Here is a 62,459-nt window from a genome sequence, read left to right on the forward strand (position 1 = left end):
AAGACGGACGATTCCAACAGAGATCATGATGACACACTGAGCGTAAATATATATATTGATTGCAATATTTCCCGAATGAGTGAGAGTTCATGTGCAAAGGATTAGCATTTCAATTAATATAATTATCAACTGTGTAGTGACTTCTGTCTTTCACGCCCTTCTCACTTCCTTTAGTCCACCAAGCCGTCATATCGGTTTAGCCCACTGGGGCACATCCCCTATAATTTCCTTGGAACCGTTTCTACTGTTTCTTTGTTATGCATTTATGTGATTATTTATTTATTTAGTAAATAAATGATTAAGACAATTGATGTATGGATGATTCATAGTGAAGGCTGGGTTCGTGCAGATAACCAACAACTTACGACGTTTGGAATGAGACTAACGTGAGGTAAAGAATGATTTATTAATTAGAAGACTAATTGGTCAGATATTAAAATATCTGAAAAGTTATATTAGGAAAATTATAATTTTGTAATCTGAAGATTTTTCTTGGTGCCCCGACTTCCTGGTCACTTGCATTTACATGATTAGTTTAATCACGTAATAATAATTACAGAGAATTGATTTGAAAAAATAAGTCTTCACTTTAATGATGCCAAAGACACGACACTAGGAAGATATGTAGGAAAGGAAACAAAACATGAAGCAGACTGAAGGAAAACAGTCTTAATGATGGGAAAAACAGGGATGAAGTCCGTGAGGCCTGTCGTGGAAATTCAGTACTGAGAGAGATTTAGTCTTCAAGCAATCATCTTTATTTAATATCGATTAATTATTGTAATAATGAGACTGGTCGACCCGCCCACCCTTGAGTGTTGGACCAAGTAACGTAACCTTTACACAAATGCAGAGTACTAAACTCAGCAAAAAAAGAAACGTCCTCTCACTGTCAACTGCGTTTATTTTAAACTTAACATGTGTAAATATTTGTATGAACATGACAAGATTCAACAACTGAGACATAAACTGAACTGGACCCTCCACCTCCAAATCGATCCCTCTCCAGAGTACAGGCCTCGGTGTAACGCTCATTCCTTCGACGATGAACGTGATTCTGACCATCACCATCAGTCTTTAACCCATTTGTCAGCTCAAACCATCTTCAGTGACCATACGCCCAGATCAGCTGCAGGGAACTAGAGTGGAGAAAACACAGACGCAGGACAGAAATGTCTTACTATTAGTTAAATATTCATTAGTTAACCATTAATATCAAATAAACCAGGTAAATATGTAATTGTTCTATCACAGGCCCCGGTTCGTAAGAGTAGCAGACCCGCAGGTGCCAGGAGTGAGGGGGAAGGTTTGGCCACAGGTGTCCAGGGTTCATCCACATCTGCGTCCACATCTACAGTTTGCGTGTTGACCGCCTCAGTCCTGAAAACCCAGAACGTGTTGAACACATTGGTTGGGCAGTTTGTGACTGAACTCGGAATAATACGCAAGGTTTTGGTTAATTTACATAATGCAATTGTTGAAAGTTTTCCACAACATGAATAAAAAATCTATGCTTTGTATATTGTCTGACATTCTGTTTCTTACCACCAATCTCTGTATGAGCTGCTGCCTCCTTCTCACTGCATCAGCCGGGGCAGGTGCTCCATTGGATGGTGGGTTAGGAGGCTCTTGGGGGTCCATTCTAATCTCCGCATCCATTTCAATACCAGGCCTCAGGGCTACGTTGTGGAGCACACCGCACGCCAGTATTATGCCTGTCAACTTTGATTGGTTGGAGGGAAACCATTCATTCTTAAAACAGGCCAACATTTTATATTTAGGTTTGAAATTGCACAACCCAATGTTCTTGTCAAACAAACTTGGGCTACTACTAATGGGCACTATAGTTACTGAGATGTCCCCTTGAAATCTGTTCGCATTTTGTTGCAATGCTAGTGGAAAAGATAGGTTTCAGCTGATTCCATTAATTTACACTAGCATCGCTACAAAATGAACAAGCTTGTTCATCTCTGTGGACATCTCAGTAACTCTAGGTCCAAGTTAAAAACTGTTTTCAGCTATTTGGTCAGATCCTTTGGGTGGGCAATTTCAATAAAATGCTGAATATAAAATGTTGGTATATGTTGCTTTAAGTTGATTCATTTTAAAATAAAATTCAAGTTTTGTATTTTTATTAAATGAAGTTACTCTGCAGAGGAGTTTTCCACCTGATGCATCAAGGCCCTTCAGCAGTCCGATGGTACGCTCTACAAACTTGCGCCAAATTGTAGCGGGGATCGGCAAAGGGAGTGAGAAGCCACGTAATAGGGTAAAACCGTTGTGTTACATTATTTTTGCACCGGTAATAGGCTATTATGCACTGAAGAAAAGAAAAACTCACAGAGAAGCCACCCGCCTCCACTTTCACCAGCTTCTAGACGCCTATCTAGACGCCTACTCTGCTGTGGCGCAGAATGAATGAGTCGTGCGTAGGCCCTGGCTACGTGGAGCATACATTGAGCAGTTGCATACGAGCATTGCAGATGATCTGAACATTCAATGAATGGAAATTATTCCTGTTAACATATACATGTTCATCTACAGACGATGCGCGCAAGGCAACTGCACCTATGACCCCTGTGAAATTAAATACTGCACCTATGACCCCTGTGAAATTAAATACTGCACCTATGACCCCTGTGAAATTAAATGAGTGGACAAACTCGACATTGACGTGTGCCTGTTCATCGGCTGTAAATGGGAAACTAATGTATCTCGTGGACAATAAGTGTAGAATCGCCTCGATCACTTGTAGCAGGATGCGGCTGAATGATGGCTGTGATATACCTGACCTGTCACTCATTACCCGACCTGTCACTCATTTCCCTGTGGAATGTCCCAGTAGCGAGGAATCCCAGAGTGGACAGTACTTGGACAGATACGGGTATGGCATGATAACAGCGTGTCTTCCTTTACAGATTAAGGGCTAAATCCGAGCACAAATCTAACTGAACATTTCTTTGGAGACGATAGCGATTTATAAGCCATGGATCATCATGAGCAAAAAAGTCATTCCAGTCCCCGAAAACTCTCTATTTTATAAAAACACTGTTTTCAGTGTCTTCCAATAACACAAGACCAGCCATTTTACTAATTTGACACTATTTATAGAACATCGCATCCTGATTTTAATTCAAAACACCTTGCGTCTGCCAATTAATTCCTCACACCTGTATTTGATAACATATTGTTCATAAAGCTAATGTAACGTTCGCCAGCCTTGGATGCAAATGCGTCCCAAACCGCAATACCCTTACTTAACCAGCAGGAAGTCATAGTTAAGATCAAAATTGACCATAAGTCCGTTTTTATAAATGAGGCCCCTAGATTCTAACCAGAATCTCTAGTGGCAAAAAAAATGGTATGGTTGAGAGGGATGAGGCAAAAGGTATGGAAAATAAGTCTGGCAGCCCAACTGATTGGCAAATGTACTGTACTAAATACAAATAAACTATACTATGAAACAAAGATAAATGATATAAAGAATGATAGTATAAGGCTTTGGAGCTCCTTAAGTGAAATTTTGGGGAAGAAAGCGAACTCTGCTCTATCATTCATTGAATCAGATGGCTCATTCATCACAAAGCCAACTGATATTGCCAACTACTGTAATTACTTTTTCATTGGCAAAATAAGCAAACTTAGGGATGACATGCCAGCAACAAATGCTGACACTACTAGAGGTCGACCGACTATGATTTTTTCAACGCCGATACCGATTATTGGAGGACCAAAAAAAGCCGATGCCGATTAATCAGCCGATTTTTAAAATGTATTTGTAATAATGACAATTACAACAATACTGAATGAACACTTATTTTAACTTAATATAATACATCAATAAAATCAATTTAGCCTCAAATAAATAATGAAACATGTTGAATTTGGTTTAAATAATGCAAAAACAAAGTGTTGGAGAAGAAAGTAAAAGTGCAATATGTGCCATGTAAGAACGCTAACGTTTCAGTTCCTTGCTCAGAACATGAGAACATATGAAAGCTGGTGGTTCCTTTTAGGTTGTAGTTATTATGGGAATTGTAGGACTATTTCTCTCTATACCATTTGTATTTCATTAACCTTTGACTATTGGATGTTCTTATAGGCACTTTAGTATTGCCAGTGTAACAGTATAGCTTCTGTCGACAACAGCCACACATCGACAACAGCCACCCTCGAAGCAGCGTTACCCATGCAGAGCAAGGGGAACAACCACTCCAAGTCTCAGAGCGAGTGACGTTTGAAACGCTATTAGCACGCACCCCGCTAACTAGCTAGCCATTTCACATCGGTTACACCAGCCTAATCTTGGGAGTTGATAGGCTTGAAGTCATAAACAGCACAATGCTTGACGCACAACGAAGAGCTGATGGCAAAACTCACACAAGTGCTGTTTGAATGAATGTATACAAGCCTGCTGCTGCCTACCACCGCTCACTCAGAATGCTCTATTAAATAATAGACTTAGTTATAACATAATAACACACAGAAATATGAGCCTTAGGTCATTAATATGTTCGAATCCGGAAACTATCATCTCGAAAACGACAATTATTCTTTCAGTGAAATACGGAAACATTCCGTATTTTATCTAAGGGGTGGCATCCATTAGTCTAAATATTCCTGTTACATTGTACAACCTTCAATGTTATGTCATAATTACGTAAAATTCTGGCAAATTAGGCGGCCCAAACTGTTGCATATACACTGACTCTGCGTGCAATGAACGCAATGTGACACAATTTCTCCTGGTTAATATTGCCTGCTAACCTGGATTTCTTTTAGCTAAATATGCAGGTTTAAAAATATATAGTTCTGTGTATGGATTTTAAGAAAAGCATTGATGTTCATGGTTAGGTACACATTGGAGCAACGATACGCACCGCATCAATTATATGCAACGCAGGACACGCTAAATAAATTTGTAATATCATCAACCATGTGTAGTTAACTAGTGATTATGATTGATTGATTGATTGTTTTTTATAAGATAAGTTTAATGATAGCTAGCAACTTACCTTGGCTTACTGCATTCGCGTAACAGGCAGTCTCCTCGTGGAATGCAATGAGAGGCAGGTGGTTAGAGCGTTGGATTAGTTAACTGTGAGGTTGCAAGATTGAATCCCCCGAGCTGACAAGGTGAAAATCTGTCATTCTGCCCCTGAACGAGGCAGTTAACCCACCGTTCCTAGGCCGTCATTGAAAATAAGAATATGTTAATCGGCCATTCCGATTAATCGGTCGACCTCTAGACACTACACATCCAAGTATGTCGGACCAAAGAATTGTACTTTTGAATTCCATAAAGTCATTGTGTAAGATGTGAAACAATTATTGTTGTCTATCAACAATGACAAGCCACCGGGGTCTGACAATCTGGATGGAAAATTACTGAGGATAATAGCAGATGATATTGCCACTCCTATTTGCCACATCTTCAATTTAAGCCCACTAGAAAGTGTGTGCCCCCAGGCCTGGAGGGAAGCTAATGTCATTCCGCTACCCAAGAATAGTAAAGCCCCCTTTACTGGCTCAAATAGCCGATCAATCAGCCTGCTACCAACACTTAGTGAACTTCTGGATTTTTTTTGTTGACCAGATACAATGCTATTTCACAGTAAACAAATTGACTACAGACTTTCAGCAGGCTTACAGGGAAGGACACTCAACAAGCACAGCACTTACACAAATGACTGATGATTGGCTGAGACAAATTGATGATAAAATGATTTGGGGGCTGTCTTGATAGACCTCAGTGTGGCTTTTGACATTATCGATCATAGACTGCTGCTGGAAAAACTTTTGTGTTATGGCTTTACACCGCCTGCTATAATGTGGATAAAGAGTTACTTGTCTAACAGAACACAGAGGAAGCCTCTCAAACATAATCCAGGTAGAATCAGGAATTCCCCAGGGTAGCTGTTTAGGCCCCTTGCTTTTTCAATCTTTACTAGCGACATGCCATTGACTTTGAGTTAAGCCAGAGTGCCTATGTGTGTGAATGACTCAACAGTATACACGTCAGCTATCACAGCGACTGAAGTGACTGTAACACTTAACAAAGAGTTGCAGTTAGTTTCAGAGTGGGTGGCAAGGAATAAATTATCCCTAAACATTTCTAAAACTAAAAGCATTGTATTTGTGGCAAATCATTTACTAAACCCCTAAACCTCAACTAAATCTTGTAATAAATAATGGGGAAATTGAGCAAGTTGATATGACGAAACTGCTTGGAGTAACCCTGGATTGTAAACTGTCATGGTCAAAACATACTGATACAACTGTAGCTAAGATGGGGAAAAATCTGTCCATAATAAAGCACTGCTCTGCCTTCTTAACAACACTATCAACAAAGGCAGGTCCTACAGGCCCTAGTTTTGTAGCACCTTGACTGCTGTTCAGTCGTGTGGTCAGGTGCCAATAAAAGGATGTAGGAAAATTGCAATTGGCTCAGAACAGGGCAGCACGGCTGGACCTTGGATGTACACAGAGGGCTAATATTAATAATATGCATGTCAATCTCTCCTGGCTCAAAGTGGAGGAGAGATTGAATTCATCACTACTTGTATTTATGAGAGGTATTGACATATTGAATGCACAGAGCTGTCTGTTTGAACTACTGGCACACAGCTCAGACACCCATGCATACCCCACAATACATGCCACAAGAGGTCTCTTCACAGTCCCCAAGTCCTATAACAGACTATGGGAAGTGCACAGTACTACATAGAGCCATGACTACATGGAACTCTATTCCACTTCAAGTAACTGATGAAAGCAGTAAAATTTGATTTAAAAAACAGATTAAAAAAACACCTTATGGAACAGTGGTGACTGTGAAGCAACACAAACATAGTTGCACACACACACACACACACACACACACACACACACACACACACACACACACACACACACACACACACACACACACACACACACACACACACACACACACACACACACACACAATAACATGTGCACTATACACACACATACACATGGATTTAGAACTGTACATATGTGGTGGAGTAGGGGCCTAAGGGCACATAGTGTGTTGTAACATCTGTGAATGTGGTGTAATGTTTTAAAAAAATGGTACAAACTGCCTTAATTTTGCTGCTGATTTTTGTAACTGCTGATTTTGCTGGACTCCAGGAAGAGTAGCTGCTACCTGGGTTGCCTTGGTGTGTTTGACCAAATACAATGCTATTTCTCTGTAAACAAATGAACAACAGAATTCCAGCATGCTTATAGAGAAGGGCACTCAACATGTACTGCACTGACACAAATGACTGATGATTGGTTAAAATAAATTGATAATAAGAAGATTTTGGGAGCTGTACTGTTAGATGTGCAGCCTTGGATATTATTGACCATAACCTGTTGTTTAAAACACATATATGTTATGGCTTTTCAACCTTTGCCATGTCGTAGATTCAGAGCCATATCTTATCTAATAGAACTTAAAGGATTTTCTTAAATGGAAGCGTCTCGAATGTCAAACATGTAAAGTGTGGTGTACTGCAGGGCAGCTCTAGAGGCTCTCTACTCTTTTCTATTTTTACCATTGACCTGCCACTGGCATTAAACAAAGCATGCACGTCCATGTATGCTGATGATTCAACCATATACACATCAGCAACCACAGCTAATGAAGTCACTGAAACCCTTAACAAAGAGTTGCAGTCTGTTTTGGAATGGGTGGGCAGTAATAAACTGGTCCTGAACATCTCTAAAACTAAGAGCATTGTATTTTGCACAAATCATTCCCTCAGTTCTAGACCTCAGCTGAATCTGGTAATGAATGGTGTGGTTGTTGAACAAGTTGAGGAGATTGTAAACTGTCATGGTCAAAACATATAGATTCAATGGTTGTAAAGAAGGGGAGAGGTCTGTCAGGAAGAAAGAGATGCTCTGCCTTTTTGACACCACACTCATAAAAAGCAAGTTCTGCAGGCTCTAGTTTTGTTTAATCTTGATTATTGTCCAGTCGTGTGGTCCAGTGCTGCAAGGAAAGACCTAGTTAAGCTGCAGCTGGCCCAGAACAGAGCGGCACATTTTGCTCTTAATTGTAATCCGGGGGCTGATATATGCATGCCAGTTTCTCTTGGCTAAGAGGAGAGACTGAGTGCATCACTTCTTCTTTTTATAAGAAACATTAATGTGTTGAAAATCCCAAATTGTTTGCATAGTCAACTTACACACAGCTCTGACACACTTATCCCACCAGACATGCCATCAGGGGTCTTTTCACAGTCTCCAAATCCAGAACAAATTCAAGAAAGCGTACAGTATTATTTAGAGCCCTAATTGCATGAAACTTCCTTCCATCTCATATTGCTAAAATGAACAGAAAATCTGGTTTAAAAAAACAGATAAAGCAACACCACGCGGCACAACGCCTCTCCCCCATTTGACCTAGATAGTTTGTGTGTATGCCAATGATATGTAGGCATTGATATGTAGGCTGCGTGTGCCAATAAAAAATTGTATGTAGTTCTGTCTTTGAGCTGTTCTTGTCTATTGATGTTCTTTATTATGTTTCATGTTTTGTGTTGAACCCCAAGAAGAGTATCTGCTGCTTTTGCAACAGCTAATGGGGATCCTAATAAAATTCCTAATGTATTGTGGATGTACCAATACTGTATAGATTATGTATTGTTCCTATAATATATAGATGCTGTAATGTACTAAATCAAATCAATTTTTATTTGTCACATGCGCCGAATACAAGTATAGTAGACCTCACAGTGAAATGCTTACTTACAAGCCCTTAACCAACAACGCAGTTTGAAGAAAATAACAACAACAAAAGTAAGAGATAAGAATAACAAATTATTAGAAAAAGACAGTAAATAACAAACAATAGCAGAGCTATATACAGGGGGTACCGGCAAATAGTCTGGGTTGTTATTTGCAAATAGTCTGGGTTGTTATTTGCAAATAGTCTGGGTTGTTATTTGCAAATAGTCTGGGTTGTTATTTGCAAATAGTCTGGGTTGTTATTTGCAAATAGTCTGGGTTGTTATTTGCAAATAGTCTGGGTTGTTATTTGCAAATAGTCTGGGTTGTTATTTGCAAATAGTCTGGGTTGTTATTTGCAAATAGTCTGGGTAGTTATTTGCAAATAGTCTGGGTAGTTATTTGCAAATAGTCTGGGTAGTTATTTGATTAGCAGTTCAGGAGTATTATGGCTTGGTGGTAGAAGCTGGTTAGAAGCCTCTTGGACCGAGACTTGGCGCTCCGGTACCGCTTGACGGGCGGTTGCAGAGAGAACAGTCTATGACTAGGGTGGCTGGAGTCTTTGGCAATTTTCAGGGCCTTCCTCTGACACCACCTGGTATAGAGGTCCTGGATGGCAGGAAGCTTGGCCCCGGTGATGTACTGGGCCGTATGCACTACCCTCTGTAGTGCCTTGCGGTCTAAGGCCGAGCAGTTGCCATACCAGGCAGTAATGCAACCCGTCAGGATGCTCTCGATGGTGCAGCTGTAAAACCTTTTGAGGATCTGAGGACCTCTGCCAAATCTTTTCAGTCTCCTGAGGGGGAATAGGTTTTGTCGTGCCCTCTTCACAACTGGCTTGGTGTGCATGGACCATGTTAGTGTGTTGGTGATGTGGACGCCAAGGAACGTGAAGCTCTCAACCTGCTGCACTGCAGCCCCGTCGATAAGAACAGTGTGCGATTTAGGTGCTATTTATAATTTTTTAAATACAAATTACACATTAAATAGTCTAACAATGAGGAAAAAAGTTGTATGCTAGAGGATAAATTCAGCCACTATTTATTGTTGAACTCAGGTTTTGTCTGGCTAATAGCTTACACAAATGGGCTGATCTATTAAGGGTACATTAAATTAGGTCTAAATCAAATTAAATCAAACTTGAGACTCTGGTCTCCTGAAGTCCTCCTTTTTTGCGTCCAAATGTTTTTACCACGGCTTGTAGGTCCAGGTTGCGGGCCAAACTGTTTTCTATACTGAGTATTGCAAACACATACAGTCTTACCTGAAACATTGTGCATTATACTGTATGCCCATTGCACTGCAGACAATTTAAACTTAGTATTGAATGATGCATGCCAAGATATACCAGAGATAAAGGACTGTTGATATTGCAACTACACAACTCAAACGCTTGTTCACCAGTTTGAACGAAAATCACAAACCGCTTTTTTTGTTCAAGCCCACAAGAACTGTTGTTCGCTAAAAATATGATAATCTGTTTGCATCTGCAAATGTTTGGCCTGTCCAGTATCCAGACGACCTGTCCTAGAGCTTCCTATACAGTTAATTTCTTTCCGTAACGTGTTGAAGCCGGACAATTAAGGAGAATGAGAGGCTCAATTCGTTTTTGAAGCACTCCGGCTGTCCAGTTTCCCTGACGTCGGTAATCAAGCTGTTTCTACCATCCCTGTAACTGTTGTTTCTGCGGATATCGTTTTCTAAACTAAAACTCATAAAGAACAACATTAGTCTCTCGGTCTGATATGAGCTTTTAGACACCGGAGTAAGCTCCACTCATTGCACTGGCATGGTTGTGGCCTTGACCACAGCATTTGCTCGCTGATATCCCCCTTATACTTTCATTACTCCTTTTCAAGGCCTGAGGCACTTTTTCGGTCACATTCTTGAAGCCCACGAAAGAAACACGTAGCTTCCTAGTACATATGGAAATTGAAAAGGTGAATGAATTAATAACTTTTTGGAAGGTTACTGTCAAAATGATTTATGACATTTAAAAAGAAATAGACATCAATGACAGGTGCTTGGGCCCGCAGAGCTATTGGGCCTGCAAGGGTGTCTGGTATGCCAGTTATGATCTCATACACAATTTTAGGCCCAGCCTTTGGGAACTTTGGGAACTTTGGGAACTTTTAGGCCCAGCCTTTGCAAAAAGAATAGACTTTGGACGAGGCAGGTGTACCTGCAACCACAACACTTCAACAGCATTAAATCCTCTCTAAGCATTACAGGGATATGGCTCTGAACATATACGGCAACACCTCCCCCATAGGCAATCCGTCTCTTCCCCAGATGTTATATCCTTGTATTGCTACTGCTGTATCATCAAAGGAATGCTCTAAGTGAGTCTCAGAGATGGCCAATATACTGTATGAACGTTATGTGATTTTAGCAAGTTATTGATTTCATTAACCTTATTTACATATATTAATATGAGCATTTTATTTTTATTTCGCTTTTTTCATACCTCACAGCGACAGTTTAGTGCACCCGGTACGATAGTCTAAAGTTGAATAGTCGCTCTCGTTTCCTTCTTCTGCAGTGATCTGTAAGTACTGGCAAGGTGATAGCAAAGTTCTACTCTAGTGGATGACGTCCTGTCCCTGTATCAGCCTGAACTAAGATGATGGTGCCCCCTTCATGTAACAACGGGTGTAGTGGCAAAGCTGGCATTGCTCGAAACAGTACCAATGGTGATGCTGATCATAGCGTTAATAATAGTTTGTCCTAGTCCTAGGCTACTATAAAAATACCTATTACTAATTTTGAGATATAGCCCATCACTTTCCACGACTTGAATCCCTGTCATGCCATAGCCCTCACAGTCCCTCCCAATACCTTCAACAGTCAACCAATAAATTCCCTTCTCATTCCTCCCTTTCCCTTTCCCGGTTGTCTCTAATCTGTACGGAGACAGCGAGGACGGTCGCTCCGGTCCTGGCGTGAAGGCAGGGTGCGCTTCTAGGCTTCTACCGATTCTCCACTGCTATTGGTTGAGGCGGAAAAGGGGCTGGAGCTTTGATTCCCCGTCTCTCCTCTCAGATCCTCTCATCCAGGAGCGATGCGGAGACAATAGGACTGGAACTAAAGAAGCCTGCGAAAGGGCTAGCGGTCGGCCGAACAAGGAGCATTTACCGCTAGACCAGGTGTCAATAGCACAATAAGGAGAATTTGAATGCCGACGGCAAAGATATATTTTTACATCAAACCGTAAAGCTATGCGCCACTGTCATCCTCACGATTTGTTATTTTTTTTTATCTGTCTTGACTTGGCTGACTTCAGAGCCCTTGCATGTTGGACGGATTGAATGGTGAGTAGCCGATTGCAGAATGAGCAGTGACTGATATTGAATGGTCTAAGTCTAAACAATGAAGAATTATCCGCTGCTGCTGCCGACTGGGTTATGCGCATTTGCCTGGCAGGAGATGCGACTGCTGCTTTCAAGGCTACCGCTGCTAGGCTACTGCTGCAAGGTGTCTGTCATTTGAATCAATCCAGTAGCATTTGCATTTATGTTCAGATTATTGTGTGCATTGACGCCCTGTGACCCGGATGCAATGTCTACTGATTTATATTATGGGCCTGGGTAAATGTGTTCCGGGATCATGCCAGGGCTGTGTAGTGAATAGCTTAATTCAGTATAGCCGATTATTTCTATATATTTTGCCAATATTCACAATGGTTATCTTGATCTGTTGTAGGTTATAGACCAACACTAATGTATGGAAATTAATTCCTTCTCCCAAGTGTTTTCTCTCTCTCCTCGTTCTCTCGCTCTCTCTTTCTCTCTCTCTCACACACACACGCAAGCACGCACACACGCGCACTGAAAGCAATGATGTGATGCTATGTATTGGCCATTGAGGGGATTTGAAGCCACCGGACGTCCGTATTGGCACTGCCCAGTAGGAGAAATCCTCCATAGGAATTAATGGAATTCTCTAGTATTTCAATTAAATGTTTCAAGGACAAAATTACATGTATTTAAATATGTTTTCGTTGTGGTGGGGACAGTAACATTAGTAAAATTATACTTTAAGGAAAATGTTTTTATATGTGTTCATTTTCAATGTTTATTCAAATTTTATTGGTCACATACACATGGTTAGCAGATGTTAATGTGAGTGTAGCGAAATGCTTGTGCTTCTAGTTCTGACAGTGCAGTAATATCTAAAAAGTAATCTAACAAATTCACAACAACTACCTAATAAACACAAATCTAAAAGGGATGGAATAAGAACATGTACATATAAATATATGGATGAGCGATGGTACAGAACGGCATTGGCAAGATGCAGTAGATGGTATAGAGTACAGTATATACATATGAGATGAGTAATGTAGGGTATGTAGACATTATAAAAGTAGCGTTATTTAAAGCGACTAGTGATACATGTATTATGTAAAGATGCAGTAGATGGTATAGAGTACAGTATATACATATGAGATGAGTAATGTAGGATATGTAAACATTATATAAAGTAGCGTTTTTTAAAGCGACTAGTGATACCTTTATTAAATCCATCTATTAAATGTATTAAAGTGGCCAGAGATTTGAGTCTGCATGTTGGCAGCAGCCACTCTATGTTAGTGGTGGCTGTTTAACAGTGTGATGGCCTTGAGATAGAAGCTGTTTTTCAGTCTCTCGGTCCCAGCTTTGATGCACCTGCACTGACCTCGCCTTCTGGATGACAGCGGGGTGAACAGGCAGTGGCTCAGGTGGTTGTTGTCCTTGATGATCTTTTTGACCTTCCTGTGACATCGGGTGGTGTAGGTGTCCTGGAGGGCAGGTAGTTTGTCCCCGGTGATGCGTTGTGCAGACCTCACTACCCTCTGGAGAGCCTTACGGTTGTGGGCGGAGCAGTTGCCGTACCAGGCGGTGATACAGCCCAACAGGGCTCTCGATTGTGCATCTGTAGAAGTTTACGAGTGTTTTAGGTGACAAGCCAAATTTCTTCAGCCTCCTGAGGTTGAAGAGGCCTCATATGGACTGTTTTCCAGTCTCTATTTCCCCCTCTGACTCATAAGCTCTCTCTCACTCTTTCTCTGCCTCATCAGCTCTCTCTCTATTTCCCCCTCTGCCTTGTCAGCTCTCCCTATTTCCCCCTCTGACACATCAGCTCTCTCCCTCTCTATTTTCCCTTCTGGCTCATCATCTCTCTCTCTCTCTCTCTCTCTCTCTCTCTCTCTCTCTCTCTCTCTCTCTATTTCCCCTCTGCCTCATCAGCTCTCTCTCTCTCTATTTGCCCCTCTTCCTCATCTCTCTCTCTCTCTATATATATATTTTCCCCTCTGACTCATCAGCTCTCTCTCTATTTCCCCCTCTGCCTCATCAGCTCTCTCTCTATTTTCCCCTCTGCCTCATCAGCTCTCTCTCTCTATTTCCACCTCTGACTCGTAAGCTCTCTCTCTCGCTCTCTTTCTATTTACCCCTCTGTCTCATCATCTCTCTCTCTGTTGGTCACTTGCAGGTGTCGAGGACAGAGCATTCAGAACCATACAGTAGATATAGGCTCTATAACTAATAGGGACACCAGCATTGCCGCGTCTGGCCAGGTTGAGGCAGTTGCCGCGGGCTGCCAAGGCGCTCAGGGTCGGTCCGTCAAGCTGTCATAAACAAACCAATCAGATCCAACCTCCGTGTCAGGGCCAGAGGGTAAGGGCAGCGTGAGGACCGAGTCGTAGGCCTGGGCTACAGCTGCACTGTGCAGAGCTCAATGTGATGCAAATGCTGCATCCATAGAAATGATAATGCCTGATATAATATGGGTGTCCTTTACACGGACCAATATGTTCTGTAGCTGGCCTCTAGCGGACACAGAGCTACACTGATTGATCCAACCGCCGGGGTGAATGGGATAGGCTGCAGCTGTACTGTGTCAGGAGAAAGTGAAACAGTGGAAATTGAACATGTCACTCACCCACTGACTGGCTGACCGCTGGGAGGGAGTTGATTGAAGTCATCATGACATTGAAATTGAACTGTCTCTCTTGATATTTGAAGGACATAGCTCCAGAGACAGTCCAATGAATATGATATCCTCCAGAGATGGTGGACAGAAAATTATCCAATGTTCAATTTAACACCGAGTGCTACAACTGCACTATGTAACTTTTTTGTTCAACCCAACCAAATTCACATAGAAAATATGTGTTTTAGATCTGTCATTCTCAATGAAAGCAAGTCTAAGAAGCGGTAGATCTGTTCTATGTGCTCTATTTCTATGCTTCCCGTTTTACTTTTACTTTTCGTACACCAGCTTCAAACAGCTGAAAACATAATATGTTTGTTTATGGAACAGATATTTCACAGCGGTTTAGATAGGTACAATGACTCTGTACACTATACTTGCTTGTTTTGTGTCATTCGCATATTTCCCAGCATGCTCTATTACAGATACAGTTTAAGAATTGTTTGTTTCATTATCTATGTTTTTGCATGTACATTGATGAATTGATCTTATGCTTCTCCAATATAAATGACATACATTTTCTAAACGAACCATTGCTGAAATGGTTGTTCCAGTTTAGATGGTCTAGAGAGTCTCCTTTTTCAGTCTTTTTAACTCTGGCAGTCATTCTGATTGCAGGTTGCAGTCCTGAAGTTGGGTTTCCCCAGTTTGGCTGGATTTCAATCGAAATTATACATCACTTTGTAAATCAGCATAATGTGATAGGTTGCATAAATTACCCAATATGTTGGATTGTTTGGATTACCCTGACATGGGTTAATTTGAAAATCAATTGGGATTGTATTCACTTTCATGCTAGGTTGACCAAGCAGCTGGTTGTTTTTTAACGCTATCCATAGATTATTTTCAGGAGGTGTGGTTTGTTAGTGGCTTGGTTTTTATATTGTTATTTTTGGCCACCCGTGAGAATGTTAATCCTGTTGATCATGTTAAGTTTGTACACTGCAATGTTATATTGTCCTTGAATATTAATGCAAATTACATATTTTAATATGATAATTTTAACATATTGCAACAAAGTGGTTACTATCCCATTTGTGGTATCACATTGGAATCTTCACACATTTTTATGGAACTAAAACATTTCTATAAGCTTAATTAAAGCTATAAAAGTGTTAGTGTTTGACCATAATATGCGACAATAATTCAAAAGAACAGATTAACCGTAATGACATTTACTCTCACGGGTTGCCATAAAGGACTGAAAGCCACACTCCTACTAAGCCAAGCCTCTACTGGTTCATATCTCAATAACCCAGCATCAACAAACCAACCTTGCTCTTTTTAAAAAACAACCCAACTAAGTGACCCAATGCCTGCAACCCAGCAGTTGGGTCAGCTAAGCAACCCAGTATATTTTAGTGTAAGCCCTCAAAATAAGGACTATGAAATACATATTGTATTGTACTAAAGGTCCTAAACAATCATTCTGAAAAGTACTTTTTCTCTCATGGCTAACTACCAGGAAGTTTGAAAAGACAGGCTGAGTGGGCGGGGAGCTAATATTCATGAGCTCACCTTGACTGACAGCTCTTTGAAACGCCTATGTTAAGCAACTCGGATGCAGTGAGCAGTGTTGTTGTAAAATCATCTCAAGCACATTTGGTGATAAACAAAGCAACTCAAACAACATTGAAATTGCATCAATGATATAACGTGTTCTTCTACCGTATATATTTCCTTTGGCATGTCTCTTGTGATGCAGTTCACAGCAGCACTGATGGATGTAATGATTTGACAACTGCGTCAGAGTTTTGAACGGCCCTTTCCACCCTTTTGCTCCATGCTGGCTGAAGACCTAGTTAACCAGGAACTAGCTAACACCAGACACAGATGAAGACCTAGCTAGCCAGTAACTATCCTACACCAGACACAGCGGAAGACCTAGCTGGAGAGTAACTAGCTAACACCAGACACAGATGAAGACCTAGCTAGCCAGGAACTAGCTAACACCAGACACATGAAGACCTAGCTAGCCAGGAACTAGCTAACACCAGACACATGAAGACCTAGCTAGCCAGTAACTAGCTAACACCAGACACAGATGAAGACCTAGCTAGCCAGTAACTAGCTAACACCAGACACAGATGAAGACCTAGCTAGACAGTAACTAGCTAACACCAGACACAGATGCAGACCTAGCTAGACAGTAACTAGCTAACACCAGACACAGATGAAGACCTAGCTAGCCAGTAACTAGCTAACACCAGACACAGATGAAGACCTAGCTAGACAGTAACTAGCTAACACCAGACACAGATGCAGACCTAGCTAGACAGTAACTAGCTAACACCAGACACAGATGAAGACCTAGCTAGCCAGTAACTAGCTAACACTAGACACAGATGAAGACCTAGCTAGCCAGAAACTAGCTAACAGCAGACAGAGATGAAGACCTAGCTAGCCAGACTCTATATGTTTTGACAATAATAGTTTACTATCTAAGGTAACACCAAGTAATTTAGTCTCCTCAACTTGTTCAACAGACACACCATTCATCACCAGATTCAGCTGAGGTCTAGAACTTAGGGAATGATTTGGACCAAATACAATGCTCTTAGTTTTAGAGATGTTCAGGACCAGTTTATTACTGGCCACTGGCCACCCTGATGTGTGTATGGTTGAATCATCAGCATACATGGACAGACATGCTTTGTTTAATGCCAGTGGCAGGTCATTGGTATGAGTTGAAAAGAGTAGAGGGCCTAGGGAGCTGCCCTGTGGTACACCACACTTTACATGTTTGATATTAGAGAAGCTTCCATTAAAAAAAAACTTTGGGGGGACAAAATGGCACCGTAGAGAGGACACTGTGTTTCAGCGAGCTCCCGTGGCATTCGTAAATGTATATTTTTACATTAATCTCCAAGCTTAAAAAAGTGGCAGAATTGGCTAAATAAGTTATCCTACAATGAGTCTTGACGGCTATTTCTCAAAAATCTCAGACAACATGCCCAACAGAACTACTAAGAACTCGACCAAAACCACCATCCCTGTAGATGTGCAGGAGGAGCTAGCTAATGTTAGCGAAGCTAAAACCATTGTGGATCCAGGCACAATGGACCTGGTGATTCACAAGATGACTGATAACATTACTAAAGTGATCAATGTTAAGATAAGAACGGTCTTGGAAGCAATAGCAGGCCATTCAGCTGAACTACAGAGGGTTGTGAAATGTGTTGAGGAGGCAGAAGGAAGAATTGCTACAGTGGAAACTTCAATTACATCTATGGACACTAAGATAAAATCACTTGAGAAACAGGTGTGCGAAATGGCGGAGCACATTGACGACTTGGATAATCGAGGACGCCGATGCAATATTCGTGTTGTGGGACACCCGGAAAATTCTGAAGGGACACGTTCAGTACATTTTTTTGAGGAATGGATCCCTGGCTACCTACAAATGGACACTAAGGCTGGTCGTGTGAAGCTGGACAGAGCCCATCGCTCTCAAGCACCGGTACCCGGTCCCAATCAGCGCCCACGGCCAGTGGCTATAAAGTCCCACAACTTCACGGACAAGCAGCCCGTCATGGATGCGGCTAGAAACATCGGCTCTGAAGGTAGTCAACGTAAAAGTCCTAAGGTCTCATTCTTCAATGATTATTCCACGGCGGTTGTACGAAGACGCAAAGCGTTTGATGAGGCTCGACTCAGGAGAATGAAGATGGGCTACGCACTGCTGTACCCGGCCACATTGAAGATTTATGGTCAACGGATCGCCTAAAAAACTCTACACACCCGAAGAGGCTGCTGCGTTTATTGACTCTCTCGGGTAAATAACTTTAAGCTGCACCTCCGCAGCATTGGATAACTTTTTAATTTTAATTGTAATCTGATCATGAAACAGTGGTGTGAGTCCTCACGTGCTCCGGTTATGTAATATTTGTATCTTTATTATTTTTCTTGCTAAAGTAACTGCCTCTATAACTCAGGCTGAGATATGTGTGAATCCATGTTGGTGCCCAGGCTTGGTTTTAGGTGGAAGAGCCTCAATCTTCTTCTATTGATTTTCATTTCCATATATATATAAAGGATGAGGCTATGGAGCGGCGATGCAGACTTAAGAGTCTACATTGGAGAGTTGAAATCCCCTGCATGTTAGCTAGTGGGAAAACCCCCTTTTGGATGTTTACATGTTTCATTTTCGGGTTTAGTATAGTTCGAGTTCAGGGTTCATATCGTTTGTTTATGTTTAGTGAGATAGAGGAGAGTTCAACACATGGAAAAAGGTACCACCCCACTTTTACAGTAGGATCCAGTCTGGATATTGAATGCTCAAGATACAATGGCAGGTAACGGACTGCGTGTATGTACATGGAACATTAGAGGGAGCCATAACCCCATTAAAAGGAAGAAGGTAGTGTCTTTAAAAAAATATAAAAAAATATTGATATCACCCTGTTGCAAGAAACTCATTTGGATGATAAGGAGCATCTGAAATTACAACAAGGGGGGTTTGGTCAAGTGTTTTTCTCATCATTTACATCCAGAAGTAGAGGTGTAGCAATTCTTGTGAAAAATAACCTACCACTTAAGGTCTTGAATTGTGTGAAAGATAAATTTGGTCGCTTTGTTATAATTAATGGTACTTTACAAGGGCAGAACATTTCCATAATGAATATGTACTTCCCCCTCTGCCCACCTCCCTGATTTCCTCACTAAGGTATTTCTAGACTTTTCAGAATTAAACTCAGACACTGCAGTGGTTGGAGGAGATTTTAATTGTTTGTTGAACCCCCTTATTGATAAGTTTCCCAGCGGTATAGCTTCACTCTCTCCTCAAGCTAAGTCACTTAAAGCTATTTGTGATGATCTGGGGTATGTTGATGTCTGAAGAACCTTTCATCCCTCCAACAGAGTGTTCACTTTTTTCTCTGCACCTCATGGATGTCAGACTAGAATAGATGACTTTCTTATGCCCAGGACATCTTTGCAGTCTGTTTTATCCGCTAGGATAGGAAGCATAGTCATATCTGATCATGCGGAGGTGATCCTGGACATAAAACTCAACGGGGCATTCAATCGGTCAAGACATTGGAGGTTGAATACAACCATTCTTAAAGACCATACATTCACATCATATTTTATTACAGAGTTTAAAGCATTTTTCTCTAACTCTCAATCAACAGATAACCCCTCGCTCCTTTGGGAAACCTGTAAAGCGTACGCCAGGGATCTGATTATGTTATACACAGCCACTAAGAGACGGAAAAAGCGTGAAAAGCAAAAAACTTTAGAGTGTGAATTAGGAACTAAAGAGAAGGACTACATTAAAACTCCCACTCCTGCCCTATTAAAGGAAATATCAGTCATTAGATCAACGTTGGACTCTCTCCTAACACAGGACGCTGAAAAGAAAATGAGATTTGTCAGGCAAAAGCTATATGAACACGGCGATAAGCCAGGAAAGTATTTGGCATACCTAGCTAAAAAGAGAGCTGACTCTCAGTCAATTGCTACTATTACTGATTCTGATGGCAATCATTTATATGATAAGACATTTTATGCAAACCTTTATGCCTCATAACTGCCAAATGATGCACCCAAATTAATGGAGAACTTATTTTCTAAGATTGAGCTCCCTACTATCTCCGAAGAACAGAGGTCTCTCCTTAATGCCTCTATTACAGAGGAAGAGATAATGTTCGCAATTAAGAATTATTAAGAAAAATGGTAAGATCCCAGGACCAGACGGGTTTTGTAGTGAGTTCTATAAAGAGTTCCATGGCCTGATCCTTGAGCCATTGCGTGATATGTTTAACCACTCATTTTCAAATGACCAGCTCCCTCAAATGCTGAGAGAAGCCAACATATCACTTATTCTCAAAAAGGGAAAATGTCCAGTCTTGTTCCTCATACAGACCAATTTCCCTTCTGAATGTAGATAGAAAATTGCTTTCTAAAATTCGAGCCACAAGATTAGAGGACTCACTGCCACTAATTGTGAAAGGAGACCAAACTGGCTTCATTAAGGGCCGTAAGTTATGCAACAATGTCAGGCGGCTTCTTAATGTAATTCAAGCCTACCAACAAAGTGCTATGGATGGTCTTGTGCTCTCCCTAGATGCTGAGAAAGCATTTGATCGTGTGGAGTGGTCTTACCTATTCTTTGCTCTAAATAAATTTGGTCATCTATAAAATGGGTGAAAGTTTTATATGATGATCCTCAGGCTGCTGTCCTGACTAATGGGCTAAGGTCAAATATCTTCTCTATATACAGAGGTACCAGACAGGGCTGTCCTTTGTCCCCTCTCCTATTTGCACTCGTTATGGAACCACTGGCCGAGGCCATCGCCTGCTATACAGGGGCTGCTGATTGGTGAGGTTCACCATAAAATAAGCTTGTATGCTGATTATGTCCTGATAATCATCTCTAGTCCCGAGACTTCAATTACATCTCTTAATAATATTATTGAATTATTCAGCGAATTCTCAGGCTACAAGATTAACTTAACCTTTCTGATCTCCCCATCCCGGATCCGGGATCGTGAATACAGACTCAAGCTCATTACCATAACGCAACGTTAACTATTCATGAAAATCGCAAATGAAATGAAATAAATATGCTAGCTCTCAAGCTTAGCCTTTTGTTAACAACACTGTCATCTCAGATTTTCAAAATATGCTTCTCAACCATTGCAAAACAAGCATTTGTGTAACAGTATTGATGGCTAACGTAGCATTTAGCATTAGCATTCAGCTGGCAACATTTACACAAAAAAACAGAAAAGCATTCAAATAAAATAATTTACCTTTGAAGAACTTCAGATGTTTTCAATGAGGAGACTCTCAGATAGCAAATGTTCAGTTTTTCCTGAAAGATTATTTGTTTAGGACAAATCGCTCCGTTTTCTGCGTCACGTTTAGCTATGAAAAAACCCATGTATCCAGGATTGTGTAAATCTATCAGCAAGCTCATTAGCATAACACAACGTTAACTATTTATGAAAATCGCAAATGAAATGAAATAAATATGCCATCTCTCAAGCTTAGCCTTTTGTAAACAACACTGTCATCTCAGATTTTCAAAATATGCTTCTCAACCATAGGAAAACAATCATTTGTGTAAAAGTAGCTAGCTAGCGTTAGCATTTCGCGTTAGCATTTAGTGTTAGCATTAGCGTTAGCATCCAGCACGCAACATTAACAAAAACATAAAAGCCTTCAAATAAAATCATTTACCTTTGAAGAACTTCTGATGTTTTCAATGAGGATACTCTCAGTTAGATAGCAGATGCTCAGTTTTTCCAAAAAGATTCCTTGTGTATTAGAAATAGCTCCGTTTTATACATCACATTTGGCTACCAAAAAAAATCCGAAAATTCAGTCCTCAAAACGCGAACTTTTTTCCAAATTAACTTCATAATATCGACTGAAAACATGGCAAACGTTGTTTAGAATCAATCATCAAGGTGTTTTTCACATATCTCTTCATTGATACATCGTTCTTGGACACATGCTTTCTCCCCTGAATCAAATGGTAAAGTAGAAGCAGCTGGCAATTGCGCACCGAATTCGACGCAGGACACCAGGCGGACACTTGGAAAATGTAGTCTCTTATGGTCAATCTTCCAATGATATGCCTACAAATACGTCACAATGCTGCTAAGACCTTGGGCGAACGACAGAAAGTGTAGGCTCATTCGTTGCGCAATCACAGCCATATAAGGAGAGAATGGAAAACAGAGCTTCAGAAATTCTGCTAATTCCTGGGTGATGCATCATCTTGGTTTCGCCTGTAGAATGAGTTCTGGGGCACTTACAGACAAAATCTTTGCAGATTCTGAAACTTCAGAGTGTTTTCTTTCCAAAACTGAAGAACTCAAGAATATGCATAGTCGAGCATCTTTTCGTGACAAAATATCGCGCTTAAAACGGGAACGTTTTTTATCCAAAAATGAAATAGCGCCCCTAGAGCTCTAACAGGTTAACTAAATCAGAGGCTATGCCACTTGGTAACCTTCATTCTGTACCTAATACTTCTCCCACTTCCCTTTTAAATGGTCTCCCTCAGGTTTTATGTATCTGGGTACATTTGTAACTCCTAAATTCCAGCAAATGTACAAAGCCAATTTTGTTCCCTTGTTTGATGCAATAAGACAGGATCTGGAGCGCTGGAACTCTCTCCCGATTTCTTGGTTGGGTAGAATATCCCTCTTGAAAATGAACATTTTACCTAGACTACTTTACCCAATCCAAATGATCCCAGTATTACTCTCCAATAAGGTAATCAAGGATGTAAATGGATGGCTAAGTTCCTTTATATGGAGTAAACGCAAGCCAAGACTTAAGATGGCAATATTGCAGCTGCCAAGTTCTTTGGGCAGTTTGGACCTGCCCAATATCAGGTGTGCCCACCTATGTTATATTTCTGACTGGATCACAAACGATGACTCCTCTATTTGGTTAGACATTGAGACTTCTCTTTCAAAATACCCCTTACAGGATCTTTTATTTTTCAGAAGTTTCAAGTCTGTAGAAGATCACTGCAATAATCCCGTTACACATAACACACTCAAAGTATGGAGGTCAGTTCAACGCTTCCTGGGAAGGTCCAAACTAACCTCTGCTCTTACCCCAATTCTTAACAACCCAGATTTTGGTCCAGGATTGCTGGATGCTGGCTTTAACTTTTGGCTTAATAAGGGCATACGCAGACTAAATGACTTATTTGCTAAGATCTTATTGTCATTTGAGCAGATGGTCGAGAAATATCCCAAAGCAGGACTTTTTCCGCTTCCTACAAGTAAGACATTATATTCTGAAGAGCACCACCTTAATAGGTAACCCTGATATGTCTGTCATTGAAAGAATGCTTTTTTTCCCCACAAAGGAAAATGTCTGTAAGTCTGTTTTATGATGCTTTAAGGTCCTTTTCTGCTGTCAACACACAGAGGGTGAAACAAGTGTGGGAGAAATAATTGTCTGTTACTATTGACGAAGAGATGTGGGAGGACATTTTGAGATATGCAAAAACAATATCTATATGTAATTGCACTAGAGCAATCCAATTAAGAATAATACACAGATTGCATATATCCCCAAATCGCAGACATGCTTTTAGCCCCACTTCCTTTTCTCCTCAGTGTCTTAAATGCAAAACTGATACAGGCACCCTAACACATTGTTTATGGTCATGTACCAAAATACAAAGATACTGGTCTGGTGTTCTGCAAGAAATTGAAAAGATCCTAGGGGTTGATCTAGAATTGGACTCAGTTTCTTTACTGTTGGGTCTCCCTAGTAGGCATGTTACTTCTGTGGGTAAGAGGAGGCTTTACAACATCCTTACCTTCGCAGCGAGGAAAAACATCCTTTTACAGTGATAAGGTTCCTTCTATTAAAGATTGACATAAGATACTATTTGAATGGGTGCCTCTGGAATATCTGACATGTACATTGCATTCTAAAACAGATCAGTTCTACAAAGTATGGGAACCTTATCTAAATTACCTAGAACCTGAGGTATCAGCTATTATGCTGCAAGGATTCTCTTAGAATGATGGGGATCTATGTATTTCAGAACTACACTGTACGTTCCATGTGTGGAACCTAACCTCTTGGTTTAAACTGAGGTTTTTTGTTTAATTTCTGTTTGTAAGTTTGTTTAAAATGTATGTATTGAGAAACGCAATGATGGGGATGGGGTGAGAGAAGCACCGAGCGGGAAGAGGAAAATGGTGTATGTATGAACAGTGTATGTACAGTGGGGGAAAAAAGTATTTAGTCAGCCACCAATTGTGCAAGTTCTCCCACTTAAAAAGATGAGAGAGGCCTGTAATTTTCATCATAGGTACACTTCAACTATGACAGACAAAATAAGAAGAAGAAAATCCAGAAAATCACATTGTAGGATTTTTAATGAATTTATTTGCAAATTATGGTGGAAAATAAGTATTTGGTCAATAACAAAAGTTTATCTCAATACTTTGTTATATACCCTTTGTTGGCAATGACAGAGGTCAAACATTTTATGTAAGTCTTCACAAGGTTTTCACACACTGTTGCTGGTATTTTGGCCCATTCCTCCATGTAGATCTCCTCTAGAGCAGTGATGTTTTGGGGCTGTTGCAGGGAAACACGGACTTTCAACTCCCTTCAAAGATTTTCTATGGGGTTGAGATCTGGAGACTGGCTAGGCCACTCCAGGAACTTGAAATACTTCTTACGAAGCCACTCCTTCGTTGCCCGGGCGGTGTGTTTGGGATCATTGTCATGCTGAAAGACCCAGCCACGTTTCATCTTCAATGCCCTTGCTGATGGAAGGAGGTTTTCACTCAAAATCTCACGATACATGGCCCCGTTCATTCTTTCCTTTACACGGATCAGTCATCCTGTTCCCTTTGCAGAAAAACAGCCCCAAAGCCTGATGTTTCCACCCCCATGCTTCACAGTAGGTATGGTGTTCTTTGGATGCATCTCAGCATTCTTTGTCCTCCAAACACGACAAGTTGAGTTTTTACCAAAAAGTTATATTTCGGTTTCGTCTGACCCAATCTTCTTCTGGATCATCCAAATGCTCTCTAGCAAACTTCAGAGAAAGCTACGATATGGCTCTGACTCTACGATATGGCTCTGAATCTACGACAATCTACGACATGGCTCGGAATCTACGATATGGCTCTGAATCTACGACAATCTACGATATTGCTCTGAATCTACGATATGGCTGTGAATCTACGATATGGCTCTGAATCTACGATATGGCTCTGAATCTACGATATGGCTCTGAATCTACGATATGGCTGTGAATCTACGACATGGCTCTGAATCTACGATATGGCTCTGAATCTACGACAATCTACGATATTGCTCTGAATCTACGATATGGCTGTGAATCTACGATATGGCTCTGAATCTACGATATGGCTCTGAATCTACGACATGGCTCTGAATCTACGATATGGCTGTGAATCTACGATATGGCTCTGAATCTACGATATGGCTCTGAATCTACAATATGGCTCTGAATCTACAATATGGCTCTGAATCTACGATATGGCTCTGAATCTACGACATGGCTCTGAATCTACGACATGGCTGTGAATCTACGATATGGCTCTGAATCTACAATATTGCTCTGAATCTACGATATTGCTCTGAATCTACGATATGGCTCTGAATCTACGATATGGCTCTGAATCTACGATATGGCTGTGAATCTACGATATGGCTCTGAATCTACAATATGGCTCTGAATCTACGATATTGCTCTGAATCTACGATATTGCTCTGAATCTACGATATGGCTCTGAATCTACAATTTGGCTCTGAATCTACGATATGGCTCTGAATCTACGACATGGCTCTGAATTTACGACATGGCTGTGAATCTACGATATGGCTCTGAATCTATGATATTGCTCTGAATCTACGATATTGCTCTGAATCTACGATATGGCTCTGAATCTACGATATGGCTCTGAATCTACGATATTGCTCTGAATCTACGATATGCTCTGAATCTACGATATGGCTCTGAATCTACGATATGGCTCTGAATCTACGATATGGCTCTGAATCTACGATATGGCTCTGAATCTACGATATGGCTCTGAATCTACGATATGGCAGAGTTTGAAAAGCCATAACACATACGTTCTTTTCAACAACAGGTTATGGTCAATAATATCAAAGGCTGCACTGAAATCTAACAGTACAGCTCCCACAATCTTATTATCAATTTCTTTCAACCAATCATCAATCATTTGTGTCAGTGCAGTACATATTGAGTGCCCTTATCTATAAGCATACTGAAAGTCTGTTATTAATTTGTTTACAGAGTAATAGCATTGTATTTGGTCAACCCCAACAGTTTGCTAAGAGATGGCAGTAAGCTTATAGGTCTGCTGTTAGAACCAGTAAAGTTTGCGTTACCACTCTTGGGTAGCAGAATGACTTTGGCTTCCCTCCAGGCCTGAGGACAAAGACTTTCCTCTAGGCTCAGATTAAAGATATGACAGATAGGAGTGGTTATAAAGTCAGCTACCATCTTCAGTAACTTTCCATCTAAGTTGTCAATAAAGTTTTTCAATTCATCATCAATCTATGGAGCCTTAACAGTTGTAACAGTATGTTTTTTAACAGGCATGTTTATCAATAATTGGAAGAAGCAATTTCATCAATTTCAGTGTCTGGAGGCTTGACAGCTCTGGGTGGCACTTGACAGCTTTGGCTGGTTATTGGCTGAGCACCCAGGAAGTGTTGTATGAGGCAGGAAGTCTGGCATTAGCCCATCTGTCTGTCTGCGGCATCATTAAAATGATTACTGGCAGTTTTGGTTTCTACAGCAATGCCATGATAACAACAACAGTATTTTGTATGTCCACTGCACCAAAGGGGCTTTACCCCCCACCTCCCTCTTCAATCTCTCTCTCTCCTACTCTCGGGAACTGGACGGCACACTGCCAATTTCCAGATTGCTGTTATGCAACAGCCAAGCCAAACCTGACATGTCTCAGTTAGCTGAGGCAAGCACACAGAAACACAATGTTATTCGTCCAACGTTATAACAACCTCAGCAAGAGTACTGCTCTGCTCTGTTGCTGCTGATCTAGTTAAGCCAATAGCTCTCTAGAGTGTTACGTAAGCAGCTGTTAGAAACTAAATTAAATATGTCTTTTATTGGATTGATAAGCGGTAATCATTTTTCCAGTCCACCGTAATAAATGAAATCCATCAGAATTGAAGATTAAATATGCATTCAAAAGACTGGAGAGAGAAAGACAGTTTGTCATGGACAACCCTTCTGGAGAGACAGGCAGTTTGTATTGGACAACCCTTCTGGAGAGACATACAGTCTGTATCGGACAACCCTTCTGGAGAGACAGACAGTTTGTCGTGGACAACTCTTCTGGAGAGACAGACAGTTTGTATTGGACAACCCTTCTGGAGAGACAGACAGTTTGTATTGGACAACCCTTCTGGAGAGACAGACCGTTTGTATTGGACAACCCTTCTGGAGAGAGACAGACAGGCTGTATTGGACAACCCTTCTGGAGAGACAGACAGTTTGTCATGGGCAACCCTTCTGGAGAGACAGACAGTCTATAGTGGACAACCCTTCTGGAGAGACAGACAGTCTGTAGTGGACAACCCTTCTGGAGAGACAGACAGTCTGTATTGGACAACCCTTCTGGAGAGAGACAGACAGTCTGTATTGGACAACCCTTCTGGAGAGAGACAGACAGTCTGTATTGGACAACCCTCCTGGAGAGACAGACAGTTTGTATTGGACAACCCTTCTGGAGAGACAGACCGTTTGTATTGGACAACCCTTCTGGAGAGACAGACAGTCTGTATTGGACAACCCTTCTGGAGAGACAGACAGTTTGCAGTGGACAACCCTTCTGGAGAGACAGACAGTCTGTATTGGACAACCCTTCTGGAGAGACAGACCGTTTGTATTGGACAACCCTTCTGGAGAGAGACAGACAGGCTGTATTGGACAACCCTTCTGGAGAGATAGACAGACTGTATCGGACAACCCTTCTGGAGAAAGACAGACAGTCTGTATTGGACAACCCTTCTGGAGAGACAGACAGTTTGTATTGGACAACCCTCTTCTGGAGAGACAGACAGTTTGTGGAGAGACAGACAGTTTGTTGGACAACCCTTCTGGAGAGACAGACAGTCTGTTTGTATTGGACAACCCTTCTGGAGAGACAGACAGTCTGTATTGGACAACCCTTCTGGAGAGACAGACAGTTTGTAGTGGACAACCCTTCTGGAGAGACAGACAGTCTGTATTGGACAACCCTTCTGGAGAGACAGACAGTCTGTAGTGGACAACCCTTCTGGAGAGAGACAGACAGTTTGTAGTGGACAACCCTTCTGGAGAGACAGACAGTTTGTTGGACAAACCTTCTGGAGAGACAGACAGTTTGTTGTAGACAACCCTTCTGGAGAGACAGACAGTTCTGATATTGGACAACCCTTCTGGAGAGACAGACAGTCTGTAGTGGACAACCCTTCTGGAGAGAGACAGACAGTTTGTAGTGGACAACCCTTCTGGAGAGACAGACAGTTTGTCTGGATGGACAAACCTTCTGGAGAGACAGACAGTTTGTTGTAGTTTATATTGGACAACAGTTTGTATTGGACAACCCTTCTGGAGAGACAGACAGTGGAGAGACAGACAGTCTGTATTGGACAACCCTTCTATTGGACAACCCTTCTGGAGAGACAGATAGATTGGACAACCATTCACCCTTCTGGAGAGACTGTATCGGACAACCCTTCTGGAGAAAGACAGACAGTCTGTATTGGACAACCCTTCTGGAGAGACAGACAGTTTGTATTGGACAACCCTCCTGGAGAGACAGACAGTTTGTATTGGACAACCCTTCTGGAGAGACAGACAGTTTGTATTGGACAACCCTTCTGGAGAGACAGACAGTCTGTATTGGACAACCCTTCTGGAGAGACAGACAGTTTGTAGTGGACATCCCTTCTGGAGAGACAGACAGTCTGTATTGGACAACCCTTCTGGAGAGACAGACAGTTTGTATTGGACAACCCTTCTGGATAGAGACAGACAGGCTGTATTGGACAACCCTTCTGGAGAGACAGACAGTTTGTCGTGGACAACTCTTCTGGAGAGACAGACAGTTTGTATTGGACAACCCTTCTGGAGAGACAGACAGTTTGTATTGGACAACCCTTCTGGAGAGACAGACCGTTTGTATTGGACAACCCTTCTGGAGAGAGACAGACAGTCTGTATTGGACAACCCTTCTGGAGAGAGACAGACAGTCTGTAGTGGACAACCCTTCTGGAGAGAGACAGACAGTTTGTAGTGGACAACCCTTCTGGAGAGACAGACAGTTTGTCGTGGACAAACCTTCTGGAGAGACAGACAGTTTGTTGTAGACAACCCTTCTGGAGAGACAGACAGTTTCTATTGGACAACCCTTCTGGAGAGATAGACAGACTGTATCGGACAACCCTTCTGGAGAAAGACAGACAGTCTGTATTGGACAACCCTTCTGGAGAGACAGACAGTTTGTATTGGACAACCCTCCTGGAGAGACAGACAGTTTGTATTGGACAACCCTTCTGGAGAGACAGACAGTTTGTATTGGACAACCCTTCTGGAGAGACAGACAGTCTGTATTGGACAACCCTTCTGGAGAGACAGACTGTTTGTATTGGACAACCCTTCTGGAGAGAGACAGACAGGCTGTATTGGACAACCCTTCTGGAGAGATAGACAGACTGTATCGGACAACCCTTCTGGAGAAAGACAGACAGTCTGTATTGGACAACCCTTCTGGAGAGACAGACCGTTTGTATTGGACAACCCTTCTGGAGAGAGACAGACAGGCTGTATTGGACAACCCTTCTGGAGAGACAGACAGTTTGTCGTGGGCAACCCTTCTGGAGAGACAGACAGTCTATAGTGGACAACCCTTCTGGAGAGACAGACAGTCTGTAGTGGACAACCCTTCTGGAGAGACAGACAGTCTGTATTGGACAACCCTTCTGGAGAGAGACAGACAGTCTGTATTGGACAACCCTTCTGGAGAGAGACAGACAGTCTGTATTGGACAACCCTCCTGGAGAGACAGACAGTTTGTATTGGACAACCCTTCTGGAGAGACAGACAGTTTGTATTGGACAACCCTTCTGGAGAGACAGACCGTCTGTTTTGGACAACCCTTCTGGAGAGACAGACAGACCGTTTGTATTGGACAACCCTTCTGGAGAGAGACAGACAGGCTGTATTGGACAACCCTTCTGGAGAGATAGACAGACTGTATCGGACAACCCTTCTGGAGAAAGACAGACAGTCTGTATTGGACAACCCTTCTGGAGAGACAGACAGTTTGTATTGGACAACCCTCCTGGAGAGACAGACAGTTTGTATTGGACAATCCTTCTGGAGAGACAGACAGTTTGTATTGGACAACCCTTCTGGAGAGACAGACAGTCTGTATTGGACAACCCTTCTGGAGAGACAGACAGTTTGTAGTGGACAACCCTTTGTAGTGGACAACCCTTCTGGAGAGACAGACAGTCTGTATTGGACAACCCTTCTGGAGAGACAGACAGTTTGTATTGGACAACCCTTCTGGAGAGAGACAGACAGGCTGTATTGGACAACCCTTCTGGAGAGACAGACAGTTTGTATTGGACAACCCTTCTGGAGAGACAGACAGTTTGTATTGGACAACCCTTCTGGAGAGACAGACAGTCTGTATTGGACAACCCTTCTGGAGAGACAGACAGTTTGTAGTGGACAACCCTTCTGGAGAGACAGACCGTTTGTATTGGACAACCCTTCTGGAGAGAGACAGACAGGCTGTATTGGACAACCCTTCTGGAGAGATAGACAGACTGTATCGGACAACCCTTCTGGAGAAAGACAGACAGTCTGTATTGGACAACCCTTCTGGAGAGACAGACAGTTTGTATTGGACAACCCTCCTGGAGAGACAGACAGTTTGTATTGGACAACCCTTCTGGAGAGACAGACAGTTTGTATTGGACAACCCTTCTGGAGAGACAGACAGTCTGTATTGGACAACCCTTCTGGAGAGACAGACAGTTTGTAGTGGACAACCCTTCTGGAGAGACAGACAGTCTGTATTGGACAACCCTTCTGGAGAGACAGACAGTTTGTATTGGACAACCCTTCTGGAGAGACAGACAGAGACAGACAGGCTGTATTGGACAACCCTTCTGGAGAGACAGACAGTTTGTCGTGGACAACTCTTCTGGAGAGACAGACAGTTTGTATTGGACAACCCTTCTGGAGAGACAGACAGTCTGTGTGGACAACCCTTCTGGAGAGACAGACAGTTTGTCTTGGACAACCTTCTGGAGAGACAGACAGTTTGTATTGGACAACCCTTCTGGAGAGACAGACAGTTTGTATTGGACAACCCTTCTTGAGAGACAGACAGTATTGGACAACTGGAGAGACAGACAGTTTTTGTATTGGACAACCCTTGGACAACCCTTCTGGAGAGAGACAGACAGTCTGTAGTGGACAACCCTTCTGGACAGAGACAGACAGTTTGTGGAGAGACAGACAGTGGACAACCCTTCTGGAGAGACAGACAGTTTGTCGTGGACAAACCTTCTGGAGAGACAGACAGTTTGTTGTAGACAACCCTTCTGGAGAGACAGACAGTTTCTATTGGACAACCCTTCTGGAGAGATAGACAGACTGTATCGGACAACCCTTCTGGAGAAAGACAGACAGTCTGTATTGGACAACCCTTCTGGAGAGACAGACAGTTTGTATTGGACAACCCTCCTGGAGAGACAGACAGTTTGTATTGGACAACCCTTCTGGAGAGACAGACAGTTTGTATTGGACAACCCTTCTGGAGAGACAGACAGTCTGTATTGGACAACCCTTCTGGAGAGACAGACAGTTTGTAGTGGACAACCCTTCTGGAGAGACAGACAGTCTGTAAAGGACAACCCTTCTGGAGAGACAGACCGTTTGTATTGGACAACCCTTCTGGAGAGAGACAGACAGGTTGTATTGGACAACCCTTCTGGAGAGACAGACAGTTTGTCGTGGGCAACCCTTCGGGAGAGACAGACAGTCTATAGTGGACAACCCTTCTGGAGAGACAGACAGTCTGTAGTGGTGGAGAGACAGACAGTTTGTCGTGGACAAACCTTCTGGAGAGACAGACAGTTTGTTGTAGACAACCCTTCTGGAGAGACAGACAGTTTCTATTGGACAATCCTTCTGGAGAGATAGACAGTCTGTAGTGGACAACCCTTCTGGAGAGACAGACAGTTTGTTTGGTCGTGAGACAACTGGACAACCCTTCTGGAGAGACAGACAGTTTGTATTGGACAACCCTTCTGGAGAGACAGACAGTTTGTATTGGACAACCCTTCTGGAGAGACAGACCGTTTGTATTGGACAACCCTTCTGGAGAGAGACAGACAGGCTGTATTGGACAACCCTTCTGGAGAGACAGACAGTTTGTCGTGGGCAACCCTTCTGGAGAGACAGGCAGTCTATAGTGGACAACCCTTCTGGAGAGACAGACAGTCTGTAGTGGACAACCCTTCTGGAGAGACAGACAGTCTGTATTGGACAACCCTTCTGGAGAGAGACAGACAGTCTGTATTGGACTACCCTTCTGGAGAGAGACAGACAGTCTGTAGTGGACAACCCTTCTGGAGAGAGACAGACAGTTTGTAGTGGACAACCCTTCTGGAGAGACAGACAGTTTGTCGTGGACAAACCTTCTGGAGAGACAGACAGTTTGTTGTAGACAACCCTTCTGGAGAGACAGACAGTTTCTATTGGACAACCCTTCTGGAGAGATAGACAGACTGTATCGGACAACCCTTCTGGAGAAAGACAGACAGTCTGTATTGGACAACCCTTCTGGAGAGACAGACAGTTTGTATTGGACAACCCTCCTGGAGAGACAGACAGTTTGTATTGGACAACCCTTCTGGAGAGACAGACAGTTTGTATTGGACAACCCTTCTGGAGAGACAGACAGTCTGTATTGGACAACCCTTCTGGAGAGACAGACAGTTTGTAGTGGACAACCCTTCTGGAGAGACAGACAGTTTGTATTGGACAACCCTTCTGGATAGAGACAGACAGGCTGTATTGGACAACCCTTCTGGAGAGACAGACAGTTTGTATTGGACAACCCTTCTGGAGAGACAGACAGTTTGTCGTGGAAAACTCTTCTGGAGAGACAGACAGTTTGTATTGGACAACCCTTCTGGAGAGACAGACAGTTTGTATTGGACAACACTTCTGGAGAGACAGACCGTTTGTATTGGACAACCCTTCTGGAGAGAGACAGACAGTCTGTATTGGACAACCCTTCTGGAGAGAGACAGACAGTTTGTAGTGGACAACCCTTCTGGAGAGACAGACAGTTTGTCGTGGACAAACCTTCTGGAGAGACAGACAGTTTGTTGTAGACAACCCTTCTGGAGAGACAGACAGTTTCTATTGGACAACCCTTCTTGAGAGATAGACAGACTGTATCGGACAACCCTTCTGGAGAAAGACAGACAGTCTGTATTGGACAACCCTTCTGGAGAGACAGACAGTTTGTATTGGACAACCCTCCTGGAGAGACAGACAGTTTGTATTGGACAACCCTTCTGGAGAGACAGACAGTTTGTATTGGACAACCCTTCTGGAGAGACAGACAGTCTGTATTGGACAACCCTTCTGGAGAGACAGACTGTTTGTATTGGACAACCCTTCTGGAGAGAGACAGACAGGCTGTATTGGACAACCCTTCTGGAGAGACAGACAGTTTGTCGTGGGCAACCCTTCTGGAGAGACAGACAGTCTATAGTGGACAACCCTTCTGGAGAGACAGACAGTCTGTAGTGGACAACCCTTCTGGAGAGACAGACAGTCTGTATTGGACAACCCTTCTGGAGAGAGACAGACAGTCTGTATTGGACAACCCTTCTGGAGAGAGACAGACAGTCTGTAGTGGACAACCCTTCTGGAGAGAGACAGACAGTTTGTAGTGGACAACCCTTCTGGAGAGACAGACAGTTTGTCGTGGACAAACCTTCTGGAGAGACAGACAGTTTGTTGTAGACAACCCTTCTGGAGAGACAGACAGTTTCTATTGGACAACCCTTCTGGAGAGATAGACAGACTGTATCGGACAACCCTTCTGGAGAAAGACAGACAGTCTGTATTGGACAACCCTTCTGGAGAGACAGACAGTTTGTATTGGACAACCCTCCTGGAGAGACAGACAGTTTGTATTGGACAACCCTTCTGGAGAGACAGACAGTTTGTATTGGACAACCCTTCTGGAGAGACAGACAGTCTGTATTGGACAACCCTTCTGGAGAGACAGACAGTTTGTAGTGGACAACCCTTCTGGAGAGACAGACAGTCTGTATTGGACAACCCTTCTGGAGAGACAGACAGTTTGTATTGGACAACCCTTCTGGAGAGAGACAGACAGGCTGTATTGGACAACCCTTCTGGAGAGACAGACAGTTTGTCGTGGACAACTCTTCTGGAGAGACAGACAGTTTGTATTGGACAACCCTTCTGGAGAGACAGACAGTCTGTATTGGACAACCCTTCTGGAGAGACAGACAGTTTGTATTGGACAACCCTTCTGGAGAGAGACAGACAGTCTGTATTGGACAACCCTTCTGGAGAGAGACAGACAGTCTGTAGTGGACAACCCTTCTGGAGAGAGACAGACAGTTTGTAGTGGACAACCCTTCTGGAGAGACAGACAGTTTGTCGTGGACAAACCTTGGAGAGACAGACAGTTTGTATTGGACAACCCTCCTGGAGAGACAGACAGTTTGTTGTAGACAACCCTTCTGGAGAGACAGACAGTTTCTATTGGACAACCCTTCTCTGGAGAGACAGAGAGATAGACAGACTGTATCGGACAACCCTTCTGGAGAAAGACAGACAGTCTGTATTGGACAACCCTTCTGGAGAGACAGACAGTTTGTATTGGACAACCCTCCTGGAGAGACAGACAGTTTGTATTGGACAACCCTTCTGGAGTGGAGAGACAGACAGTTTGTATTGGACAACCCTTCTGGAGAGACAGACAGTCTGTATTGGACAACCCTTCTGGAGAGACAGACTGGAGAGAGACAGACAGTTTGTATTGGACAACCCTTCTGGAGAGAGACAGACAGGCTGTATTGGACAACCCTTCTGGAGAGACAGACAGTTTGTCGTGGACAACCCTTCTGGAGAGACAGACAGTCTGTAGTGGACAACCCTTCTGGAGAGACAGACAGTCTGTAGTGGACAACCCTTCTGGAGAGACAGACAGTCTGTATTGGACAACCCTTCTGGAGAGAGACAGACAGTCTGTATTGGACAACCCTTCTGGAGAGAGACAGACAGTCTGTAGTGGACAACCCTTCTGGAGAGAGACAGACAGTTTGTAGTGGACAACCCTTCTGGAGAGACAGACAGTTTGTCGTGGACAAACCTTCTGGAGAGACAGACAGTTTGTTGTAGACAACCCTTCTGGAGAGACAGACAGTTTCTATTGGACAACCCTTCTGGAGAGATAGACAGACTGTATCGGACAACCCTTCTGGAGAAAGACAGACAGTCTGTATTGGACAACCCTTCTGGAGAGACAGACAGTTTGTATTGGACAACCCTCCTGGAGAGACAGACAGTTTGCATTGGACAACCCTTCTGGAGAGACAGACAGTTTGTATTGGACAACCCTTCTGGAGAGACAGACAGTCTGTATTTGACAACCCTTCTGGAGAGACAGACAGTTTGTAGTGGACAACCCTTCTGGAGAGACAGACAGTCTGTATTGGACAACCCTTCTGGAGAGATAGACAGTCTGTAGTGGACAACACTTCTGGAGAGACAGACAGTTTGTATTGGACAACCCTTCTGGAGAGACAGACAGTTTGTCGTGGACAACTCTTCTGGAGAGACAGACAGTTTGTATTGGACAACCCTTCTGGAGAGACAGACAGTTTGTATTGGACAACCCTTCTGGAGAGACAGACCGTTTGTATTGGACAACCCTTCTGGAGAGAGACAGACAGGCTGTATTGGACAACCCTTCTGGAGAGACAGACAGTTTGTCGTGGGCAACCCTTCTGGAGAGACAGACAGTCTATAGTGGACGACCCTTCTGGAGAGACAGACAGTCTGTAGTGGACAACCCTTCTGGAGAGACAGACAGTCTATAGTGGACAACCCTTCTGGAGAGACAGACAGTCTGTAGTGGACAACCCTTCTGGAGAGACAGACAGTGGACAACCCATCTGGAGAGACAGACAGTCTGTATTGGTCTGGAGAGACAGACAGTATTGGACAACCCTTCTGGAGAGAGACAGACAGTCTGTATTGGACAACCCTTCTGGACAACCCTTCTGGAGAGACAGACAGTCTGAGACAACCCTCCTGGAGAGACAGACAGTTTGTATTGGACAACCCTCCTGGAGAGACAGACAGTTTGCATTGGACAACCCTTCTGGAGAGACAGACAGTTTGTATTGGACAACCCTTCTGGAGAGACAGACAGTCTGTATTGGACAACCCTTCTGGAGAGACAGACAGTTTGTATTGGACAACCCTTCTGGAGAGACAGACAGTCTGTATTGGACAACCCTTCTGGAGAGATAGACAGTCTGTAGTGGAGAGGACAACACTTCTGGAGAGACAGACAGTTTGTATTGGACAACCCTTCTGGAGAGACAGACAGTTTGTCGTGGACAACTCTTCTGGAGAGACAGACAGTTTGTATTGGACAACCCTTCTGGAGAGACAGACAGTTTGTATTGGACAACCCTTCTGGAGAGACAGACCGTTTGTATTGGACAACCCTTCTGGAGAGAGACAGACAGGCTGTATTGGACAACCCTTCTGGAGAGACAGACAGTTTGTCGTGGGCAACCCTTCTGGAGAGACAGACAGTCTATAGTGGACAACCCTTCTGGAGAGACAGACAGTCTGTAGTGGACAACCCTTCTGGAGAGACAGACAGTCTGTATTGGACAACCCTTCTGGAGAGAGACAGACAGTCTGTATTGGACAACCCTTCTGGAGAGAGACAGACAGTCTGTAGTGGACAACCCTTCTGGAGAGAGACAGACAGTCTGTAGTGGACAACCCTTCTGGAGAGACAGACAGTTTGTCGTGGACAAACCTTCTGGAGAGACAGACAGTTTGTTGTTGACAACCCTTCTGGAGAGACAGACAGTTTCTATTGGACAACCCTTCTGGAGAGATAGACAGACTGTATCGGACAACCCTTCTGGAGAAAGACAGACAGTCTGTATTGGACAACCCTTCTGGAGAGACAGACAGTTTGTATTGGACAACCCTCCTGGAGAGACAGACAGTTTGTATTGGACAACCCTTCTGGAGAGACAGACAGTTTGTATTGGACAACCCTTCTGGAGAGACAGACAGTCTGTATTGGACAACCCTTCTGGAGAGACAGACAGTTTGTATTGGACAACCCTTCTGGAGAGACAGACAGTCTGTATTGGACAACCCTTCTGGAGAGACAGACAGTTTGTATTGGACAACCCTTCTGGAGAGACAGACAGTCTGTGGAGAGAGACAGACAGTTTGTATTGGACAACCCTTCTGGAGAGAGACAGACAGTTTGTAGTGGACAACCCTTCTGGAGAGACAGACAGTTTGTCGTGGACAAACCTTCTGGAGAGACAGACAGTTTGTATTGGACAACCCTTCTGGAGAGACAGACAGTCTGTATTGGACAACCCTTCTGGAGAGACAGACAGTTTGTATTGGACAACCCTTCTGGAGAGAGACAGACAGGCTGTATTGGACAACCCTTCTGGAGAGACAGACAGTTTGTCGTGGACAACTCTTCTGGAGAGACAGACAGTTTGTATTGGACAACCCTTCTGGAGAGACAGACAGTTTGTATTGGACAACCCTTCTGGAGAGACAGACCGTTTGTATTGGACAACCCTTCTGGAGAGAGACAGACAGTCTGTATTGGACAACCCTTCTGGAGAGAGACAGACAGTCTGTAGTGGACAACCCTTCTGGAGAGAGACAGACAGTTTGTAGTGGACAACCCTTCTGGAGAGACAGACAGTTTGTCGTGGACAAACCTTCTGGAGAGACAGACAGTTTGTTGTAGACAACCCTTCTGGAGAGACAGACAGTTTCTATTGGACAACCCTTCTGGAGAGATAGACAGACTGTATTGGACAACCCTTCTGGAGAGACAGACAGTTTGTATTGGACAACCCTTCTGGAGAGAGACAGACAGGCTGTATTGGACAACCCTTCTGGAGAAAGACAGACAGTCTGTAGTGGACAACAGAGACAGGTCTGTATTGGACAACCCTTCTGGAGAGACAGACAGTCTGTCGTGGACAACCCTTCTGGAGAGACAGACAGTCTGTAGTGGACAACCCTTCTGGAGAGAGACAGACAGGCTGTATTGGACAACCCTTCTGGAGAGACAGACAATTTGTCGTGGACAAACCTTCTGGAGAGACAGACAGTTTGTTGTAGACAACCCTTCTGGAGAGACAGACAGTTTCTATTGGACAACCCTTCTGGAGAGATAGACAGACTGTATTGGACAACCCTTCTGGAGAAAGACAGACAGTCTGTATTGGACAACCCTTCTGGAGAGACAGACAGTTTGTATTGGACAACCCTCCTGGAGAGACAGACAGTTTGTATTGGACAACCCTTCTGGAGAGACAGACAGTTTGTATTGGACAACCCTTCTGGAGAGACAGACAGTCTGTATTGGACAACCCTTCTGGAGAGACAGACAGTTTGTAGTGGACAACCCATCTGGAGAGACAGACAGTCTGTATTGGACAACCCTTCTGGAGAGACAGACAGTTTGTATTGGACAACCCTTCTGGAGAGAGACAGACAGGCTGTATTGGACAACCCTTCTGGAGAGACAGACAATTTGTCTGTATTGGACAACCCTTCTGGAGAGACAGACAATTTGTCGTGGACAACCCTTCTGGAGAGACAGACAGTCTGTAGTGGACAACCCTTCTGGAGAGACAGACAGTCTGTATTGGACAACCTTTCTGGAGAGACAGACAGTCTGTATTGGACGACACTTCTGGAGAGACAGACAGTTTGTAGTGGTCAACCCTTCTGGAGAGAGACATACAGTCTGTCTCTCTTGTTATTTCTCTCTCCTGATCCTTGCCTGTGAGGCTGTCAGCTTTTCAGCAACACACAGCTGAGAGGGAGAGGGAGAGAGAGAGAGAAGAGAGAGAGACAGAGAGAGAGAGAGAGAGAGAGAGAGAGAGAGAGAGAGAGAGAGAGAGAGAGAGAGAGAGAGAGAGAGAGAGAGAGAGAGAGAGAAACCACTAAACCATGGTTTCCTCCACCTACTTTGACCACAGTGGTGTGAAGAGCTTCACCAGCCAAGCAGTGGTTGTTTCCACCTGTCCTAGTTAGAGACAGACAGAGGGACACAACAGTACTTGACCTTCCCTGGTGTTGAATACTGAAGCACAGCTCCCTCTAGTTAGATACAGGAGGACACTTTACTTTAGCAGGAGATCCTGCTGGTGTTGAATACTGAAGCACAGCTCCCTCTAGTTAGATACAGGAGGACACTTTACTTTAGCAGGAGTCCCTCTAGTTAGATACAGGAGGACACTTTACTTTAGCAGGTGATCCTGCTGGTGTTGAATACTGAAGCACAGCTTCCTCTAGTTAGATACAGGAGGACACTTTACTTTAGCAGGAGATCCTGCTGGTGTTGAATACTGAAGTAAAGGCAGGCTGTGTTCTCGTCAACATGGTGTCTGTCTGACCTATATTGTGACTCATCACGGATCTCTCTATGTGTGTGTGTGTCTCTGTGTGTGTGTGTGTCATCATAAGCCCCCTTTGATCAGCTGGGCTAGGCCTGATGACTCATTCAGCTATGAGGCTTCCATACAAGTACAACAGGGACACACACACACACACACACACACACACACACACACACACACACACACACACACACACACACACAAACACACACACAGATACCCACATAAGTACCTGTAAATAATTGTCCTAGCTGCCAACACAGTGCTAAGGTGAGAGTACTGTTGGATAAGTCCTCCTCCAGAGTTAAAGAGATGGTGTGTGTGTCTGTGTGTGTAAGACAGAGGGAGAGAGAGAGAGAGAGAGAGAGAGAGAGAGAGAGAGACAGAGAGAGAGAGAGAGAGAGAGAGAGAGAGAGAGAGAGCGCGAGAGTACGAGACATAGTGATTCTGATTGGAGACTGACGTACTGATTGACCTTGTGCCAGAGAGATGTCACTGTTGTGATATTTTAGATGATGAGAGTCCCATCTACCTATCCCCCCACCCCCACATACACACACACGCACGCCGCCCGCCCGCCCGCGCGCACGCACACACACACACACACACACACACACACACATAGACACAGAGAGACATGCACATACATGGTTGTGCAGCGCTGGCTCCCGTGGTGCTTAGTAAGCTCTTCTGATCTCTGACAGTTACTAATGGCCTTCTCACTTTACAGTTCCTGCTAAGCTCAGCTCAGATCTGTGTGTGAGAGAGAGAGAGAGAGAGAGATGAAAGAGAGCGAGAAAGAGAAAGAGAGAGATGAAAGAGAGCGAGAGAGAGAGAGAGAGATAAAAGAGAGCGAGAGAGAGAAAGAGAGAGATGAAAGAGAGCGCGAGAGAGAGAAAGAGAGAGAGAAAGAGATGAAAGAGAGCGAGAGAGAGAGAAAGAGAGATGAAAGAGAGCGAGAGAGAGCGAAAGAGAGAGATGAAAGAGAGCGCGCGAGAGAGAGAGAGAAATAGAGAGGGGACAGAGAGTCATTCATCACTTAAACAGTCTCATGTTTCATCACCTGCTGGTGACACACACACACCCACACACACACTTTCACTTACCTTGCGTACAGGGTCTTTATTGAATAGCAAGGTGGTAGATGGATATTGCTCTGTCTTTACTTGAATAATATTCAGATTTAGTTTTTATTTTGGTAATGTATTGATGGGGAAGAGATAGTATTATAGGAACAGGGAGGGACACTGAGATAGTATTATAGGAACAGGGAGGGGCACTGAGATAATATAGTATTATAAGAACAGGAAGGGACACTGAAATAGTATTATAAGAACAGGGAGGGACACTGAGATAGTATTATAGGAACAGGGAGGGACACTGAGATAATATTATAAGAACAGGGAGGGACACTGAGATAGTATTATAGGAACAGGGAGGGACACTGAAATAGTATTATAGTATTATGGGAACAGGGAGGGACACTGAGATGGTATTATAGGAACAGGGAGGGACACTGTGTATAGTATTATATTATTATAGGAACAGGGAGGGACACTGTGATAGTATTAGATTATTATAGGAACAGGGAGGGACACTGTGATAGTATTAGATTATAATAGGAACAGAGAGGGACACTGTGATAGTATTAGATTATAATAGGAACAGAGAGGGACACTGTGATAGTATTAGATTATTATAGGAACAGGGAGGGACACTGAGATAATAATATGATACTATAAGAACAGGGAGGGACACTGTGATAGTGTTATATTATTATAGGAACAGAGAGGGACAAAAAAAGGGTTTAAAAAAATAACCCCATCATTGAATACTGACAAAAACATGACTCACTTTAAGACATTAAAAGCATTACACCTTTAGTAGAAAAACACTGTGATAGTATTAGATTATTATAGGAACAGAGAGGGACACTGTGATAGTGTTATATTATTATAGGAACAGAGAGGGACACTGTGATAGTATTAGATTATTATAACACTGAGTTCTTATTGCAGCAGAATAAATCAATACAAATCAGAACAATAAATGAAGATACACTATTTGACCAAAAGTATGTGGACACCTGCTCGTCCAACATCTCATTCCTAAATCATGGGCATTAATATGGAGTTGGTCCCCCCTTTGCTGCTATAACAGCCTCCACTCTTCTGGGAAGGCTTTCCACTAGATTTTGGAACATTGCTGCGGGGACTTGCTTCCATTCAACCACAAGAGCATTAGTGAGGTTGGGTCCTGATGTTGGGAGATGAGGCCTGGCTTGCAGTCGGCCTTCCAATTCATCCCAAAGGTGTTCGGTGGGGTTGAGGTCAGGGCTCTGTGCAGGCCAGTCAAGTTCTTCCATAGTGCCAATGTAAAGTTTGGTGGAGGAGGAATAATGGTTATAGAAACATCTCAGGGATGATCAATGGAAACAGGATGCACCTGAGCTCAATTTCAAGTCTCATAGCAAAGAGTCTGAATACTTATGCAAACAATGTTTTTTATATTTATTTTTATAGAATTTCTAAAAGCCTGTTTTCTCTTTGTCATTATGGGGTATTGTGATGTCATTATGGGGTATTGTGATGTCATTATGGGGTATTGTGATGTCATTATGGGGTATTGGGTGTAGATCGATGAAGAAAAACATCAATTTTAGAATAAAGCTGTAACGCAACTGTGTGTGGAAGAAAGGGAAGGGGTCGGAATATTTTCTGAATGTACTGTTGTGTGTGTGTGTGTGTGTGTGTGTGTGTGTGTGTGTGTGTGTGTGTGTGTGTGTGTGTGTGTCTCTGTATCTATAGTCAAAGGGATAGGTCAGAGTGTTCTGGATCGTAAAACGCTGCAGTTTTGAAAATAACAACTTCCTCTGTGAGAATAATCACACTGCAGTAGGTTGGAGATAGGCTGCTGTGTGTTTGTTTGCGTCTGCAGCTTTTCTGTTTATTTCATATTTATTTATTACAAAAAGAGACACAAAGAAGAGTTCAGATGTTTTAGTATTGACTGATAAATGTCTGTATGTTTTCATTTCAACTAACACAATGTTTTTCTGTTTCTATTTCTCTCTCCTTCTCTCCAGTGACACAAGCCGTTAGCCACCACTCTTGTCCTGCCCGTGAGTCCGTCCCCTAAACCTGTCCCCCTGTTCTTGTCCGTCCCCTAACCCGGTCCCCAGTATGAGTTCGTCTCCGCTGGGTTCCCGTGGCAACATGGACATTCTGGAGGAGCTGCAGCTGATCGCAGCACAGAACCTGGAGAGGTTAGAGGTCAACAAGTATTATGAGGTCATCAGGGAGCTTGGCAAGGGCACTTACGGCAAGGTGGACCTGGTCATACACAAGATCAGAGGTGTGGAGGACACACACACACACACACTAGACTTGATCTTGAGGATACACACATTTAACAGGATCATTCACTGGTCCAGCTCTGCAGGATTACTTGTGTGTAGCATGATCAACCATTATAATCATTCATCACTCCCATGTTGTTTTGCCCCTCAGGCACCAAGATGGCCCTGAAGTTCCTGAGGAAGAAGACGACCAAGCTGAAGTCGTTCCTGAGGGAGTACAGCATCTCTCTCTACCTCTCTCCCTGTCCCTTCATCATTAACATGTTTGGGATCGCCTTCGAGACTGACGACTACTACGTGTTCGCCCAGGAGTATGCCCTGTCCGGGGACCTCTTCGACATCATCCCTCCACATCATCCCTCCACAGGTACACACACAGACAGAGACAGACAGAGAGAGAGACTGGAGAGAGAGAGAGAGAGAGAGAGAGAGAGAGAGAGAGAGAGAGAGAGAGAGAGAGAGAGACAGAGAGAGAGACAGAGAGAGAGAGAGCTGGAGAGAGAGAGAGAGACAGAGAGAGAGAGAGAGACAGAGAGAGAGAGAGAGACAGAGAGAGAGAGAGAGCTGGAGAGAGAGAGAGAGAGAGAGAGAGAGAGAGACAGAGAGAGAGACAGAGAGAGAGAGAGAGAGAGAGAGAGAGAGAGAGGAGAGAGAGAGAGCTGAGAGAGAGAGAGAGAGAGCTGGAGAGAGAGAGACAGAGACAGAGAGAGAGAGAGAGAGAGAGAGAGCAGAGAGAGAGACAGAGACAGAGAGAGAGACAGAGAGAGAGAGAGCTGGAGAGAGAGAGACAGAGAGAGAGAGAGAGAGAGAGAGAGAGAGAGAGAGAGAGAGAGAGAGAGAGAGAGAGAGAGAGAGAGAGAGAGAGAGAGAGAGAGAGAGACAGAGACAGAGAGAGAGACAGAGAGAGAGAGAGAGAGAGAGAGAGAGAGAGAGAGAGAGAGAGAGAGAGAGAGATGGAGAGAGAGAGAGAGAGAGAGAGAGAGAGAGGTTCTGTTCTAGGGTTATTTTAACTATTACGGACTCTAAATGATGTACAATGACAGTTTATAATAGCTTGTCACATTGCTTATGTCACATTGCTTATGTCACATTGCTTATGTCACATTGCTTATGTCACATTGCTTATGCCACATTGCTTATGTCACATTGCTTATGTCACATTGCTTATGTCACATTGCTTGTAAGGTTCCAGTGAAGAATGCTTCGTAAGCACGTTTATAGTGGTTGTCATTACAGACGTCTTTTAGGTTTATATTGTTTCATAATCTCCGCCCCTCACCATCCAGGTGGGTCTCCCGGAGACGGTTGCTAAGCGCTGTGTGCACCAGGTTGCCATCGCCCTGGACTACCTTCACTGTAAGAAGTTGGTGCACCGTGACGTCAAGCCCGAGAACATCCTCATCTTTGACCGCGAGTGCCGCAAGGTCAAACTGTCCGACTTCGGCATGACGCGCCGCGCTGGCTCACCGGTCAAACGGGTGAGTGGCTAGAGGTCAAATCACAAGGAGCTTTATTTAAAAAGACGAAAAGGTAGTGAACTGTATGATAAATAGGCTGTCGTTTGAGATGCAGAACCTACCAAGTATGTCATAAAAGAGACCAGACCTCATGGGAGAAAAACTTTAATGAAGAATGAAATCTTCCTCGTCAAGAAACACATATTATTTCTTCCAGGTGAGCGGTACCATCCCCTACACGGCTCCGGAGCTGTGCGACACGTCTCGCCACGAGGGCTTCAGCGTGGACTACAGCACGGATGTGTGGGCCTTTGGCGTTCTCCTCTTCTGCATGTTGACCGGTAACTTCCCCTGGGAGAAGGCCCTGCCCTCCGACTCCTTCTACCAGGAGTTCACACGCTGGCAGAGACGGCGCACGGGCACCGTGCCCTCGCAGTGGCGCCGCTTCACAGAGCAGGCGCTCCGCATGTTCCGCAGGCTCCTCTCTGTGGAGCAGGACCGACGCTGCTCCGTCAAAGAGGTGTTTGGCTACTTCAGCCACAGCTGGATGCTGGATGGAGACAGCAACGGGAACGGAGGAGGGGGCGGAGAGAGAGAGAGGGAGAGAGGAGGGGTGAGGGTGGAGGGAGACGGGAGCAGTACATCGTCCTCGTCTGGAGAAGAGGATGAGGAGATGCTGGTTGAGAGGATGAAGCAGCAGACTCTGTCTCCTCTTTCTCCTCCGGTGTCTGTGGAGAGGGGCACTGGGGGGACAAATGCAGGGATGACGGAGTCAGGTGGAGGACACCATTTTGTGTCTGTTTCTACCACCAGCTCTGTGCCCTCGACTAACAGCTATGACCGCATGCCCAGAGACAGCAACAGCAACCAGCCCCCCGGACGCATACTGGCGGCTACGCCTATAGAGATCTGTGTCTGAGATGTGTGACGGGCCTGGGAAGGACTGAGATACTGTGTACAGTACACAGACACCTACACTCATATACACACACATATCCATACATTCAAATCAGTGGAGGCTGTTGAGGGGAGAACGGCTCATAATAATGTCTGGGATGGAGTACATGGACTGGTATCAACAACATGGTTTTCATGGGTTTGATACTGTTCCATTCACTCCATTCCAGACATTATCATGAGCATTTTGCAAAGTGAAAAGGGAGCAACTCAAGACATTACTGATGATTCCCGTCGGGGTCTAAAATGATCCAGTCAGAGATCTGTCATTCTACAGACACAACTAATCTTTATAGAGACTGCAAAGACTCAATGAACTACATACTGAACGATCAGCCAACCAACCAACCGACAGATGGACAGACCAACCAACCATGGAGAGGTTGAAAAACACATTGTGATATGAAATGCTGGTATTCAGATGAAGATATAATATATTTCCCCCTAAAAAAAGACTACAGAAGTGATGTGCGGGAACCATTTATGGCAAAAAGAGATGGAGAAAAGAGAGGGATGTTCTTTTGGTTGAAGCTGATAGAATTGCCGCCTCAATGAAAGAATATCATCAAAATTAAACAGCAGTTTTATGTTTACTGTAATGCAATGTGAACTCTGGTACAAAGTGTGTATGTGTGTACAGTACGTGTGTAGGTGTGTGTGTGTGTGTGTGTGTACAGTACGTGTGTAGGTGTGTGTGTGTGTACAGTACGTGTGTAGGTGTGTGTGTATGTACAGTACGTGTGTAGGTGTGTGTGTGTGTAACAGTACGTGTGTAGGTGTGTGTGTGTGTACAGTACGTGTGTAGGTGTGTGTGTAACAGTACGTGTGTAGGTGTGTGTGTGTGTACAGTACGTGTGTAGGTGTGTGTGTGTGTACAGTACGTGTGTAGGTGTGTGTGTGTGTGTAACAGTACGTGTGTAGATGTGTGTGTGTGTGTAACAGTACGTGTGTAGGTGTGTACAGTACGTGTGTAGGTGTGTGTGTGTGTACAGTACGTGTGTAGGTGTGTATGTGTGTACAGTACGTGTGTAGGTGTGTGTGTGTGTACAGTACATGTGTAGGTGTGTGTGTGTGTACAGTACGTGTAAGTGTGTGTGTGTGTACAGTAGGTGTGTGTGTGTGTGTGTAAGCGTGTGTAGGTGTGTGTGTGTGTACAGTACGTGTGTAGGTGTGTGTGTGTATACAGTACGTGTGTAGGTGTGTGTGTGTACAGTACGTGTATAGGTGTGTGTATGTATGTGTGTGTGTGTGTGTGTGTGTGTGTAAGCTTGTGTAGGTATATCACCGTTTCATGTGTATGGATCAGAAATATGATTAGGTGGATTTTTATTTGCCTTAGGAGTTACTTTATTTCTTTAAATGCTAAAAATCCAGATGACATTTTTTCTATCGATTTTGAAAATGAGCTTTTAGGTGTTTTCTGTTTGACTAAATTCAGTAAAGGTTTCTGAACGCTCCAGTGCAGCTGTGTCAAACTCATTTCACGGAAGGCCGAGTGTCTGCACGTTTTTGTTTTTTCCTTTCAATGAAGTCCTAGACAACCAGGTGAGGAGAGTTCATTACTAATTAGTGACCTTAATTCATCAATCAAGTACGAAGGAGGAGGGGAAAACCCCGTAGACACTCCGCCCGTCGTGGAATGAGTTTGACACGTGCTCTAGTGCCAAATTGCCAATTTTGCAACACTTTTTGAACAGGACAATGAAACCTGCTGCAACAGCTGGATCTGGTAAAATCACTGAGTTTGATGGAGGTATGCTCTCCACAGTTTATAATTTAGATTTAGTCCGATGATGTGCTACACATTAATATCGGATCATTCAAAGCCACTAGATTGAGAAGAGTAAGACATTCATTTTGATCCATTTTTACAGAGAACTATATTCTGCCATTGACAGCAAGCCAAGATGTTCCAGAGCCTCCTGTCTGGAAACAGACAGATAGCTGTTAATGATGTCCAACACTTTATCACTAACCCCTTAACACGGGGTTTCAGATAGCTGTTAATGATGTCCAACACTTTATCACTAACCCCTTAACACGGGGTTTCAGATAGCCGTTAATGATGTCCAACACTTTATCACTGATCCCTTAACACTGGGTTTCAGATAGCTGTTAATGATGTCCAACACTTTATCACTGACCCCTTAACACGGGGTTTCAGATAGCTGTTAATGATGTCCAACACTTTATCACTGACCCCTTAACACGGGGTTTCAGATAGCTGTTAATGATGTCCAACACTTTATCACTGATCCCTTAACACTGGGTTTCAGATAGCTGTTAATGATGTCCAACACTTTATCACTAACCCCTTAACACGGGGTTTCAGATAGCTGTTAATGATGTCCAACACTTTATCACTAACCCCTTAACACGGGGTTTCAGATAGCTGTTAATGATGTCCAACACTTTATCACTGATCCCTTAACACTGGGTTTCAGATAGCTGTTAATGATGTCCAACACTTTATCACTGACCCCTTAACACGGGGTTTCAGATAGCTGTTAATGATGTCCAACACTTTATCACTGACCCCTTAACACGGGGTTTCAGATAGCTGTTAATGATGTCCAACACTTTATCACTGATCCCTTAACACTGGGTTTCAGATAGCTGTTAATGATGTCCAACACTTTATCACTGACCCCTTAACACGGGGTTTCAGATAGCTGTTAATGATGTCCAACACTTTATCACTAACCCCTTAACACAGGGTTTCAGATGGCTGTTAATGATGTCCAACACTTTATCACTGACCCCTTAACACGGGGTTTCAGATAGCTGTTAATGATGTCCAACACTTTATCACTAACCCCTTAACACAGGGTTTCAGATGGCTGTTAATGATGTCCAACACTTTATCACTGACCCCTTAACACGGGGTTTCAGATAGCTGTTAATGATGTCCAACACTTTATCACTGACCCCTTAACACAGGGTTTCAGATAGCTGTTAATGATGTCCAACACTTTATCACTGACCCCTTAACACAGGGTTTCAGATAGCTGTTAATGATGTCCAACACTTTATCACTGACCCCTTAACACGGGGTTTCAGATAGCTGTTAATGATGTCCAACACTTTATCACTGACCCCTTAACACGGGGTTTCCAAAACGTGGTCCTGGAGCCCCCCCGGGTGTATATTTTGGCTTTGGCCTTAGCCCTACAGGATCGGGTTTGGAAAACCCTGCCTTAACAGACACGTATCTACTTCATGGCAGAAAAATATATGTTTTACATATTTTAGTCCATTTATTTGATTGTTGTTTTGTTTTACATTTCTAAATGTTGACGAATGGTGTATTGTTAATTATTTCACATTTTAAATTCAAGCAGAAAAATACATTGAAGATCTACATTTTTAAATGTTTTATTTAAATTGCATGACAAGTAACTAAAACATATCTTCATGGAAAATTTGAACTGGCTTTACAAAAAGTTACGTCAAGATTGTTGTGATGTGGAATTTTGCTGTACCGCAATTTCTTGCGCTATATCCCGAAGTCAATAATCGTTGTGACCTCTCGAGATGTCTTAGGGCTAGAAACCAGACTGAACTATAATAACGGCTAGTTTTGGTTCAATGTGTTGTGTTTTTAGGCTGTCGATGCTCTGTTTCCATCTCACTGATCAGATTTAGGATCCAGAGCTACTGATCTACAGTATGTAATGCACCTGCGTCGACAGTATGTAATGCATTACATACTGTAGACACAGATGCATTACATACTGTAGATGCATTACATACTGTAGATGCATCACATACTGTAGATACAGATGCATCACATACTGTAGATACAGATGCATTACATACTGTAGATACAGATGCATTACATACTGTAGATTCATTACATACTGTAGATACAGATGCATTACATACTGTAGATTACAGATGCATCTGGAATCCTATGGAGACTTTCTGGAATAGATAGTTCACAAACTAATGCATTACATACTGTAGATGCATTACATACTGTAGATTACAGATGCATCTGGAATCCTATGGAGACTTTCTGGAATAGATAGTTCACAAACTAATGCATTTTTGATCAAGTGTTTCAGTAGCTCCTAAATTCCCAATTTAAGTTACAAGGGAAACCTGGGGAGGATTGGTTTTAGTATCACTTCGTTGCCAAGCAAAACATCACAAGAAAGAGTGATGAATTAGTCATTATAAAAGATGAGAAAAAAAACAAACACAAAAAAAACAACCTGTTGTGTGTTGCGATTTCCAGACATATTTGCATGAATCTGTATGTGGTGGAAAACCGATCTTCTGTTTTGCTGTCACAGCTGTAGTATTCTGTTGTTCACACTTGGGTGTATGAATGTTGAATGACAGTCAGTAAAGTTACTTTCCTCTTTTCATCTGGCAACTTCCAATAATGAACTGTTCAGTACAGGTTGTAGCCAGTTGTGGTAGTGTTGAATTCAACCATGCTCCAGGCAGAAGTTACCATTTAAATCCTCACCAGGATTACATCTTGTGACAACCTATGACCTTGTGTTCACCAACCCACTGGGTGTGCCGGCTTTTGTTCTAGCCCAGCACTAACCACACTTGATTAAAGTAATCATCAAGACCGAAGGCTGGAACCACTGCTGTAGGTAATATACGAGTTGGACACGGAGGTTTGAGCGAAACTATCATGACGTAATGTGTTGAAAGTTGTTTATTGGAGGTCTTTTTGTTTTTCTGTCCAGTGACCTATTTTGACACGGCATCATGATTTTTGTGGCGTTTTAGTGAGTAGGGGAACACAGCTCTAGAACTTGTGTCCGATTCTGTCTTTGCAATACAACGGTCTTCCCTGTAAGCTCCGATTAGTCGACAATAAAATTACAAATCTTGTTGGAATGAATGCTGGTGTGAGTTTGTTCCCTGTGTAACAGTATAACTTTAGACCGTCCCCTCGCCCCGACCCGGGCCCGAACCAGGGACCCTCTGCACACATCAACAACAGTCACCCCTCGAAGCATTGCTACCCATCGCTCCACAAAAGCCGCGGCCCTTGCAGAGCAAGGGGAACTACTACTTCAAGGTCTCAGAGCAAGTGACGTCACCGATTGAAACGCTATTTAGCGCGCACCACCGCTAACTAAGCTAGCCGTTTCACATCCGTTACTCCTGGACTCAGATGTGCCCGTACTCTGCAGGAGATACGGATTTGGGTAGAGTCTAAAGACGATGAGAAGCTTGATCTATTTAACGTTACTAATAAAATCAGGACTTACACAAAAAAAAGGGGGTTTTTACAAAATATTTATTTAAGTTACATTTACCTCTGTTACGCTGAGGTAAGCCACAAAGTACAAAAGAGCATCTGTATTGTTGCCTTAAAATAAAAAGGAGAGATGAGAAGTGACATTCGCGTTGGCAGTCCTTGTCAAAACGTCAGTCAGTGGTGTTTTGGTTGACAACACAGATAAAGGCATTGGAACTGTGAGAGGGAAAAGGTTTTTAACCAGTAGACTTTACACTGAGGACACAAAACATTAAGAACACCTGCTCTTTCCCTGACAGAATGACCAGGTAAATCCAGGTGAAAACTATAAATCCCTTAAAATGTCAGTGTGTTAAATCCACTTCAAATCAGTGTAGATGAAGGGGAGGAGACCGGTTAAAGGATTTTTAAGTCTTGAGACAATATATCAAATCAAATAGAGACATGAATTGTGTTTGTGAGCCATTCAGAGGGTGACGGGGCAAGAGGCAAGATTGAAGTGCCTTTGAACGGGGGTGTGGTAGTAGGTGCACCGGGTTTGTGTCAAGAACTACAACGCCGCTGGTTTTTCCACACTCAACAGTTTCCCGTTTATCATGAATGGTCCACCAGCCAGTCAACTTGACACAACAGTGGGGCACAATGGAGTCAACATAGGGGTGGGGTGCAACTCAATATTAACATTGCTCCAGTCGGTCAATATGCGATAAATAATATCATTAGAATAATTAGAGAGAGACTCAGCCCTGAGATTTAGACACGGAAACAACATTACAAACCAAAACACATTTCACAACCATGGAAATAATAGTCCAAAAGTCATATTTGGTACAACGCATCGGTTTGATTAAAGCAGCAACATCAGCAATTAAGGAAAGTGGCTGGCGATCATCTAGCTCAGTATTGGAAACAAATATGTTTCCCTGCAGCACAGAGAACAAAAACAGAGAGAGAGGAAAAAAAGACAGCCGTGTTGCTAGGTAGAATAGTTTTTGATGTGTAGCTATACTAGAATACCACTTAGAACACATACCCAATACATTGCTTTATTCCAGGTGCTATATAAGTGTGGATATTGGAACACACATGTGTATCTCCTGCTGTGTAGGGAATCCTCTCCCAGGGAGTGGGCCTGCTGTAAAATTCACCATCACTGCTGTTCTGGGCTCCCTGTACACAGACAGACAGACAGACTTCACAGGACTCGGACAGAAACACAACGCCCCTATTGCCACAACGGAAAAGCACAAACAGAGACAACGACCACCAGACAACCACAGTGACATCTCCTAAATGTACAGGTCTATCAGACCTGCTGTTGACATCTACAGCAGAAGGAGCAGGGTAGCTGCCCTGGTTAGTTGTGTTGATGCAACAGAAGACAACATCCTGGTTTAGTTGTGTTGACAACAGAAGACTTGTCCCTGCACCAAAGCTGGTGAGGAGAAAGAAAGAGTAGTTTGAGCGAGAGCGAGAGAGAGCGAGAGAGCGAAAGAGAGAGAGGACTTCAGCCAGACAGATGAAAAGGAGAAGGTTGAACATGACCATGCTAAACAAAATCAACTGCTACCCGGTAAAGGATCATGTAAACCCAAACATGTGGTAGACTGTTAGAAACTAGAGACTGACCGTAGCGCTACGGATCTATACTCAGTGGAATTCTACAGACTTAGAGGTGATCTAAAATCAAGTCAGTTTACAATCAATTGATGTACATAAAAACAACATAAAAAAAAAAACAGTGCCCTTGTTTAAACATATGATGCATGTGAAAGGTATTGTGGGTAATGGGAGTGTTGGCTTGAACTACTATCTTTGTAAATGTAATTCAAAGAAAATAAAGAAACTAAAATGTGATGAGCCCCAGTAAAAACAGCAGAGGAAAGTTCAGAGCACATGACTGGTAATGAAGATGTGTGGACCAATCACGTTAGTCTCTGACAGCTGCATCAGCGAGATAGATAAAGCCATGGTGTCAAGGAAATGAAACAAACAAGTTCTCTGTACTGATGATACTAACGACTACAGTGCATTCAGAAAGTATTCAGACCCCCTCGACTTTATCCACGTTACAGCCTTATTCTAAAATGTCATAAATAATTCCCAATCTACACACAATAACCCATTATGACAAAGAAACAGGCTTTTAGAAATGTTTACAAACGTACTAAAAATTAAAAACAGAAATACCTTTTTTACATACGTATTCAAACCCTTTGCTATGAGACCCAATTTTGCTCGTGTGCATCCAGTTTCCATTGATCATCCTTGAGATGTTTCTACAACTTGATTGGAGTCCACCTGTGGTAAATTCAATTGATTGGATATGATTTGGAAAGGCACACACCTGTATATGTCAGAGCATAAACCAAGCCATGAGGTCGAAAGGAATTGTCCGAGGAGCGCCGAGACAGGATTGTGTCGAGGCACAGGTCTGGGTAAAGGTACCAAAAAAAACTCTGCAGCATTGAAGGTCCCCAAGAACGCAGTAGCCTCCATCATTCTTAAATGGAAGAAGTTTGGAAACACCAAGACTCTTCCTAGAGCTGGCCACCCAGCCAAACTGAGCAATCAGGGGAGAAGGGCTTTGGTCAGGGAGGTGACCAGAAACCTGATGGTCACTGACAGAGCTCCAGAGTTCCTCTGTAGAGATGGGAGAACCTTTCAGAAGGACAACCATCTCTGCAGCATTCCACCAATTAGGCCTTTATGGTAGAGTGGCCAGACGGAAGCCACTCCTCAGAAAAAAAGCACATGACAGCCCGCTTGGAGTTTGCCAAAAGGCACCTAAAAACTCAGACCATGAGAAACAAGATTCTCTGGTCTGATGAAACCAAGAATGAACTATTTGGCCTGAATTCCAAGTGTCACATCTGGAGGAAACCTGGCACCTTCCTTACGGTGAAGCATGGTGGTGGCGGCATCACGATGTGGGGAAATGTAACATTTCAGTTCATTTTTAATACATTCTTAAAAATGTCTAAAAAACTGTTTTTGCTTTGTCATTACGGGGTATTGTGTGTAGATTGGTGAGGGGGATTTTTTTGGGGGAATCAATTTTAGAATAATGTAACAAAATGTGGAAAAAAAAGTCAAGGGGTCTGAATACTTCCTGAATGCACTGTATGTTGGGGGCGAGTGGTGGATTAAATGCTACAGGCCAGGGTGAGTCCACTTTGGTGAGGGTTATGCATACATGCCTTAACTTTATATGATTTAACAGTTCTATACGTTAGTGTTTTCAGCAACATCCCTCAGTAGAGGAAGTACATTCACAAAATGAATGTACGATACAGGTAAGAAACAGTTAACCCTCAATTATTTATATCACCATCAAATGAGGAAAAAAAAAGAGCAAGTAAAATCCGTTGAAAATGGCTCGTCACACCCTCAGAACTAAAATCAGATGAATCTGGCATTATTTTTCATCCCATGTAGTAAAGTATGGTCTTTATGAATAGATCTCAGGTACCTGTATTTTAATCAGATATGGTTCTGTCGATAAACTTGTGGTCGATCTGAATACTAGACCATTCTGCACCAGTCTCCACATCTCCACTATACGACCACCAGCTCCTCTACCAAGTGCAGTCTTCAGCGTTGTGGTTCTTACTCATAACTTCGATGCATCAACACACCTCTGCTATACGACCACCAGCTCCTCTACCAAGTGCAGTCTTCAGCGTTGAGGTTCTTACTCATAACTTCGATGCATCCAAACACACCTCCAGGTCAATTGCAAAGTAAAAAACTAAAGCCACAAGATCCTCCAAAAATAAATAAGCCAAATATAAATTACATACTTTAAAAAGCTTTATAAAATTAAATATCTCCAATTATTTTATCAACATTTCAATTTTAAAAAAAGGGAGAGAATCCTTTTTCCTAATAAATAATTAAAGCGATAGCACGTGTTTAGCCATAAGCTAAACACGTGCTATCTTCAATCAAATAGTGACATTGGCATTGGGCCCTGCTCCCAACTCTTCTGTTCAGTCATTGGCCCATCTACTACCCACCGTTGACAGTCAGTCCAGAGCCAGGAGAGGTGGCAGAACATTAGGACAGCCTTGGTCTCCTGCTTAGTCTTCGCAGTGCTTTATGTGGTGAAGATAACAGGAAAGGTAGCAGAGGTGCAGAAAGCCAGTTTAAGGTTTGTGGGTGTTTGCATTCCGCCCCCAGCCCAGCTGTCAATCCAGAGGACAGTTGCAGCGTTGCCACAGTTACCGGGTTCACAGGAGAAACCCCCTCGTAACGCCACAGATGAACGACGTCTGGAACAGAAGAAAAAAAAAATATATACATATTGTTTTCAAACAAAGACATAACATTTAGCAATTTGGATATAAAATAGAAATATCCTATTCCCATCAGTGATCAAAGAAGACTGTTAGAATATGTAAAAACACTACCAGATGTGTGACTCACACGCAGGTCAGTAATGCTGAAATAAAGTGGACAACCAGAAAAGAGATGGTGTTGTCATGTATAAATGTGAAAGAGAACAACTAGCCATGTGTAATCAAGTCTGTCTTCTGGTTGTGTCACCGGTTGTCTCTTCTGCTCCCAGGAAGGCCTTGGAACGACTTGTTCTGGGGGGGGGGGGGGGGGCAGACAGTAAATCCCAGTAACACACAGCGAAACCAAAGGGGAACAGTGTACTATGCACTACATCACAGTGGTTGAGTGCTGGAGAAATACAATCCCAACTTCCATTCTGATTTTCTAGGACTGTATACATCATGCAGTAGGGCTGTGTAGTCAGCCTCAGCATGAAGCAAGCCATACTTCATCTTAGCGATGCACAATAAATCCCTAAAACGGTAGGATTGCTAAATTGTCAGTTCCACGCCAGCAAACGCTTTCACAAAAATACTTTGTACAGTGAGACAGAAAACACTGACAGCAACTGAGTGAGTGAATGAGATCGGCTTAGTAAGGGTCGAACCAAGCAGTCACTTCATTTAAAATCCACCGTCCATACCTTGTGCTTGGTGCATTTCATGGAGAAGTTCTCTTCATTGAGGACACAGTCTGTGGGGAGAAAAATGCTTGGATCAATGAAGGTGACTGATCAATAGCAAAACAGCAGCTGAACCAGCCTCCACACACATCAACCGGCTACAGATAGAGCCTCCACACACACATCAACCGGCTACAGATAGAGCCTCCACACAAACACACGGGGTGACATTACCGTTTTACAAACACAGTACTAGTGTTATAATATAGGGAGGGGGAGGTTAGTGTTAGGACACAGACAAACACGCGATCCAGGATACACTTCACACTCCATCCCCCAGGGGGCAGTAACTGGGTCTAGCACATCCGCTGCTGCCAATTACGGCCAGTCAGTGTCCCATCTGGCAAGCCGTGAGGCTGCTGTTTGTGTTTGATGGCCCGAAGGCCTTTCCTTTTGTTTTGAGTCTTTCGTTTGGACCAAGGTAAAGTTCCTCTCTCCCTGGGTACATGTATATTCAACACCTGGTCGCATGATTTCTCACATAAATGCACATTCATTCAGGTTACAGACCAGTTAGCTGGGTCGCAGATCCCTAGACATAACGAGTCAGGTTACAGACCAGTTAGCTAGGTCGCAGATCCCTAGACATAACGAGTCAGGTTACAGACCAGTTAGCTGGGCCGCAGATCCCTAGACATAACGAGTCAGGTTACAACCCAGTTAGCTGGGCCGCAGATCCCTAGACATAACGAGTCAGGTTACAGACCAGTTAGCTGGGCCGCAGATCCCTAGACATAACGAGTCAGGTTACAGAACAGTTAGCTGGGCCGCAGATCCCTAGACATAACGAGTCAGGTTACAGACCAGTTAGCTGGGTCGCAGATCCCTAGACATAACGAGTCAGGTTACAGACCAGTTAGCTGGGTCGCAGATCCCTAGACATAACGAGTCAGGTTACAGACCAGTTAGCTGGGTCGCAGATCCCTAGACATAACGAGTCAGGTTACAGACCAGTTAGCTAGGTCGCAGATCCCTAGACATAACGAGTCAGGTTACAGACCATTTAGCTGGGTCGCTGATCCCTAGACATAACGAGTCAGGTTACAGACCAGTTAGCTGGGTCGCAGATCCCGAGACATAACGAGTCAGGTTACAGACCAGTTAGCTAGGTCGCAGGTCCCTAGACATAACAAGTCAGGTTACAGACCAGTTAGCTAGGTCGCAGATCCCTAGACATAACGAGTCAGGTTACAGACCAGTTAGCTGGGCTGCAGATCCCTAGACATAACAAGTCAGGTTACAGACCAGTTAGCTGGGCCGCAGATCCCTAGACATAACGAGTCAGGTTACAGACCATTTAGCTGGGCCGCAGATCCCTAGACATAACGAGTCAGGTTACAGACCAGTTAGCTGGGTCGCAGATCCCTAGACATAACGAGTCAGGTTACAGACCAGTTAGCTAGGTCGCAGATCCCACGTAACCACGTGTAACCACACCAGCCCAGGATCTCCAGATCAGGCTTCTTCACCTATGGGATGGTCTGAGACCAGCGACCTAGACAGCTGATGAAACTGAAGAGTATATGTGGATGTAATAAACACAAAATATTTTGTGTGGAAAAACTCATTCCGATTGGCTGGGCCTGGATCCCCAGGGGGTGGGCCTAGCCCCCAAGTGGGTGGGCCTATGACCTCCCAGGCCCACCCATGGCTGCACTGTGAAATCCATAGATTAGGGCCTAATTAATTTATTTCAATTGACTGATTTGCTTACATGAAACTGTAACTCACCGAAATCGTTGATATTGTTGCTCGTCGTGTTTATATTTTAGTTCAGTATAGATTGCTTATGAATAATCACCATTAATAAATGGAACAATGATTATGTTATTCAATGTACTGACTCCAAAGTGTGGCACGCAGGCCACGTAGCCTATTTCAATGCATACATGCTCCTATTATGCACAACAAAAATGACAAAGATATACTTTTTACATAGGCTGTAACAAAAGATCAGTAGGCCTGTGCTAGTAATTGTGTCTTGACGCCCCATTGCTGGTGAGCTTGCAAAGTAAACAGTTCATATTTTTGATCACCAACATTTTTTGGAGCTGGACATTTATTATGGCAATCCTCTCTCCCTACAATTTCACTGCACCCAATCCTATAGCTGTACAACAAATCAGCAATCTGTTCTCTGGCGCACTGGACCTTTGTTGATTGACAGCTTGCTGGTCCAATCAGAGGTCAGAGTGTGCATTTCATAAGCCAATCTGTTGCCCTTTTTATTCTAAGGGAAATGAGGTGGCTACTGCCTCTGGCTGCATGGAGAGTTATCCACAGAGACTGTGCCACAAAATAAGTCCAGAGTCTTGACGCTCCGAAGTCAAGTCTCAAATAATGACATTTTCTATCAAATCGAGTCTCAAGACACATCTGTGAGACAAGGAGACGCACCCAATGGTCCCGGTAGGGGACAGGGATAAGGACAGAAAAGACTCACCTGACTGTAGAGAACACCTGTAGTGATACTTGTTGGGGCATCCTTTGATGAAGCAGCCCAACGTGGCACCTGGGTTACGGCAGCGAGAACACGTCTGAAAACATGAAATACAATGAATTGGTTTTCTCGTGTTGCGGGCCAAGACCAAAGACAAGCTGCTATAGCAGTTTACATTGCGGGTACATTTCGCTACACCCGCAATAACATCTGCTAAACACGCGTTTGTGACCAATAAAACTTGATTTGACATTGTTTGACAGAGTTGTAGCACTGTTACATACGAACTAAATGTGAAAATGGTCAACAGAAGGTTACAACAGCAGACATAGTCCTCATGGAAGATCACTATATATATTCACCCCAAATCATACATCAATAAAACATGTTTTTATCCTGCAGGATTTACACTTACCGTCTCCTGAGCCACCTTGACTGCCTCGTCCAGGCCGTAGACCCTTCCCTTCACCAGGAACACACCTGCAGACCAGATGCTGCAGTCCTCGTGGAGCCAGTACTCACACTGGTCCAGAGGCACCACCGGGGGAACGTACCAGTCATCCACTGCTGCCCTGGACCCAGATGTTAGCGAAGGCCCAGCCTCAAGCCTGCCCCTCTTAGCTCCAGGGCTGCCTGAGGGGTCGCTGTCACTGGTCCACCTCCCCAGCAGGCCCTCCCGTTTCAGCCGGGGGTCAGGTTTGTGGGGCCAGGGGACCCCCGGGGGCCGAGCACACTTTCTACCCGGGCCTCTCACGCTGCAGGATGAGTCAGAGTCACTGAGATCCTCCTCTTCTTTGAGGCCTGGTTTGCTAGCTAGGGCTTCAGTGCTGGGTCTGTATCCCTCAGGGTAGTATGGCCCGTGGAGGTCCCCAAGGTCCATGGCGTTAGCCGAGCCTCCACACAGGCAGCAAACCAGGGAGCTGTGGTGCTGGCTGTGGTTGGAGATGCGGCCCAGCTGGAGGCAGGAAGTGGAGGGTACAGCCCCTGGGATGAAACCCCTGGATCCTGAACTTCCAGCCTGCTGTTGCCCCTGGCCATTCTGCCTGGGCTTCTCCTCCTCTGGGTAGTTGATGACAGTACAGTTGGCGGGGGAGGTGGAGGAGGGCTTATGCTCTATGTGGATGAAAGGAGAGAACGTGTCCACCCTCATGTCCCTCTTCTCCTCCTTGTAGTTGATGTATTTCAGTTTGATCTCAGGCTCCCGAGGGGAGAATATTGAGGACTGATCCAGTCTGGGTTTCTTCCTTTTCTTCTTGGGAGCAGGGGTCGCCTTCCTTGTTTTGGCTCTGGGAGCAGCTGCTTCGCTGCTTGTAGTTTCAGCTTTATGCTTCCCGGGTTTCTTTGGAGATGTTTTAAGTGACGGCGATACAGTCAGTAAATCCACCTCAGAGGAGGGCTCGGGACATGACTCTCTGTGTTCCGACTCCTTCTCTAAATCTTTGTCTGGAGCAAAGGGCAGACTGGAGGTTATCGGAGATGTGCGGTGGTTGTGTGGGTATTTCGAAAAATGGGCATGTTCCGAATCTGAGGTAGACTCTATGCAACGGCCTGTGTAAATGTTATCCATATGACCGGTCAGTGAGGCTGCCGCCTGTACTTTAGTCTCTCCCTCACAGCTAGACTCTGCTTTATTCTGGACCTTCTTCTTCACTACAAACGAGGTCTGTTCGTTAGGACTAACACCGGCTTCAGATGGACTGCTCTGGGTCAGGGGATTTGTCTGAGACTTGGGCTTCTTAGTAGATACTTTATACCAGTTAGGGTTTATATTCATCACTATGGCCTCTAGCCTGGTTCCCCTGCCAGAGCGAGGGGGGAGTTGTTTCCTCTCAGAAGTCCTCTGCTCTACCTTGATATTACCATTCAGGTGAGTAGCAGCTGTCTGCTTGGGTTTCTTTTCTGAAACCTCTGGCACAGTGCTCTCGTCTTCTGTCAAATCAACAATAGGCTCCGAAGCTGCCTTGGGTTTATGTCCTGGCTGCTGGAAGTCCTTGCTATAATCTAACCTTGGTGTATTCTCACCATTAGACCTTGTCCCCTGTACTGCAGACAGCCCAGGTCCTCCTCTCCCCAGCTCATCCCAGCAGGTATCAGCCGTGTCATCTGGTGAATAATTGTATGCACAGGGTGAGCAGGAGGGCTGAGGCAGAATGAGCCCATCCTCTACGTCGTCCAGTGAGACAGAGGGAGAGACCGGGTCCTCCAGAGGACTGATATAGTCCCTATTCGGAGAACACAGGTCCCTGGGACTCCTGCTGTCCTGCATCAGGACTGGCTCCTCTGTTCTAGAGATGAGAAAGAGAACCTCTGAAGCCCTCTGACCATCCTCCATGTCTGTAGTGAGAGACTCTGGGGAGGAATCAATACAGATGGCAGAGTTGGACCAGCTGCTACTACCCTGACCATTCTGCAATCCTTTGTTGACTGTGTCCTGAGAAAGAGTGCGTTTCATTGAACTCCCTCTCTGTTGAGGCTTGTATTTCTCCACTCCTCCGTTACTGGCAACTCGATGGCCATTGATTTCATGAGACTGCTGCATCAGACACACCCCTGCGACATTCTCACCCACCACCTGGGCTGGAGGGATAGAGTCAAACATTTCAGACCGAGGTGCTAAGCCCAGAGGCTTATCCACCTGCTGCAGGTAGCCATCCATTGTTGAGAACCTGCTGATCGACGGGACACCGTAGAGAGAGGGATGCTGGGAGAGAGAGGAATGCTGGGAGAGAGAGGAATGCTGGGAGAGAGAGGAATGCTGGGAGAGAGAGGAATGCTGGGAGAGAGAGGAATGCTGGGAGAGAGAGGAATGCTGGGAGAGAGAGGAATGCTGGGAGAGAGAGGGATGCTGGGAGAGAGAGGGATGCTGGGAGAAGACATGAGACCGGCTCACATATGAGAGAGTGACTGTAGTGTTGGAGAAGGCATTGTCTGGCTGAATCTGGTCTACTGGTTGAAGCCTGTGGTCGTGGTCAGTCTCAGGGAAGTTTGGGTACCAGCTGGGAGGCTTGACCACCCGGAGGGCGTCCATGGAGCTGGCTTTCAAGAGGCATTCCTCACCTTTTCTGGTCAGGTCCATCACAGCGGGAAGGCTGTGGGTGGAGGAGAGGTCCTGTGGCTCTAAATCATCAGAGTCCCCCAGCGGTTGCTCCATAGCAACTGAAATTGAGCAGAAATACAGAAAGATTAGATAAATACATGACATTGAAATGATCTTGATGACCTCAAGTGAGAACATGACTGGATATAGGACAAGATTGGGTCCCATCATCACCAAGCACATTGGTCAACAGTGGATTGCAACTTTATCTAGCTAGAGTACAGACAACAAGCTGCTAGCGATAATGCACATCACAGACTTAGCTAGCTAAATATCGAAATAGCTAACAAGAAAGCAAACAAGTCAGAACTAAATGCTAAACGTGCCTCTAACGTTGTTTTCGTTGGCTGTCAGCGTTCACTTAGTTTTCCATTACTACTGTTCAAAGTAATGTAACGTTTGTTGACCTGCCACTTAATGAATCTGCAACTAACGGGTAAACAAACAAAGTATCCCGTTTGTACTTGCGGCTACAGTATCAAGCTGACTCGGGAAAAGTGGCCAAATCAGAAGTATATAAATTACTGGAAATCCACCAAAATAGATGCGATAAGAAAATAAACTAACAAAAGTTACCAACTGGCTTCGAACCTCTGCCTTCTCACAAACAAATAAATTTAGCCAACTACATTTATGTTTAGCCAACTACATTTATGTTTATTTGTTTAGCTAACTACATTTGTTTATTTATGTTTAGCCAACTACATTTATGTTTAGCCAACTACAGCTAACTTTCCGTAACCTGGAATGACAGCTGACTGTCCCAATCCAGCTCCCTTTAAAAAAGAAAAATCGTCAGTCAAATGAGTTTTGACTAGGAAGTACAGCTACGACCGGAGGGGACTTTTTCCTAGCAGGTTAGAAGAAGTTACACTGCAGGTTAGGAGACTTTAGTCAAGGTTGGGGA

The 62,459-nt window shown here is 43.7% G+C and overlaps 2 protein-coding genes across 3 annotated transcripts in view; one reads left to right on the top strand and one right to left on the bottom strand.

The window, feature by feature from the left end:
* Positions 1 to 11,853: 11,853 nt before the first annotated feature.
* Positions 11,854 to 45,769, top strand: LOC139367422 (serine/threonine-protein kinase SBK1-like). Its single transcript, XM_071105629.1, has 5 exons — positions 11,854 to 12,053; positions 43,076 to 43,344; positions 43,500 to 43,698; positions 44,631 to 44,826; positions 45,023 to 45,769. Exons 2-5 carry the CDS (start codon positions 43,173 to 43,175, stop codon positions 45,722 to 45,724), a joined length of 1,269 nt encoding a protein of 422 aa, XP_070961730.1. The 5' UTR covers positions 11,854 to 12,053; positions 43,076 to 43,172; the 3' UTR covers positions 45,725 to 45,769.
* Positions 45,770 to 54,645: 8,876 nt separating this feature from the next.
* Positions 54,646 to 62,459, bottom strand: part of LOC139367908 (transcription factor 20-like) — an 8,628-nt gene continuing 814 nt past the window's right edge. Inside the window, exons 2-7 of one of the 2 annotated variants that reach the window (XM_071106287.1) lie at positions 61,346 to 61,611; positions 58,871 to 61,032; positions 58,459 to 58,552; positions 55,977 to 56,026; positions 55,506 to 55,584; positions 54,646 to 55,266 (exon numbers count right to left, since the gene is read on the bottom strand). In XM_071106287.1, the coding sequence (XP_070962388.1) occupies positions 55,537 to 55,584; positions 55,977 to 56,026; positions 58,459 to 58,552; positions 58,871 to 60,994 (2,316 nt within the window). In that variant the 5' untranslated portion in view covers positions 60,995 to 61,032; positions 61,346 to 61,611 and the 3' untranslated portion in view covers positions 54,646 to 55,266; positions 55,506 to 55,536. Of the gene's footprint in view, positions 55,267 to 55,505; positions 55,585 to 55,976; positions 56,027 to 58,458; positions 58,553 to 58,870; positions 61,612 to 62,459 lie in introns of both variants that reach the window. The other variant, XM_071106286.1, reaches the window with a different exon arrangement.

This window comes from Oncorhynchus clarkii, chromosome 16 (assembly GCF_045791955.1).
Source record: "Oncorhynchus clarkii lewisi isolate Uvic-CL-2024 chromosome 16, UVic_Ocla_1.0, whole genome shotgun sequence".
In the NCBI taxonomy this organism is placed as follows: Eukaryota; Metazoa; Chordata; class Actinopteri; order Salmoniformes; family Salmonidae; genus Oncorhynchus; species Oncorhynchus clarkii.

Excerpts from the sequence above, each read along its gene's own strand:
- LOC139367422 (XM_071105629.1), top strand. The coding sequence starts at position 43,173 with ATGAGTTCGTCTCCGCTGGGTTCCCGTGGCAACATGGACATTCTGGAG. Across the intron at positions 43,345-43,499 it reads GGTCATACACAAGATCAGAG|GCACCAAGATGGCCCTGAAG; the intron begins GTGTGGAGGACA and ends TTTGCCCCTCAG. Across the intron at positions 44,827-45,022 it reads CTGGCTCACCGGTCAAACGG|GTGAGCGGTACCATCCCCTA; the intron begins GTGAGTGGCTAG and ends TATTTCTTCCAG.